Source organism: Jaculus jaculus, chromosome 11 (genome assembly GCF_020740685.1).
Source record: "Jaculus jaculus isolate mJacJac1 chromosome 11, mJacJac1.mat.Y.cur, whole genome shotgun sequence".
Lineage (NCBI taxonomy): Eukaryota > Metazoa > Chordata > Mammalia > Rodentia > Dipodidae > Jaculus > Jaculus jaculus.
In genome coordinates, this window is record NC_059112.1 from 59,202,879 (window position 1) to 59,272,135 (window position 69,257).

General features: G+C 52.9%; 3 protein-coding genes across 4 annotated transcripts in view; 2 read left to right on the forward strand and 1 right to left on the reverse strand.

The window, feature by feature from the left end:
* Hgfac (HGF activator) overlaps positions 1 to 5,801 on the forward strand; it is a 7,403-nt gene extending 1,602 nt beyond the window's left edge. Inside the window, exons 5-14 of the mRNA XM_004656001.2 lie at positions 535 to 657; positions 783 to 914; positions 1,120 to 1,230; positions 1,323 to 1,497; positions 1,772 to 1,857; positions 2,271 to 2,526; positions 3,738 to 3,877; positions 4,117 to 4,257; positions 4,345 to 4,493; positions 5,575 to 5,801. Coding sequence (XP_004656058.2) covers positions 535 to 657; positions 783 to 914; positions 1,120 to 1,230; positions 1,323 to 1,497; positions 1,772 to 1,857; positions 2,271 to 2,526; positions 3,738 to 3,877; positions 4,117 to 4,257; positions 4,345 to 4,493; positions 5,575 to 5,757 — 1,496 coding nt within the window. The 3' untranslated portion in view covers positions 5,758 to 5,801. The remainder of the gene's footprint in view (positions 1 to 534; positions 658 to 782; positions 915 to 1,119; positions 1,231 to 1,322; positions 1,498 to 1,771; positions 1,858 to 2,270; positions 2,527 to 3,737; positions 3,878 to 4,116; positions 4,258 to 4,344; positions 4,494 to 5,574) is intronic.
* An 11,538-nt stretch (positions 5,802 to 17,339) lies between these two features.
* Positions 17,340 to 50,275, forward strand: Dok7 (docking protein 7). 2 transcript variants are annotated; one of them, XM_004656000.3, is made up of 10 exons: positions 17,340 to 17,480; positions 17,552 to 17,597; positions 27,558 to 27,788; positions 28,996 to 29,196; positions 37,889 to 38,008; positions 40,712 to 40,837; positions 42,292 to 43,013; positions 46,749 to 46,791; positions 49,671 to 49,823; positions 50,142 to 50,275. In XM_004656000.3, exons 1-10 carry the CDS (start codon positions 17,427 to 17,429, stop codon positions 50,273 to 50,275), a joined length of 1,830 nt encoding a protein of 609 aa, XP_004656057.3. In that variant the 5' UTR covers positions 17,340 to 17,426. The 2 variants fall into 2 exon arrangements, with proteins under 2 accessions (XP_004656057.3, XP_044986020.1); XM_045130085.1 differs by lacking the exons at positions 27,558 to 27,788; positions 28,996 to 29,196; positions 46,749 to 46,791; positions 49,671 to 49,823; positions 50,142 to 50,275 and having other exon boundaries at positions 42,292 to 44,125.
* A 12,815-nt stretch (positions 50,276 to 63,090) lies between these two features.
* Lrpap1 (LDL receptor related protein associated protein 1) overlaps positions 63,091 to 69,257 on the reverse strand; it is a 13,447-nt gene continuing 7,280 nt past the window's right edge. The window contains exons 3-8 of the mRNA XM_004655999.3: positions 68,166 to 68,284; positions 66,978 to 67,098; positions 66,354 to 66,512; positions 65,978 to 66,060; positions 64,742 to 64,918; positions 63,091 to 63,731 (exon numbers count right to left, since the gene is read on the reverse strand). Coding sequence (XP_004656056.1) covers positions 63,669 to 63,731; positions 64,742 to 64,918; positions 65,978 to 66,060; positions 66,354 to 66,512; positions 66,978 to 67,098; positions 68,166 to 68,284 — 722 coding nt within the window. The 3' untranslated portion in view covers positions 63,091 to 63,668. The remainder of the gene's footprint in view (positions 63,732 to 64,741; positions 64,919 to 65,977; positions 66,061 to 66,353; positions 66,513 to 66,977; positions 67,099 to 68,165; positions 68,285 to 69,257) is intronic.

Sequence of the window (69,257 nt, forward strand, 5' to 3'; positions counted from 1 at the left end):
AGGGGTCCTGCTTGAAGTGGAGGAGGGGCTGTGAGCTTGATCTCACTAAATCTGGAAGTGGCTGGGCACTAAGGAGCTATATTTCCAGAAGACAACATAGGACTGTCTCACCCAGTCAGGAGCGGGCCTGGGGTCGGGAAATTGCTGCTGCCATTGGTAGGGCAAGTGCACCCTCTGGTGGCAAGGCCTATGTCTGTGTGCACACAGATGTGTACTGGACAGAGCCAGGATGAGGCCAAGAGAGTGAGAGAGCCATGGGGCCTGTGGGTGTGTTGTCTCAGAGCGTATGGGAGGGGCATATGGGCAACCTGATGCCTGACAGAACTGTTATCAGGCTTTTAGGATGTGGAGTGCAGATGGTGCACTTGCCCAGGCGCCAGGTTGTGGCCACTGAGAGGAGGGGAAACCTGTGCCTCCTCCCTGGGGTCTTGTCCTCCAGCAACCCAGAGTGTAGCTTTCAAGTCCAATATAAGACCTAAGAAGGGCCTCAAAGACTGTTGTCCACACCTTGTGGCCCTTCCTGCCTGTTCCTAGATGGCTCCGATCCCTGTGCCTCTGGACCCTGCCTTAATGGGGGCACATGCTCCAACACTCAGGACCCTGTTTCCTACCACTGCGCCTGCCCTCTAGCCTTCACAGGCAAGGAGTGTGGCACAGGTGAGCAGGTTATAGGCGGCCCTTGGAGTTCAGGTCTGGAATCATCTTGGGAAGATGGGAGAGCAACTGCCAGAAGGAGAGGATCCGAAAGCATACAGAAAGTGGGGCTTATTGTCAATTTCCAGAGAAATGCTTCGATGAGACGCGCTATGAGTACCTGGAGGAGGGCGATCGCTGGGCCCGGGTGCGCGAGGGCCACGTGGAGCAGTGTGGCTGTGTTGGAGGCCAGGCTCAGTGCGAAGGCGCTCATCACACAAGTATGTCACTTGGGGAAGACTTAGGTGCCATGGTGGAGGGGCCATAAGCCTTGCCTCTAAGCCCTCCAACAGGTGTTGCATGCCTACCCAAACAAAAGGGATTTGCCCAAGGTTACCCAGCAACAAGACCACAGGGAAAGACCTGAGCTCTGCAACATTATGGGTCCCTTGGGAACAAGCCTAGCTTCTCAGCCCTTTCCTTCAGCTTGCCTGAACAGCCCATGTCTGAATGGGGGCACCTGCTACCTCATCGTGGGCACGGGAACCAGCGTCTGCGCCTGCCCCTCAGGCTATGCTGGGCGGCTCTGCAACATTGGTGAGCCACTGGGCCTCCCAGTCTTGTGTCCTGGGGGACAGCGTTGGGGGTCTCCCCATGGCCTAGTCATACCGCCTCTCCTGTGCCCGCAGTGCCTGCCGAACGTTGCTTCTTGGGGAATGGCACTGAGTACCGGGGAGTAGCCAGCACTGCTGCCTCTGGCCTAGACTGCCTGGCTTGGAACTCTGACCTGCTGTACCAGGAGCTTCATGTGGACTCGGTGGGCACAGCTGCTCTGCTCGGCCTAGGCCCACATGCCTACTGCCGGTCAGCATCTGGTGACTACCACACCACACTCTGGGTGGGTTGGGTATTGGGCAGCGTAGCTCCCTGGACCCAGCAAGGGCCAGAGCTGCCCGGATAACTGACTGCCTCTGTCCAGAAGGTTGCCCCTTGGGAGGGCTGGGCTGAGTATGTCCACTGGGGTACAAACACACAGCTCTGACTGGTGTAGGTATCTAAGTCCCACCCAGCTGGGTGTCAGGATGGCCCTTCCTCTCTTTGCCCCAAGTGGCTGTATGACTCCTCCTCCTGCCTCCAGGAACCCAGACAAGGATGAGAGGCCCTGGTGCTACGTGGTGAAAGACAATGCACTATCTTGGGAATACTGCCACCTGGCAGCCTGCGGTGCGGAGTCCCAAAGGGGCTGGGGACAGAGTGGGGGTGGTATTGCTTGAGAGCCCTATCCAAGAAGTCAGATGGACGGGGACTAAGTGGCACCTTGGAGTCAGACCTTAGAGTGGACATTTCTCAGGGGACTATGACCTATGATTCTCCTGCTGGAGTCTCTGAGCATCATGTGTGGGCTATGGGGTTCTAGGCTATAAGGACAGTTGCTCCCCCCACCACACACACGCAGAGCCTGTGCTTGTCCTGCTTTTCCCATCTGCTGAGGAGGGGCACAGGCTCAAAGGGTGACTGTGTGCCCAGAGCAGGGGTAGGCCCCAGGAGCTGGGCTGTGGATCCAAGCAGAACTCTTCTGACTCTTCCTTGTCTCTGGGAACGCCAGTGGCATATGACTGGGTGACTTCTGCTCCCAGAATCTCTGGCAAGAGTTCAGCCACCATCCCCTGAAGTCCTGATGACCCTGTCTGAGCCAGCCCCAGTCACACGTCCGACCTGTGGCAAGAGGCACAAGAAAAGGACCTTCCTGCGGCCACGCATCATTGGGGGCTCATCCTCCCTCCCAGGCTCGCACCCCTGGCTGGCAGCCATCTACATTGGGAACAGCTTCTGCTCTGGGAGCCTCATCCATACCTGCTGGGTGGTATCAGCTGCCCATTGCTTCTCTAATAGGTGGGTGTTCTGCCTGGGCCCTGGGTCCATCCTCCAGGGTAGCCACCACACAGCTGACCCTCCATCCCTCCCCCATGCTTACCCACCTTCTATTCTACTGCACCCGCCCTACCCAGGAGCTGCTCACGTGCCATGTCCACAGCCTCCATCTATCCCACTGGCTGCACTAATATCACCCCACCCTCATACTGGGCCCTCTGTTAAACCATTTCACCTACCCCCCACTTTGGTCCCATTGGGGCTTAGTGTTCAGCTCTGTACTGGGCACTGAGATGCCAATAGCCCTGACCCTATTCAGGAAGTGGGGGTGAGGGCACATCTCATGCAGTTACCTAGTGAGCCTGTGCAGAAGACATGGCGGGTGTGGTCCTGTCTTCTGCTCAGGCTCCACCTCTCCCAGGGCAGAGCAGTAAGATGGAGAGCGGTGCTAGGGCAGGGGTACGCCCTATCCACTGCCCAGCCAATGCTCAAGTATTTTAGGAGCACCTGCTTGGGCATCAAACCAGGGCATCCAGTGACATGTGGTGGAGGTCCCAAGATCACTGCCAGGAAACCTGAGGCCCAGCCCACTCATGGGGCTCCCAGCAGTGGGGTTCTGAGCCCCACCCATGCCCCAACCCAGGAAGGCCACAGCTCTGACACACTAAGACAAGTAGCCTATGTAGGAAGGCCCTGGCCGCCTCCCCCAGCCCTCGTGCTCTGGGAGGTGAATGGCTGGGCAAGGCTCCCAGGCAGGTCAAATCTCCTTTCATTTGTCCCAGTCTTAGATCTCGATCCCCACCCTCTACCCCCCCCCCGGCACCCATGGGCTTATGAATAGGGTTATTCTTGAAGATAGGGCTTCTGACATAGGGTCTCAAGGTCACTGTGTCCACATTCATCACTTCTCAGTGGCCCTAACTCCCTTTTGTCACAGTGTGGTTAAGAAGACCCTTGTAATCTGGGCATGGTGGCGTGCCTTTGAGCCCAGTACTCAGAAGGCAGAGGTAGGAGGATCACTGAGTTTGAGACCCTCCTGAGACTACATAGTGAATTCCAGATCAGCTTGGGCTACAGCGAGAGCCTGAACAAACAAACAAAAAAGAACTCCCTTGTAGAGTACCTGCATAGTCTTTCCCAGGGCTCAGCCATGGCTCCTAAGTGCAGATCCAGGGCTGGAGAGGGTGGCCCAGGAGAACGCTGGGTCTGCACTCTCACTTGCCCCCGTGCAGCCCCCCCAGGGACAGTGTCTCAGTGGTGCTAGGCCAGCACCTCTTCAACCGCACGACGGATGTGACACAGACTTTCAGCATTGAGAAGTACGTGCCTTACTCCCTGTACTCGGTGTTCAACCCCAGCGACCATGACCTTGGTGAGCTCAGGACCTCAGAAGGGTAGGCATGTACCATGTGCACCCCAAGCTAGTCCCAGGGCGAAACAGACACCAGAGGAGGAAGTCAAAGCTCAGGGGTACTACAGGAAGTCTGGTGCCCTCCCTCTCTGGGCTCCCAGGCTCTCAAGCTCCTTGTCCCTTAGGCTTGCCTGCCCCATGTAACTATAAACGCTATAGGCCTCATTCCCCAGCTGACCTCTGGCCTCTCTCCTGCCTAGTACTGATCCGGCTAAAGAAGAAGGGGGACCGCTGTGCTGTCCGCTCCCAGTTTGTGCAACCGATCTGCCTGCCTGCAGCTGGTAGCTCCTTCCCTGCTGGGCACAAGTGCCAGATTGCAGGCTGGGGTCACGTGGATGAAAGTGAGTGGAGATAGGCCTGAGCACCACCTTGGGGAACGGTGACCAGCCCAGTGAACTTGTCCCCCCTGAAAGTGTGTTGTTCCACAGATATGAGTGGCTACTCCAGTTCCCTGCGAGAGGCTCTGGTCCCCCTTGTTGCTGACCACAAGTGCAGCAGCCCTGAGGTGTACGGCGCTGACATCAGCCCCAATATGCTCTGTGCTGGCTACTTTGACTGCAAGTCTGATGCCTGTCAGGTGGGCTACTATCTTACCTGGGACCACACAGATGAGGTTCCAGTGGAAGTTGCTCACCCCTGGGGAGCTCAGAGTCAGACAGGGCCAGCAGGGACCCAGATAGAAAGTGTTCCTGCTGTGTCACTTACAGGTACTCCAAGATATGTGCCCCAAACTGGAGACCTCCTGGCTCCTGTTGGGGGTCGCATCCTCACAGTAAGGGCGAGGACCTTCAAACACATGGGGAGATTGAGGCAAAGAGATAGGCCCAATGCCACACATAACCCTAATAAAGCCCAACTGTCTGGCCAACAGTTAGGGTTGCCCCCAAGACATCAGGTGCCAAAAACCATACCCCTCCACCCAGATTTCTCTTGTGGGCTCATCAATCAATCATTAACGTTCATCAAGGGCTCTGCAGGCTGGGTCACAAGCAGGCTGTATGCCAACTTGCTCCAACACAGAGGGACTGCCATGTACCCATTTTAGTTGGAAGAAACACTGCAGTGGGTCACATCCCTCTTCTGAAGATGCACACCTTAGATGTGGTAGAGTGGGTGGAGCTTGACGCTGGGCCATGTGGGGTGAGAGCTTTGGGGGTGGGATAGAGGAAGGGCTTCATGGAAGAGGGGCCTGTCTGAGGAGCGTCACAGGAGTGTGCTAGGCCTTGAGGAGGTGATTCAGGCCGTGGGAGTAGCTGGGACATAGCGGCCACGTGGTCCTCCGAAGAGAGGCTTGGGGACTGAGCTGAGAAGTGTGCTGCAGGTTGTGGAAAGAGGTGAGAGCCACACAGGGCTCTAGAAAAGGGGGTGATGTGGTGGAACATCCCCATCTGGGAACATCTATCTGATGAGGGTCAGAGTGAGGGGCCACTCATCAGAGATGCCTTTGTCATTGTCCCCAAATGGCCAGACAATCTATCTTGAGGACTCTTTATCACCAGGGAGCATCTAGGATTCTTGCCTGGTTTCACTCCTCAGGGCATTTAGGGGCTGGAGGGAGGGGGCTGGCTGGGGAATTGGAAATTGGGGTTTTCCTAAGCCAGGCCCCTGACTACTGGCTGCTGGTGGGTGGCACTGAGCACTGTGTATTTCTGCTCCAGGGGGACTCAGGTGGACCCCTGGTCTGTGAGAAGAATGGTGTGGCCTACCTGTATGGCATCATCAGCTGGGGTGATGGCTGCGGGCGGCTCAACAAGCCAGGTGTCTATACCCGTGTGGCCAATTATGTGGACTGGATCAATGATCGTGTGCGACCATCCAAGCGGCCTGTGGCTCCCTCCTGAGACCTCTTGAGATTCCCCACTGATAATAAAAATGTTTCCAAGGACCTGGACCCACAGCTGTGCTAATTCCAGCCCAGCATTCCCCAGGCTGAGATCTGTGGATGGTGTGGAAAAAACCTACCACCCCACAAGGAAGGCCATGCACAGCCAAGTTAGACATCAAGGCCAGGCCCCTCCAGGGCCTAAGCATGTGGCCAGGGTCCAAAGTTCCAGATCTATCCCAAAGCAGGGTATGGAAACCAAGTCTAGGCTCTCAGGCCCTGGACTGGGGCCTATGCCAAGCACTGCTGAAGACAACACTTTGACTACATTGCTGTAATTTGGCTTCAAATGGCAGCCCCTGCCTGCAAATGCCCCTCAGCTGTGATGGGTCTAAAGGGGACTAGGGGATGGGATCCATCATAAGTCACTACTGGCTCTAAACACACAGAAACCAGCTTTACCTCCACCTAGGCAGGAAGGACAAAATGAGACCCGGGAGCAGACACAGTGGGGAGTGTGGTGGGAAAGCTAGCACAGACCTACTGGGCCTGTGAGTGATGGAGGGGCTCGATGTGTCCCCAGAGTTCCCAAAGCCTCTGGTGTGAAAGCCCAGCCCTGATGGGGAAAGAACACAGAGGTGCTGTAGAGTGAGTTGGTGTCAGGGTCCACTGATGTGGAATAACAGGCCAGGGTACGGCAGAGTCCAGTAGGGCCCATGGATCTCTAGTGCCAGAGGCTCAGGAACAGGGACCTGGAGGCTGGGGAGATATACCACTCTGCCCCAAAGCCAGTGGCCTGAAGGAGGGGCAGCAAATGGCATCATGTCTCCCCTTGAGATCAGGTTTCCATGTCTGTCTGTCCTTAGTGACCACAGATACTTCTTGCTTTCTCTGCACAGCCTCACCCACTGTGGTCTGGGCATCTCCACATCCCACTGCCCCCCTGGAGCCTGTTCAGATCTGTGGGGCACCTTTGCCTCCAGCCCACCCACTTGCTCAGCCCTGTGGGATTGCCACCCAGGGTCTGGTTCATATCCTTCTGCCGCCGCCGCCTAGAGTTCTGGTTCTCTTCATACCACACTTGTCCCTCATCCTGCCCTTATGGCGTCCTGAGGGATCCTGAAGTGTCTTGATCCAGCAGGACTCTCTCCCGGTCCATCTCCATGGCGCTAGCTCTGAGTCATGAGTAGGTCAGCACTGTCTAGGAATCTGAACGATGTAGTCAGACAAGGCAGGTGTGCTCTGCTCAAGCACCCTGTCGTCCCGCTTCCTGTGTGCTGCTCAGCTGCTCCCTGACACTGCTCTGTTGGTCCTGCTCTCTCTTCTCCTGCACTAGGGACAGTGAGAGTTTCAAGCACCACTTCTATGAAGGTTGGCACTTGGTCCTCACTTGCCAGGAGGAGGGCAGATGGCCACAGCTGGGAACAGAGGAGGTGGGAGGACAAGAACCAGACTTGGCATCAGTAGGGTTGGCATTCACTGTCCTAAGCATGCCAGAGTTCCAAGAGCAAAGGAGAAGGGCAAGCCCAAATGCTACACGTGGGACTCGAGCCCTGGAGCTGACTGCACCCTCCGCTCAGCACTCCTTCTACCACGCACTAGTCCCAGGCAGGGCAACATCAGGAGGAGCAGAAGGTGAGCAGGAGGCACCAACGATCTCTTTTGGGCTCAAAGATTTACATGACATCAGTTGCATTTTAATCCATCTAATGGAACTGTCTAGAAATGTCTCCCTAGTGTGTGTTTTCTCAGCATCTAAATTTTATGTGGCTTTTCTCCTTCAACTCACTAGTGCAGGAACTGGCTTTACAGACCTTATATCAAGCCAGCCTCGTGTTCCTGGAGGGCACGGTCCTGAGTTGGAAGCATTATCACCTATTTCTCCAGGCATCTCACCTTGTGGATTATGTGACTTTAGGCATCTGGTTGGATTGTTGGGAACCGCAGAAAGGGGACCAAAGGGAAGGAAAGTGAGGTTGAAGTACTTATTCCTCTGGATCCCTCCTTTTGGGGGGGTACCTCAGTGTTATAGGTTGACTTGTGACTATCAAAAAGTCACCCTAATCCCTAGGACCTTAGACTGTGTCTAGTTGTTGACAGAAACTTAGACTAAAATAAAGTCATTATGTTACCAGAGGCTGGTCCAGAAGCTTATCTCCCAGAAAAACCTGAGAAAGCCAAGAGCTGGGCTTGCCGAGGAGCTGCACACAGTGGCAGGTGGATAGAGAAGAGGAGCTGGGCTTGCAAATGAGCCTCCTTGCTCCAGAGAGATGAGGCTACAGGATGGGATGATGAAGGAGGGGGTTGGGCTAAACAAGGGAAGGAATATTCATGTGTGTTCTAGGAGTAGGTAGAGATCTTCCAGAAACTCAAGGCTGCCTCATTTTGCTCCTTTCGTGGCATAACGTTTTTGGTCATGGCAGCTAGTAGGTGTCTTTAGCTTTGAATGGGGAGAAAGAAACTAGACAGGTCAACATAGCACTGTATTTCATTTCTGGATTAACAAAAACACCTCAGGCTGGAGAGATGGCTTAGTGGTTAAGGTGCTTGCCTGCAAAGCCTAAGGACCCATGTTCAACTCTCCAGATCCTACATAAGCCGGATGCCCAAAGGTGAGCCAAGTACAAGGTTGCACGTGCCCACTAGGTAGCACAAGCATCTGGAATTCGATTTTAGTGGCTGAGGCCCTGGCATGCCAATTCTCTCTCTCTCTCTTTCTCTAAAGTAAAGACAATAAATCTCAATGATCAATGGGTCTATATGCAGAGCTGAGCAGGATCTAATCCAAAGGCTAAGGCAGCCAAGGGGAAGACATGAACACATGAAGACAACCATATCAACCTTCTAATTCTACCTCACTTCCTCACTGATGTCTGCAGGCCAAGGAAAGAGTCAGTACTGTGAGCAGAAGCAGTCTTTAGTCCTGAAAGTAACCCAAGCAACCTTGATCATCACAGCCCAGGTGGAAGGGGTGCTTTCCGTGGAAGGTTTGAGGGAGACTCAGACATGTTGCCTGCTGTGTGACTTCCAAAATTAGTGACCCTAAATCTAACTAAGAGCTGGTGAAGCTGTGGGGAGGGGAGGGTGCTGTTTGAGGGTTTTCATGGGTAGCATTAAGGGAAAGAAGTTACTGTAGTCAGATGCTGGGATGAACTTCCAAACCAGACATTTATTGGAAGAAGCGATTCATTTGAAGCTTACAGAAGTTCCATAATAGCAGAAGAAGCTGGCCCCCTTTCACAGATCCAGGCAGAAAGTGACACCACCAAGCACCAGCACCACAATCAAGCACAGAAGGCCAGCAAATAGCAGGGGCCTAGACAGAGCTCAGGCTACTCTACACACTTTAGGCTAGAATCAGATCAGCTCCCAAATGGCTAGACTCTAGGATCCACCCCCCAGTGACACCTCTTTCAGCGAGGTGGCTGGAAATCCAAGTTGCAACCTTTATAAAACACCTGAGTCTATTGGGGGACATATATTCAAACTACCACAGAGATTTTCTCAGTAACAATATGGGTAGGTCCTTACCCAATGTGACCAGAGGCCCTACAGGGCACAGACCCTCACAGAGGTCAACTATTTAGGCACTCAAGGAGAAGATACATCTGTAGACAAAAGAGACTTCAAGCCTATGAAGTTACTAAGTCTGTGACCACCCAGGACCATAGAGACATCCCTAGCCTCCTCATCTTGACCACACCTTGGATTGGTCCTACCAGGGGCCACCAGTTGGGATCCTGGCAGACACACACTATCACTGTGTTTTACTTTTAAATTTTTACTTGTGCCGGGCGTGGTGGTGCATGCCTTTAATCCCAGCACTTGGGAGGCAGAGGTAGGAGGACCACTGAGAGTTCAAGGCCAGCCTAAGACTACAGAGTGAGTTCCAGGTCAGCCTGAGCTAGAGTGAGACCTTACCTCAAAAAGAAAAAAAAAATTTACTTGTATTTTGTTTAGTATTTTTCATTTATGTCTATGAGTCAGATCAGCCTATCATCTTCCTTATATTCTTTAAATAACTGCTATAAAGTCTCATATAATATATTCAAGAGTATTCCTTCTCTCATCAAAATTCTGTGGGAGATTCTGGATGTGAAATGATCTCTTATTTGGAAGTTGGTAGAATTCACCTATAAAGTTACCTGGCCTGTTTCTTTCTTCATAGTATATGGGGTGGTATGAATGCAAATGTATGTCCCCCGGACACAGGCTCAGGTTTTAAAAATATTTTTTTTATTTATTTGCAGGGAGGGGGGCGGGCGAACAAACCAGGGCCTCCAGCCACTGCGAACAAACTTCAGATGCATACACCACTTTGTGTATCTGGCTTTATGGTCCTGTGGAATTGAACCCCAGTCATTGGGCTTTGCAGGTAAATGCCTTAACTGCTGAGCCCTCTCTCCAACTCCATTATTTTTTTTTTTAAGCTTAGTGAAACAGTGAGTTTATTAGGATTACTTACATAAGTATGGATGATGGCTAGAGAGATTGTTTAGTGGTTAAGGAGCTTGCATGTAAAGCCTAAGGACTTAGGTTGGATCCTCCAGTACCCATGTTCACTAAATGCACATGGCATGCCTCTGGAGTTTGTTTGCAGTGGCTAGAGGCCCTGGCGTGCCCATTCTCTCCCTCCCTGTCTCTCTCTACTTGTCTCTTTCTTTCTCTCTCTCTCAAATAAATAAACATAAAAAGTTGAGTGAATGAATTTGTTTAAGGGGGGGTTTCAGTGTTTTAAAGAGTTAAAAGATTAGTGGGGATTTTATTTCTTCTGAAGCCCCCAAACACTCCAAATTTTGGGATTTTTAAAGCCATACTTTTCTTTCACACAGCTGTGACAGAATACCGCACAAAATCCAGTTAAAGAAGGAGTTGATTTGGGCTCACAGTTTGAAGGAACACAGCCCATCATGACGGGAAGCCGTGTAGGAGGAGCAAAGGCAGCTGGTCACATTGTGTGTGCAGTCAGGAAGCAGGGAGGGAGGAATGCTCATGTTGAACTTGCTGTTTCCTTTTCCCTTTTCTTCAGCCTGGGACCTTGGCCCATGGCATGGTGCTGTCTATATTCAGGGAGATCTTCAGTCTTCAGTTAAACCTCTGGGAAATACCTGAATGGGTGTGTCTCCTAGGTGATTCCAGATCTAGTCATCCAGAAGATGAACCACCACATCACCAACTAAGAGCTAGGAAGCTAGCAGTCTGATTTGACTTTTCATTTTTAAATTGTTATTTATTTATTTGTGGGGGGGGGGAGGAGACAGACACACAGAGAGAATGGGTGTGCCAGGGCCTGTAGCCACTTCAAACAAATTCCACACCCATGTGCCACTTTGTGCATCTGGCTTTATGTAAGTACTGGGGAATCAAACCCCAGTCAATAGGCTTTGCAGGCAAGTGCCTTAATTGCTAAGCCATCTCTTTAGCCCTAAATTTTCATGATTTTCTGTTTTGTGTTTTGAGGTAGGGTCTTGCTGGGTCTTGCTCTAGCCCAGGCCGACCTGGAATTCACTATGTAGTCTCAGGGTGGCCTTGAACTCATGGTGATCCTCCTACCTTTGCCTCCTTTTAGGATTAAAGGTGTGTGCCACACCCAGCTCTAATTTTTTTTTATTTTTATTGCCACAAAGTTGTACATAGCATTTTCTGATACTATAACTGAACACCTGAAACTAGTTAAATTAAAAACAATAGATCCATCCATTTTCCTGCAAATTCATAATTTCATTTTTCTTTACCACTGAGTAGAACACCATAATGTTTTCCCTCATATGTGGATCCTAGCTACAGATGATTGGGCTTCTGTGTGAGAAGGAAAAAAACTCAGTAGCAGAGGCCAGTAAGTTAAAAAGGAGATATAAAGGGAAGAGAAAGGAAGGGTAGGAGGGTACTTAATAGGTTGGTATTGTATATATATAAGTAGAAGAATAGATTAAGGGGGGTGAAAAGGCCCAAAGTGAGGTCAGGGGAAGAGATTGAGTAAAGGAAAGGTGGAGGGAGGGCTAATCACAATCTAAGAGGATACAGATAAATCATATGGAATCCCTGGTTTTGGACAATGGAACACTCAGGAGCCATAGCTCGTTGTTAGAAAATTTTCAGTGCCAGGGATGGGATACCTCCAGTGAGTTGTTGGCCAGGGAGGTCCCTGATGCCCCCAAAACATTATAGGCCATTGCCGAGGCCCTTGGCTTCCCACCAGGAATCGATGGTAAGACCCTATTGCTGAAGACTCCACATACTTGGGCTGCAAGGCCACTGAGAAATCCTGCTGGAACTGAGCTGATAACCTCCTCCATGTAGACCAGCTGACAGCAAGCTGGAAGAAGCCATTCTACATGTAGTTCAATGGGAGAAAGAGATACCACCAGTGAAGATACTCAACAGTGGACACTGCAAGCCTTATAATTGGCCTGCCAGGTCAAATGAGCCAACTGGTGCAATAGTGGCACGTCTGTCATGGTGGAAACCAACTGTCCTCCAATGGACTGGAGGCCCATTCCATGAGAGGGAATACATCCATGATACTGAAAACTTAAACCAGGGGTAGTCATGAGCTCTAGGGGTGTAACAGCTGCTGATGTCTGGATAAATGTATATACTATGCTTATCAAACTGCCCAGTAAGCACTTTTCTTAATATTTATACCCTTAAAATAATGCTACTCTCACTTATGGTAGAGAATCTTCTCTTTTCAGATGGCAGTGTCCTTGGGATGACTCAGAAGGTATAGTGCTGGAAAGAAGTGACTGGAGTACTGAGTAACATCTCGATCACACCTTCCAATGCTCAGGGTCTAATGCGGAAGAGGTGGTGGAAAGAATGTAAGAGCCAAAGGAAGGGTAGGACTCCTTACAACGTGCTGCCTCCAGACATAAAATGGCCTGGATATCCATGACCTCAGTGTCTGACACTACCTACACAAGATCATCATAAGAGGAGGAAAATATCATGACATCAAAAGAAAAGAGAGACTGATTGAGATGGGGAGGAGATATGATGGAGAATGGAATTTCAAAGGGGGAAGCGGGGGGAGGGAGTATTACCATGGGATATTTTTTATAATCATGGAAAATGTTAATAAAAATTGAGAAAAAGAAAAAAAACAATGGAGCTTTGTTTAGCTATCAGTTCTAGAGGCTGGCAGTTCAAAGGCATGACTTCAACATTTGCCTGGCATCTGTTGAGGCCTTATGGTGTGTCATAACATGGTACAGGGCATGGCATAGTGTGGCAAAGCAAGTTGCTGGCATGAATCTCTTCTTGTAAAGCCACATATGCCATTCAGGAGCCCCACCCACCCTCATTACCTCATTTAAAATTAATTTCCTCCCACCTCCAAGTATCAGAGACCTAGGAAGTTGAGGGTTAGATTCTAAGATATGAACTTTGGAGGACTCCGTCCATGGCCATGGGATTCTTTTAGCATTTGATCTCAGCTGTACCAGGGTAACTTTCTGTCAGCATTTGGAAGCCATCCCATTGTCTTCTGATTTCCATTGTGGCCACTGAGAAATCTGCTTTAGCTTTTATTCCCCCCCCCCACACCTTTCTTACTTTCTTTCTGTCTTTCTTTCTTTCTTTCTTTCTTTCTTTCTTTCTTTCTTTCTTTCTTTGTCTCCCTCTCTCTCTCTCCATCCTTCCCTCTCTCTCTCTTTCTCTTTTGGTTTTTCAAGGTAGGGTCTCAATCCAGCCCAGGCTGACCTGGAATTCACTCTGTAGTCTCAGGGTGGCCTCGAACTCAAGGTGATCCTCCTACCTCTGCCTCCCAGGTGCTGGGATTTAAGGCATGTGTCACTATGTTTGACTCTGTTACTCTTTCATGGATTTTTCTCCTCTGGTGGCTTTGTGTTGTCTCACCTGGTCTGCACAGCATCTCTGGTGTACGTGGCGGTGAATTGATTGCATTCTACTGCTGTGGGTGGGACTTCATGTTCTTGTGGGTGTGTGTTGCATCCTTTGTTATGGTGGCTCAGGGGTTCAGATTTCTTCTCTGCAGCAGTTCTGATATTCCACAGCACTTGGTGTCCTCATAGATACAGCTTCTGTCAGAAAGCCTTTTCTGTGCCACAAATGACCTCAACACTCAGTGACATGAAGAAACAACCATAGGTTAGCTCACAATTATGTGACTTGGTCATTTGGGGCTGGACAATGTGGCTTTTCACTTCTAGACCAGGCTTTCCACAGTGTAGACTGTGGGGTCATCAATGCACTTAGGCTGCTGTGCCTCAGTGGTGGAGGGCTTTGGGGCCATTCCAGATCTGAATGAGAGCACTTGCCATTATAATGTGTCACAGAAGAGAGCAGGCATTTAGGTAGGTGGCTCTTCTCTTCCTGCGGTGCTTGCTGCTCTGTCATGTACTAAAGAAACAATTTAATATCTGGCTGTTCAGGAGGCTGGAAGCCCATAATCAAAGTGTGGGGAAACCCTAGAAAGGACTCACCAGGCTTAGAGACAGTTGCCTTTCCCCCCATGTCCTACTGTGGCCTTTCCTGTGTGCACAAGGAGGGAGATGGAGAGGACTTCCTGGTGTCTCTTGTCTTCCTGTGAGAACATCTGTCCTATCAGATTAGGGACCACACTATGACCTACTTACCTTAATTTTCCCCTCAAAGGCTCTATGTTCACACAGTAACACTGGAGGTTAGAGTTTCAGCAAATGAACAAAAATGGGAGTACATGCATATGCAAAACTAGTCTGTAATACCCTTCATCTCACCATGTGACCAATGATGAAATATTGGATGATAGCATTACGGGTCCCAGAAACGGATACCACTTTTCTCCTATTGGGATGCTGGGAAAGTGAATGGGTAGACATGGGGCACAATGTCTGCTATTTCCAGGTGGCATGAGTGTCTCTAGTGTGTGTGATCACCTGGAGATGCCAGGCTAGATAGCCCACCCTGGCTTCATTCTCCCCTTGTACATATAAGCCATGGTTATTTTGAAAGACCTTCACATGCACGATCTCCTCTAGCAATGGCAACAATGTCAGACTGGATCCAGGAGCTAAGGCCAGGAAGGCCATATGCTGCAAGCATGCATTTGGCTGGCAAGTGGCAGGTACAGCATCTGGCAGAGGTGTGTGGCTGTGGCACCACTGATGGATCTGCAGTGTCCTGTGGTCATGGTGGTAGTGACAATACACCTGGTCATAATATCTGTGAACATAAGATGGGGCACAGCTATGATCACAAACATAGCTTCCTAGAAGCCTCATGGTGTGACGTCCAGAATGCAGAGGTACCAGATGGAGTGGCGGGGCTGCGTGTCATGTCATCCTGTCTCAGACGTGACTGTATCTTCCTGCTGTCTCGTTCCTGAGCCTTTCCATCTGTCCCCTTGATTCCTCAAGAGGATGAGCATCCTTCTGGTCAACTCAGATCTGTTTCAGTGATCATAGATAGTTCATCACTCACAACCCTAGTGTGGTGGTTTGAGTTAGGGGGTCCCCCATAAGCTCATGTGTTCCGAATGCTTGATCATCAGCTGATGACAATTTGGGAATTGGAGCTTACTGGAGGAGGTGTGTTGTGGGTACGGGCTTGTGGATGTTATCTCCAGCTTCCCCTTGTCAGTGTTTGGCACACTCTCTTGTTGCTGTTGTCCATCTGGTGTTGGCCAGGGGGTGATGTCCACCCTCTGCTCATGCCACGTTTTCCCTGCCATCATGGAGCTTCCCTTCAAGCCTGTCAGCCAAAATAAACCCTTTTCTCCCAAAAGCTGCTCTTGGTTGGATGCTTTGTGCCAGCAACTGCAACACCCAGTAACTCTAGCTGTAACATCTGGGGAAACTGAGGCACAGATAAAGAGAAGCCAATCCAGGATTACAGAGTTTTTGGCCAGGCCACCTCCTCCACTTAGCAGATAGTTCTTCTTGCCTTTCAACAACAGTGTAATCTTCTGAGGCCATGTGGAGTGGGGGAAGGGAGCTGTCTGTCCTCATGGTGTCCGCATTTCCGGGACCAGCATGGAAGCAGGTGCAGCTGCCAGGCGTGGCTGAAGCCTGGGCCAGGGCCAGCACTTGGGAATGCAACAGGGTATGTCCCCTCCCTTCAGGGAAGAGCAAGTGCCAGGCGCCCAGGACAGCGGATGTGGCCGTGGCTACAGCCCCCAACTAATTCCACACCGGCTGTCTTGGGCCAGTTCCTGGGGCCTATGTGTGATATGTGGGGAGTATGAATGGGGCTCTGTTGCCAGCAAGTGCTCTGTGGAAGGCACTGGTGGCTGCACAGAAGGTGGGGGATGCACACACAGTTGCCTCCTGGGCCTGATGTCCCTCTCCTGGCATCAAGTCCCAGCAAAACATCAGGAAAACATCAAAATGAACCCTATGACTCACCTGAGGCCTGCTTTCCAGATTCCTAGGAGGGACTGTGGTTAGGGCTCCCAGGGTTTAGCCCTGTTCTGGGATCAGCAGATGTGGGTCAGTCCTGGACATAAGTGCTCACTCCACTGAAGCCTCAGGTTTTCTTCTGTATGGGCAGACAGAAGCTACCCCGGGGGAAGTGTAAACTTGGATACGTGTCCCACTAGTGGGACTCGGTGAGACTCCAGCTGCACTTCAGTTTGGCCTCCTCTTCCACCCAGGCCCTACCTCCTAAGGGTTGGGGTCCAGGGTGGCATCCAGGTAGGGCTTCACTGCTTGCTTGAGAACTTATTTTCTGGGTGCAGGTTGTCGCCAACTGTCTTCCCTGTCTCCTGGGATGCTCCTGAGTCTTGGCCTTGAGACGGTCTTACACGCCGGATGTGTTCATGGTATAGGCTTGACAGTACTCTTGGGCTTCACAATAACCTGGAGTGGGCACCTGAAGCTCAGGCCAGACCTTGAGAACCACTGCCCTGGAGTGGCAAGCTGAGGAGGGGACACCCAGAAACTTAGATACCACCTGCATCCAGCTGGGCAGAAGGCTGCCAAGTGGAGCCCCTGCAAGGCAGTGCAACTCCTCTGTGCCCATCTCTAGCAGGCTGGCACCAGCAGGGATTCAGCAGGGCCAGTTCTCGACCAGTGGTTTGGCTGGGATGGAGAGCTGAGACTATGAGGTGGCACAGTGAGTACTAGTCCTGGCAGACACTTCACTGCCAGAAGTTCAAGTTGAGGGGGAACGCAAATGCCTAAGTGGATGGGAAAGCAAGCACCTTGCAGAGCCCCAGCTCCACCGCCTGCCTAGAGGACCCACATCTGGGGGTGGGGAAGACCTAGAGTGTCCTGGGCCAGGTCTGTTTGAGGTCAGTCTGTCATCAGGGATTTGTGGACTGTAGGGTGTGGGAGGGGCTGAGGGTAAAGTGGGGGCTAAGATTGGGAGCACTACAGACCCGTGACAATGTCCCCTTTGGTGGGGTCAGTTTCCTTTTTGGAAAGCACCTGACCCTCCCCGCAGTTTTTCAGCCCCAGACTGAACTAGTCTCAGGAAGGGGCTGCTTCAGGTGGCCTTAGGTGGCTAGCTGAAAGGCACCCACGCCTAGTGCCACCTACTGTCTCCCACTCGGAAGGCGGCGGAAGACCCCGGGCCACTGGGCGCGTGCATCCAGGTCCCGGTGTCGCCGAGCCCCGCCCGCCGCGCCGGGCCCGCCCTCCTGGCGCAGCTCAGGGCCCTCCCGGAGCTATTTTGAAAGTGACCCTGGGCTCGGGCGCCCTGGGCGCGCGGAGAGGGCGCGGCGGGCGGCGGGAACCATGACAGAAGATGACCGAGGCGGCGCTGGTGGAGGGCCAGGTCAAGCTGCGGGACGGCAAGAAGGTCGGGGCGAGGCGGGGGCGCGGGGCGGGGGCGCGCGCGGGCGGCCGCTCACGCTGTCCTTGTCCCCGCAGTGGAAGAGTAGGTGGCTGGTGCTGCGCAAGCCGTCGCCGGTGGCAGGTGAGCTGGCCGGGCTGCGGGTGGGCGGCGGGCGGGACCTCGTGGGCCTGCGGCTCCGCCGGCGGGCCGAGGTGCCAGCTCGCCCGAAATAGCTGCGGGAGCCACCGAAACCCGGCCCCGCGGCGGTAACCGGAGAGCTGACGCCGCTTAGACGCGGCACGGCGCCGGGACCCCGGGATCCTGCTGCCCGCTAGAGCCTCAGGTGGGCCCCGAAACAGGCGACCCCTTTTCCGTGATAGACAGAGGCCCCCTGGGGGCCGAGGCTGGCTGAAACCAAGTCCAGCGTCTCCCCAAGGAGCAGCAGGCAGACCCCAGAAAGTTAGTCTTCCGTGTTGCTTGGAAGAGGACATACTCAGGGCAGGGGATCCCCTAAGTGGTATTCCAGGTCAGGTCGTGCCATCTCTCCCTCACTCTACCTTCCCAGGTGGGGAAAGGCTGGGCCTGATGTCAGGCAGGAAGAATGCTACTTCGGGGTCCCAGAAAAGTGATATCTACGTTGTCTGGGGAGACAGGCCTTTGGGAAGAGAGATGGTCCCATGGCAGCCCCCACTCCCATCCCGCTCCTCTAGGCTGAGTGAAGACCATTCAGGAGCCAGGGCAGTTCTGCAGTTCCAGCCTGGGACCTGGTGAAATGGGGAGGGCTGAGTGTTGAGTTGCAGCTGTTTTGAGAGACAGGTGCCTTGGATCGGGTCCTGGCACCCAGGGGTCTGTTGGGGGAGCCGGGCAGGGGTGTGTACAAGGCGTCGCCCACGTGCAGGATGTCCAGTGGTGTCTGTCAGCTCCAGGAGGGCCGGGTGGGCTGGCTGCTTTGTGGACAGTCACTTCTTGCCTTGGCCTTGACTTGCTCTCCATGATCTGGTCCTCAGCACTGTTTGCGTGCTACTCAGTGTTTCATGCCCACACCCATGTAGTTCAAAGCCCAGGGAGCCCAGGGTGTCTAGGGGAAGAGGCTGGGTTCTAGGGAGGGTGAGAGACCCTGGCTCCTGCCAGGCTTTGGGGAGGGAGGCTCAGGAGGCTCTGGTGCACTGAAAGGCTTTGATTAGCTGTGGCCAGCCACAGGGTTGGCTGCTGGTCAGTGGGACCATGGTGAGCTGAACCCTGTACCTCTAGAATGACCAAGGGACATGGAAAAGGCACTTGAGACAGGTGCCACCCAGAACAGAATCATGGGCTATAGTCTCAGAGACCTTCCCATGTAGCTGGCAGGGAGTAGTGTCCCCCACCCCCTGTGGTGGAACTGGCAAGGGAACCTAGTGTAATGAGGTGACTCTGGAGCTAGGCTGAGGCTGGGTAGAAAGTGGCATGCAGAGGTAATGGAGAGAAGTGGCCTGCCTTTCTAGGTCAGTGTTCATTCTGAGCCTACTACTGTTTCCCAGGTCACTCTAGAAGCCTCTCCCTGAACCCACATCTGTGGCCATCCCTCTGTGGCTACATTCATTCTTGTCCCACTGGAGACTGGGCTCTCCCCTTCGCCACTTAGCCCTCACTTCCTGCCAGAGACCCTGATGCCTCTGGAGTTGTGGCCCAGACTCCACTGATCTGATGCGGGGGCGGGGAGTGCCCTGCTTTCTTATCATAAGAAATTAAGGATTCCTGGCTTTTAAAATCCCAGCTTTCCTCATAGGGCCCATAGAAGTTGTTGAGGAGGGCCAGGAGGTTGGAGAATGGGGCACAAAGGGTGCCTTGCCAGCATACCCTCTCTCCTGGGTACCCGCCCTGTGGCAAAGTTTAGTTGGTAGAAGAGAGGAAGACATGTTTGTTGGGAGATGTGTTCAGCAGTGACAGGTCTCTGCAGTAGATGGTATACACTTATTGGAGCAAGTGGCAAACAACTGCCCCTGGGGCCTCAGGACCCAATAGGCCCAATGAGGGTCCTCTTCCTGCTGGGCTTCCCTTGGAGCTGGATTTTAAGGTGTTTTTCAATGGAATTGTGTGCCTTGAGGTTTTGCCTCATCTTTTCTTTTTTTAAAACTATGTAGAAACTTTGTATGGAAACATCATGTGTAGGTACCATCATCTCCCTCCTCGCTGCCCCCACTCCACTGAGGGTCCTCCTCAGTGGAATTGCTGGTATTCGCCATGGAGTTGTGGGCTATGAGTTGTGAAAGCAGCAATCAGTCTTGTGGGTGGATAGAAATACCTCTCGATATTCCCGCCCACCTGTGGCTCTTACAATCTTTCTACCCCCCCTTCCACAGAGTTCCCCGAGCCACAGTGAGTGTGTTTTACGTCTACTTTAGTGTTGCACTCTCAGCAGCTTCTGGATTTATGCTGTGATATGTTTTGAGGATCCTCAGTTACTGTCTCCATCACCTGGCGCAGGTTGTCCGGCTTGCTGTGGAAGCAGCACTCTGGCTCATTTCTTAGCCTCCTCTTGGTTGGGAACGAGTGTCTGAATTCCCCCACTGTGCTGGCCCCCTTTCCATCTGGGTCCTGTCCTGACCAGGGGCTCACTGAGATGAGACGTCTTGTCTCAACCTATCTTGCTTCTCACTGGTGTGGGCTCAGGATGGGGGGCTCCTAAGCCTGTGGAGGACTGGCAGTCCTGGTTATGGAGCAGCCAGGCAGCTTTCTCAGAGGATGTTGTGCCGCTGTTTCCCATGTGGATTGCCTCTGGGGCTTTGTCTAGCTCAGGAAAGCCACCAGGAGGGACCTAAGACCTGGAGCTGGGGGGATCTTTGTGTCATTACAGGTAGGGAAGCCCACAGTCCACACATGGGGGCGGGTCTTGTGCCTGAACTTGGGCTGATAATGGTCTTTGTCCAGTCTCTCCCTAGGGCCTTGCTTGCTATTCCCGCAGGTTGGCCGTCCACAGCTCAGCATCCATCCTCAGACAACCAGGTGACCCTGGGACCCGAAAGGTGCCAGGAGCTCAGGAGCTCAGGTGCTCATGATGGCAGCAGAGGCCTCAAGCTCACATACAGGGACAGGGAACTTTGAGGCTGTGTCCTTTGCCAGCTGATACCCTGCTCAGGACAACTCTTCCTCTATCTGCAGTTGGTAGCTCTGCTAACTGGGGAAAGGTGTATTCCAGGAGGACAGAGGTCCATGGTACGGTGATGGGCCCTCACTGGCTTTGAGATCTGCATTTCTGCTTTCATTTCTATCCATGGGGTGGGCTGACATCTTAGCCCCAGGCCCAGGACAGGGCAGGAGGGTGGTAGCCAATTTTCTTCCCATAAGAATAGCACAGGGAACCAGAAGTCCTGGGTTCAAAGCTTGGTTCAGCTCCTGTGATATGTGACCCAGAAGTTATACCTTCCTGAGGCATCTTGGTCCTCAGTTGGTCAAAAGATAGTCCCTGCCTGACTGTTGTAGCTACAGGAAAGTGGCTGGTTAGGATAGGAGGTGAACCTTCTTCTTGGCTTGGGTGCAGCCCCTGTGTCTGTGTGTCTCCCCCTACCTGTGTTGGGCAGGAGACTCTGGCAAAAAATAGGCCTAGGACCTCATACTCTGTTGTTCCCATGTGTCTGATGGTTCAGTCTGCTCCAGGCTGCTGATCACTTGCTTATGCTGCTCCTGTCCACAACACCGCAGAGAGCACCGCCTCAAAGTTGCTGTGACCTCCAGAGCTAGGTCCACCCCTCCCCAGCCACTGCTGGGCTCCCCTGCGCCCTGTTGTGGGTGTGACTCTCCTCTTCCTCCCCACACTTACCCTCGCTGCCTCCTAAGGTAGACTGTAGGCCTGACCACTCCGTCTTCCCTGCTGTGTGCCCCTCCTCCCAGAGGCCACAGCTTAGCCTCCTGCCTACCCTCTGCATGGCCCTGGGCCCTGGCTGTGAAGGCCTCCATGAGCTCATGACTCCATGGTTATTTTTACAACGCCAAACGCCTTCCAGCTGCCTGCTCACATGGATGTTAGGCACCCCATGGACTTCTTAGCCTTACCTGCCTAGGGAAGACCCTGGTCCCAGCTGTGTCCCTGAAAGCTCTTCCCAGGCACCCCCTCCCACCTCTGTCCCAGAAGCCATCCTTAGTTCTTATTTTTCATTGCCGTCTCGCCCAGGTGACCAGGAAGTCTCGTGGCTCCTGCCTGAAGGGCTGGGCAGGTTCAAGGAGCCAGTCAGTGTCACAGCCTCGTCTGCTTCTGCTCCAGCCCAGTCCAGGCCCAAGGTGTCCTTCACTTGGACAGAGTGTCCCAAGCTGTGCTGCCACTCTGTGTTCATCCCCCATGTGGCAGCCAAGGCCGTGCCGGCTTCACGCTCCTGTACACCAAGTCCACACGGCCCATCTGCCCGCAGCTGCTCCCTCTCAGGTAGCGAGACTTCTAAGCTGAGTCCTTTAAGGTTCATTTATGTGTCCCCACCGGGTGTGTGTGTTGCTGTCCATCAAGTCAGCTCCATAGGAGCTAGGTTTTGTGTAATGGGTCCCAGATGTATGGCAGCATTTGTGGAATGAGCTGAGCTGCAGGCAAGGTCGAACGAAGTTGAGACCAAGCAAAAGGAGCTGATAAGCCTGACAGGCAAGTTCTGAGGGTTCCCAGTGATGGTTGAGAGTCTTTATCACCCACAAGGGACAGTGGGCCCTGATCATTGGCTTCTTGTCACATTTCCATGTCCTGTGCTCAGATCACCCAGCCTTCATCAATAGGACAGAGGTGCTAGAAGAGAGACCTCAGGGGTATGGGCAGTTTGCCAACCAACCTTGTATACTTCTGAGTAGTTGATGGTGATGGTGGCCTCAATGGTCTGTTCCTGGCCTGGCTGGAGGGGCCAGTGCTGGCCACATATGCTGGCTGCTAAGTGAATTGCTAGCACCTCAGCTCCATGGACTGAGACAAAAACAAAGGCTGGGCTGGAGAGATGACTTAGCAGTTAAGGCACTTGCCTGCAAAGCCAAAGGTCCCAGGTTCTATTCCACAGGACCTACATAAGCCAGATGCACAAGGTGGCACATGCATCTGGAGTTTGTTTGCAGTGGCTAAAGGCTCTGGTATGCTCATTCTCTCTCTGTGTCTTTCTCTCAAATAAAAAACAACCCAAACAATGGTTCAGGGCTAGAGATATGGCTCAGCGGTTAAGGTGTTTGCCTGCAAAGCCACAGGGTCCAAGTTTGATTCCTTAGTACCCACACAAAGCCAGATGCACAAGATAGTACATGCATAGGGAGTTTGTTAGCAGTGGCTGGAGGCCCTGGCATGCCCAGTCTCTCCCTTTCTCTCTGTCTCTCTGTCCCTCTCTCTCACACAATCTCAATGACCATGGAAACAAGTACAGGGTGAACCTATGTACATGTGAGTATGTATGAACATTCATGAATGAGCATTTTAGTGTAAAGAGTGTGTGTGAGTGGATGCACTGTGATATTGGAGCATATGTGTGAGTGCAAGAGTGAGTGTGGGAACATGATGTGCATATTGGAGTATAAGCACATATACAAGAATAAGGATGTGGGAGTGAATGTGTGTGCTTGTCTGTGACCATCAGTTGGCTTGGCTGCTATCATAGCATGCTGTAGCTGGGGCATGAACTTGTAAACTTCAGACATGAACTTCTGGAAGTCTAGAGACTGGTATGGAGCAAACACCATTTTCTACCTCCATCTTCATGGGGTGCAAGGGCAGGCCACTCTGGGATCCTTTCTGCGGACACTGGTCTCCTGAGGCTGTACTTCATGGTCTCATCACTCCCAATGGCCCAGCCTACTAATGCCTGAGGCGAGAGTCTCAGTGCAGGAATGTTGGGGCACACATACTCAGTCAGTGCACGGGTGATGTGAGCGTGCATGTGTGCATGAGTGTGAGTGGCCCCCGTGGCGTAGGTGGCACTGTTTGCTGTGGGTCCCCTATCTTATCATTTTTTCTCCACCCAGTAGAGTGACCACAGTATCCACAGTTGACCCTGCCCTGTACTGTCCTCACCCAGAGCTCCTCATGCTCTACCTCATGCATCTGGAGCCAGTGGACTCCTAACAGGTTCAGCCCAGCCCAGATTCCTCCATCCCAGTACATGGGTGTGACCACAGCCTGGCAGGCAAGGCCACTGTGTTTCCTCAACCAGGACCTGGCTTCCTGTGGAAGAGGCAGCTAAGAAGGAGGCAGCTGGCCAGTGGTGCAGGTCTTGAGTTCTCAGTCTAATGCCCCAGGCATGTGGTGCCCAGCAAGATAGCAGCTTCCTGCACCAGCATCCTGTCTCTGTGAGAACAACTCAAAGGAGGAAGGGTGCGCTTTGGCTCACCATTTCAGAAGGTTCAGTCGAGCCTTACCTGGCTGCTTTGTGTTTAGGCCTGTGATGAGGCAGAGATTCATGGGCAGGAGCTTATGGTAGAGGAGTCTGCTCACCTTATGGTGGTCAGGAAGCAGAGTGACAGAGAGGAAGAGATTAGGGACAAGATATACCCTTTTAAGCATGCCCCTGTGTCCTACTTCCTCCAAGCAGGCCCCATCTCCTTATAATTTATTCACTATGAACTCATCAAGAGATTACTCCTCCCATGAAGTTAGCATCCTCACAATCCAACACCTCTGAATAGTGCCACCCACTGGGGACCAGGCTTTAGACATATGAGCATTTGTGGTTGGGCATATCCAATCCATAACACTGACCTGATCCTGCTGACTAGCCTTGACCTGGGGCTTGCGTCAGTGGTCCCTGTCCCTGTGTCACCTGGGCTACTGGAGGACAGGGTGATGGTGCTGGGGGGGGAGGGGTGCAGGAGAGGTGGAGGAAGGGCTGCGGCAGCTGCTGTGCACTCAGACCTGCCTCGAGGGGGCCCACTCTTACATGCCACCCAGCTGCCTCCCCACGCCCAAGCCAGTGGAGCCACGTGCTGGGGGCTAAGGACCTGGTGGGTATCAGCTGCTCCTTTAGCAGGTGCAGGAGCCCTGCCCATGACATCAAGCTCCACCCATCCTGTTCCTGGTGAAAACAGTCACTGTTCTGGAGCAGGTGTTAGTTTCCTGTGGCCATGACATGGGGATCTGAATACCACAAACCAGTCTACTGCTGTATTGCCCTGAATGTGCCCAGTCTCATCTGAATACCACCAGACAGGCTTCCAGTAGCAGGCATTTCTCCCCTCACAGATCTGGAGGCAGAAATGTGAGATCAAGCCCAGTGTGGTGGCACATACCTTTAATCACCGCACTTAGGAGACTGAGGTAGGATTGCTATTGCTGTGAGTTTGAGGCCAGCCTGAGACTACATAGTGACTTCCAGGTCAGCCTGAGCTACAGTGAGACCTTACCTTGAAAAACAAAACACGAGGTGGGGTGGAATATGAATGTGAGATCAAGACGCGGGCTGGGTCACGTGCTTACTGCACCTTCCAGCTCACTAGTGGTTCTGATTACTTTTGGATTGAGGCTGCAATTCTCAACCCTTGCTTGTGTTTGTGTGACCTCACTTCTCTTCGGTTTCACATAAGTCCGTGTCAGCACCCACAGGATCATTGAGGACCTCTCTACTTATGACACCTTTCCCCAAAAAGTTGCCCTCACAGATCTCCAGGCCATGGGGCCTTCTGTTGCTGGCCAACACTCAGCTCCTGAAGGTTCAGGCAGTGCTCAGCATTCCCAGCTGCCTTGGGGCACAAGTTGCTAGTCTGTGAGTACCCAGAGACAAGACAGGCTGAGGGATGCATCAGGGCACTGGGAAGAAGGTGCTGGGGACAGATGTGGGACCGCCACTCCCTAAACCAGTCTGGTCAGCACAGATGTCAGTCAGGCTGAGGAATACTTGCTCAATGCCAGTCATAAGCAAATTCTACTCCAGCGCATACCTTTGGATCTCTGGGCCAAATCCAGCCCACTGACTGTTTCTGTAATCTGTTTCACCAGAAGCTACCACAGCATCCACATGCTATCTCTTGGGGTGTTTGACCCGAGATTGTGATGGAGGCTGCCATCCCCAGAAAGCTAAGTATTCATTAGTGTCCAGTGGAAAAAGTTGTTGACACATCTCTTGACCATATATAACTGGGAGTGTTAATGTTTGAACAAATGAGGTGACAATTTCACCAGGCCATGCTGGCCAGGCTACACCTGAAACAGCTGGTAGTCATGGATAGAATGTCCAACCCTTTCCTGTGTTGGCATGGTGGCTGGCCCTGGGACACCGGAAGAAGTGGGCTACGTTCAAAGCTCAGAGTAAACAGACAAGGGTACAGATGGTGGCATCCATGGCTGCCCTGTGGGATACTGTGGCTGCAGAGGTGGAATGGGACATGAGGACAGTCAGGGGCTCTAGCTTGAGGATGACCTACAGGTGAGCACTTAGGAGACACAGCAGCTGTCCAGCAGAGGTGAGTGGACAGAGGACAGAGTGGCCAGAGGGTGTGGACAGATGTGGCTGGGGTGTCTGGAGAGTTAGTGGGGAGGGATGATGGTGCCTAGCATCACAGTCAAGAGGCAGCAGCAGAAGCAGGCCATTGGGAGGGTCTGTATGGGAGGAAGGACTTTTCCCTAGGGGCCCTGTTGGTAGCCTGCCAAAGAGCTGAAAGGAGCCAGGAGGACACAGGGGCTGAGAGCTTCAGGGACATCCCTGAGGGCACGTGGCAGGCGGCAGAGTAGGCATTTCTACCAGCGAGGATCCACAGGGGCAGCATGGTATAGAGTGGGACATTCCCTTGGAAATTCTTGCCACTCTCCATGGGGAGTGGCTGAGCTTAGTGCTAGGGCCCCTGGAGGCAGAAGTAACCCCACTAAAGTCCACTGTAGCCCTCTGGACACACTAGGACCCCAAAGGGCAGAGGACCATGGGAGCAGATCTGGTGGCTGCATGCCCCACTGCTCCTGTGACTTCCCACATGGGCCCTCTGGAGAGTGACCTTTGGGTTCTCATTTCTCTGTGACCTGGGAACATTTGAGGACATTTGTGAAGGACTCACTGTGTTTACAGTTCCTTGTTGGATTCACTCCTCTCTAGCCTAGCTTCTTGCGTTCTGCCCATGAATGTGTCTCTACCATAACCTTTACCCAGTGGCTCTTGGGAGAGAGATTAAGCTGGAAACTCTGAGGTGGGCAAGTGGATGTCTGCAAGTTTGATTTTTTTTTTCCTTTGATTTAGAATAGCTTCACTTTCAGTGATTGTGAACAATGGATAAATTCCCAAATAGGAAGTGGAAGCCTTCTTAGCTCCTGGATTATTTTGTTTTTGAGACAAGGTCTCATGTAGCACAGACTGGCCTTGAACTAATCCTTTGCCTCCATCTCCTTGCTTTTGTAAAGTTTTATTGGAACATAGCTGTGCTTGCTGGTGAGCATACTGCTTGGCTGCTCCCGCACTCCGGGCCCTGTTGGGTAGCAGCCGCTGACACTGTGTGGCCCTCATGGAAAGCTTATTGCCCATCCTCTTCCACAGCTGTGCAGGCCCTGGCTTCTAGGTTCTGACCAGGTTTGAAGAACCAAGCAGGGAAGGGAAGAAAACTTCAACACATTGAGATTCTGAGCTGTCTGCCTGCAGGATCAGTGTATATGCCATGTCTGTTGGGAGTTAGGTCATTGCATAACTTTGCTGAGGATGTTTGCAGAAAGCATCTGCTTTTTAGAGGCCAGAGGCTTCACTAAAAGAACCAGGAAGTGGAGCAGGCCCTGGAGGTGCAGGGAGTGGGCACTGGGCTGGGATGGAAAGCCTGAGCTACTAGGAAAACTTGTGTCTGCTTCACAGAGCCACCAACAGTGGCTCCTGCAGCCCCAAGGGTGACCAGAGTGGTGCCAGGATCTGGGGCAGGGTGGATGCCTGGTGACTTTCAGGCACCCAAAGGTGCAGAGTCAGTAAGTCTGTGCAGCATGAAGGGCTCTGTGTCCTCTGTTCCTGTGACCTGTGGGTCGCAGGGTCAGGGACTGACCTACTTTGTACCCAGGGCTTATGATGGGTAAGCCTTGTTCAGAGTTACCCTTTAAGCCCCAAGTTTTGCCCAGTTGTGCCATGGCTTCCTGGGTAAAGTGTCGAGGATGGGAGAAGTGGGCAGTGCAGGCAGCACCCTGATGGCCTCTCTGTGGCCTCTCGCCTGTCTGAGCAGACTGCCTCCTGATGCTCGTCTACAAGGACAAGGCCGAGCGCTCCAAGGGCCTACGGGAGCGCAGTGGCCTGACCCTGGAGGACATCTGTGGTCTGGAGCCTGGCTTGTCCTACGAGGGCCTGGCCCATACACTGGCCATCATCTGCCTGTCCCAGGCCGTCATGCTGGGCTTCGATAGCCGAGAGGTCATGTGCGCCTGGGACTCCCGCATCCGCTATGCTCTGGGCGAGGGTGAGTAGCCTGGGGGCAGGGTTTAAGGCATGGCTCCAGGGCCCTTCACCAGTGTGGGTTGCAGAGAGGATGAGATTCCAGGGACTCTCATAGAAAAGGTGGAAATGGACAGGTGCCTCAAATGGTACCCTTCTTGTCCCTGACCCCTGTGCTCTGGGTGCAAAGCAGCGAGCCATGCAGGCCCCTTTAGGGATTCTCAGGCCAGGGGTTAGGGTTGTGTGCCTTCGGGGCCATGGACCTGTTGAGGTCTCTAAATAGACCCCCATTAGTTAAAATTCAAAACCTTATCCAAGCCATCTAAGGGGAGGGACCTCTCCAAATTCTGTCCTTTGCTTCCCACGTGGGCCGTGTGGCAGGGTGTAGGGGAGGTGAGGGTGTCAGGAGCGGGCTGACGGGAAAGAAGGGCAGTGGCCAAGCCGAGGGCGAGCGGACAGGTGACCTCCTGCAGCCTGAGGGTGGGCTAGGTGAGAAGGAACTCCACGCCACAGCTTGGAGGACGATGAGGTGACACTGAAACTAGGGTCCCTCTGGCTTTGGGGGCTGGAGGTGAATAGGCAGGTGGGTTACCACGGGCTCACAGGACCCTGGACTGCCTTCAGGGTACGGTGATCTGAGGAGAAAGGGGGTGAAGGGACTGTGCTTGTGACCATGGGCCTCTAAGGAGCTTTCCTAGGTACAGGGCTGAGCTCAGGGAGCGAATGGGACCAGAGGAGACCAGGATTGCACCCCGCTACCTCCGAGCATGCTGCTCTCAGGTAGTGTGTCAGCCACGCTCTCCTGTGAGTCCTGCCTGAGGCTGAAACATGCCTCACTTTCTCCACCGGTGAAATGGGACCGCACCAGCTTCCCCAGAGAGATAGATGAATGCATCTCACCCAAAGTCTATACTCCCTGGAGCCCCTGCGGCCACACCTGCCTAGTTAGAATGGTGTGCTGTGGGCAGCGGTCAGCAGTCAGTCCCTTCAGAGGACTTGCTTGCTTCTGACTGAGAAGATTCTTAAAGATGGAAGGGGATGTAAGTGGGCCCCCCACATGAGGGTATCCTTTACACTCAGTGCCGCCTAAGGTGTGCCAGTCACTCCTCAGTTGAGCAGTTACAAGGACAGGGTCCTGAGGCAGTGCACTCCCTTCACTAGCCAGCCCCTCGAGTGCTGCCACTCTGCCCCTCCTCACGGTGATGCCTTTTTGCTCCCTCTCTGGTCCTCAGTGCATAGGTTCCATGTGACAGTGGCTCCTGGCACCAAGCTGGAGAGTGGCCCAGCCACCCTGCACCTCTGCAATGACATCCTTGTCCTGGCCAGAGACGTCCCTCCAGCTGTCACAGGGCAGTGGAAGCTGTCTGACCTCCGGCGTTACGGGGCTGTGCCAAATGGATTCATCTTCGAAGGCGGGACCAGGTGTGGGTACTGTAAGTATACTCCATGCAGGGGTCACTGGGGACCACTTGAGCTGGCCAGCCTGCACATGCTGGCTTGACTGACTTCTCCGAGACCTGATGGGAGGCTGAGTGTTGTGTCTTTACTACAGGAGGAAGGCTGGCATGATGAACTGCTTTGAGCCTGGGCTCCCTGTTGCTTCTCCCTTCCTGGGGTGGGGAGGAAGCTTGAGGCCCCTTGGGGATGGGAGGAGGGATCCTGGCAGCTCCAGAGCACAGCTAGTGTGTGGATGAGGTCATAGAGTGTATTCATTCAGAGTCCCTCATATTCATTGAGAAAAGTACAGAAGAATAAGCTCCTGAGAACATGTGACCTCCTGTTGTCAGTACTACATGCCTATTCAGACACATTCACTAAGAACTTCAAGGCTGGATGTTGTGCACATGCCTTGAATCCCAGCAGAGAGGTAGGAGGATCACCATGAGTTTGAGGCCATCCTGAGACTACATAGTGAATTTCAGGTCAGTCTGAGCTAGAGTGAGACCCTACCTTGAAAAATGAAAAAACAAAGCAAAACATCTTTCAGCCACCATGACCCCTGGGAGGCTCAGAGCTACCTGAATATCAGAGCTGAGATGGTTATGTGTTGGAAGAGTGGTCATGACCTTTGGGGGTGTGAAGCTCTGTCCCTGAACTCTGAGAGCTGTGCCATGCAGGCCTAGACTTGTGCATGACCAGGGCGAGTGGAGTGCAAAGACCAAGGTGGCACTGAGCACATAGGGTTTCAGACACCAGGTTAGGTGCCCCATGGGTGGCTGGTGCTTGGAAGACGGCGAGGCTCATCACACTGACTTGGAGGTGGTTGCCTGGTCACTGTAGGAGTGGGCTTTCCAGTGACTTCCTGCTGTAGGAAGAAGTGGGGCCCCCCTCTTCTCTCCTCTGGCCAGCTGCTTATTCTTGCTAGCTGCCCACGGCACTTGGCCTCTTAGAGACCTGGACTCTGGTTCTGAGGTGAGCACTGTCAGAGTGCTGGGTCTGGGGTAGGGCGTGCCCGTCTCTTTGAGGATCCTTCATAGCCACCATACCTTGGGTGGAAGAGGGGATGGAGACCAGGCATCTGGGACTCCCTACCTTCCCTGCCCTGCACCCATCCTGTCAAAAGTGCAACCCCGGGCTGGAGAGATGGTTTAGCGGCTAAGTGCTTGCCTGTGAAGCCTAAGGACCCCGGTTCGAGGCTTGGTTCCCCAGGTCCCACGTTAGCCAGATGCACAAGGGGGCGCACGCGTCTGGAGTTCGTTTGCAGAGGCTGGAAGCCCTGGCGCGCCCATTCTCTCTCTCTCCCTCTACCTGTCTTTCTCTCTGTGTCTGTCACTCTCAAATAAATAAATAAAAAAAATTATAAAAAAATTTTTAAAAAAAGTGCAACCCCAACCCACTTAGGGGTGTGAGGAGGGCATGAGGTACAAGTGGGAGGGCTTAGCCCCAGTCTAGCATGACCGGGTTAGATGTGGTCTTTACCAGGCACCAGGTCTAGTGCCTCATCTCTCTGGGCCAAACAAATGCAATCAGGGGCGTGGGTTTCACTGGCTGCTGCCTGGGTCCTGTGTTCTGCAAAGGCTTAAGTGGGGTGGGGCAAGGGCATTCGAAGTGTTTAGCAAAGGGATAAATGAGGACATGGGATGAGACCCAAGTTCCTGTTGGGGTGCAGGGACAGTGTGACTAGCAGATTCATGGGGAATGCCACTACTGCCCCTGCCAGCTCTGAGGCAAGATGGGCCACCCCAAGCACTGCCTGCTGGATGAGTGCTTGTTAGGCCTCAGGAGCCAGAGATGTGGGATAATCTGCAGCTAGGCTGGTGGGATGGCCAGTTATCCCCCTCTGTCACATGGTGGTCAGGGACTACAGACTAGTCACTCATGTAACAGCTTCTCCCTCTGGGGAGCCCCTTGATTTGGGGGCTCCCGGAGCCACCCTGAGTGAGCACAGCAGAGTCCCTGCTTCTCTCTGTGGAATCCCCGGACATAGGTGGGAGGGACTCTGGCTAGTCTTGGAATCTGCTCATTTTGTCTGGAGTAGAGTATAATAGAGCCACTGCCATCTCTGCTGTGGAGCCTCGGTGCTAACAGTTCCATCGCTTGGTATGGATGGACTCTTTTCTGCTTGCCACATCTCTGACATTGTGTGACCCTCCTGAAAGGGCAGAAGCCTGACACTGGTCTGTGGTAAACTATTCAGGGCCAGCCTAGGGCTTCTGAGAAAGGTCCTGAATTAGCTCCTTGCTTGCAAGAAGTTGCTTGGACTGGCCGTGCCTGGAGCTGGCTAGTCCGAATCATGCTTTGTGGCGAGCACTTTTGGGAACTCTCCCTGTGGCCCAAGCCCTGCTTAGCTCCCCAGACCGCTGACAGTGGGAGAACACTGTCGAGGTCCATTAGCTGGCGATCCTGAAGGCTAGGCTGGAGAGACTGGCTGGGCCAGGCCCTCTGTTCCTAGGTCTTCTTGGGTTCTATTTTTCTACAGTGATAAGCTTCGCTGCTCTGTTTTCTATAAACTGATTTCTAGATGGACATAGAGACAAGTACAGCCAAGCCATGACACCCTGATGCAACACAGGGCTGGTGGCCAGAACAAGTGGCTGGAAGTCTGTGCATCTGTCACACATGTAGGCAGATCTAGACCATCCTGGGAGAGGAGCCACAGTCCAGTATGGCTCAGGGAACAGTGGTGCCTGTGTCCTGGGGACACGGTAGCAAATGACCGCACTAAAGCAAGCACAGCCTGGGACCAACAGTCCCAAGGAAGGAGTTGGCAGGACCTTACTCAAGGGGTCCTCAGGCTTTTTTCTGCTTGGGGCTCCCCATGTCTTTGGCTGATGGCTACATCACCTCCATCTTGGCTTTGTCTTTCTCTCTGCCTCTCATGAGGACTGTTGCTGGTTACAGGGACAGCTGGATTGGCAGAATGGCCTTGTGTCCAGATCCTATGCAAGCCACACCTGCAAAGACCCTTTCGGTTTCCAGATGTGAACATGTCTTTTAAGGGCCACCATTTAGCCTTGATGGTTCTAGAATTTGGGTCATGGTGAGCCTATGGCTTGTCCACATCAGGTTTGGAGGATAGAACTGGAGGGCATCATTGGAAGGTTCTGGTAGATCTTGAGGTATAGAATTACTAACATTCTTTCCCTCCCCTAGGGATAGCCCCCAGCCTGGCCCCGGTCACTCCAGAACTATATCCTGCATTCTCACCCCAGCCAGCTCCTCAGAAAGCACAGGGAGAACCCTGTTGACCTGGAATTTACAGTTGCAGGCTGGCCTCGAACTCACAGTGATCTGCCTACCTCTGCCTCCTGAGTACCAGGAAGAGGGGCAGGGACATACTGGGCCAGATATTAAGGATGAGAAGTTTCTGTAGAAGATCAACTCAGAAAGTCCTTCTCTGCTCACCCCCTGCCATATCTGTGTGGGCCTCACCTTTTCCTCAGAGGAGCAATGTCACTGGATGCTAAGAATTTAGCAGGTAGCAATCCCAAGCTGTCCTCCAACATGGGGTCAGAGCACCTTAATGGCCCTCTCTCAGGGACCATGCCCATCCTGGCACTCCTGTCAGCAGAGCCTCCTCAGAGCATCCCAGGGAGTACATCTTGGAGGTCTGTTTCCATTTTCTAAGCATTGCCTCTGGCCTTAACACCACCTTACTTGGGATCATGGCCATAGGGATTTGTGGCCTTCTGTGGTGACATGCTGCCTGGATACAGTTTGAATCCTATGGCCATATATGATTCTGACCCACAAAATCAAAACACATTTCCATGGGTCCTCCCAGACACGGGGCCTTGGGAGAAAGGCAGGAGGAAGGGGCACTGAGGGACTGGAGGCTGGCTGGTGGCCCAGGCCCAGCCCCCGACCCTAGGAGCAGTGTTGGAAATGACATCAGTAGGTCTGTGTTGAGGAGGATGGCATTGTCCTCAGGGTACCGATAGTCTGGAGGAAGAGGCTGAGGGATCTGGAAGATTCTGAGTTTTGTCTAAACAGCACTAGTTGTGGGGAGACCTGTGGGTTCTAGGAGTGTTAACAGGGTAGTGACTGGCAGTGGGTAGCAGGTGGGCAGTGGGAAAGGCTTGCTGAGGTGAGTGGTAGGGTCAGGGCAGAGCAAGGACTCTTTGGTTGTATATGGCCTCAGTCCCACTCTCATGCTTTGCTTCTAGGCAGTGGGGAAGGGGGATGCAGGCATACCAGGCAGGACACAACTGGTCCTGTCTCCTGTTCACAGTGACTCAGTAGGGGTGGGGTAACATTTACAAACTGTGGCCATTTGTTGGGGGTCTGCTGCCTCCAGAGTAGATCCTGCACACACAGCTTAGGCTGTCGGGCCTCTCTGGGTCTGAGACTACCTGTCTTGCTTCTCCAAGCCTGTGGTCTGGTCTCTGTTGTTCCCAGTGGCCTGGCTCTGGGTGGAATCCCCTTGGCTTTGTAGTGATGTAGTGGCATTGGCACACAGGGCCCTCTCAGTGTCCTGGCAGTGTCTGGAGCCCACTGTTAAACAAGGCAAGAATTCACACCAGCCACAGTGGGCTTCCTGGAAGCCTCTCCCATGGGCACTCAGAGCAGGACCCGTGTAGGCCCTTGTGTGTGCTAGCTCCCTGGCTTTGTCCCTTGGGGCTTGTGGTCTAGTCCCGTTTTTCAGATGAAGAGACTGAGGCACGGGCTACCCTGGTATTCATGGGACTGGTGGAAAAGATGATCCAGCCACATGCTGCTCCTCATCTACACGGCTCCCATCATGGCAGGTGGGCCATGGCTGCTGCCCTGTGGCCTCCATTCCTGGTATACCAGCTCTTCCTCTTTGGCAGAGAGTGGGCAGCAAGTCAGGGGTGTACGGAGCAGGAGTAGGACCAGCTGCCCAGTAATTAAGACTCTGCCAGCTGTCAGCAGCTGCCATCTGTGTCCTCTGGGGCTAGTTTGTTCTGGGCAGAGCAGGCGGCCTAAAAGGGCAGGTACAGTGTCCCCTGCCCTCTGAGATGGGCCAAGTTGCCTCTTAGGGACAGTGGAGACCATGTGCCTCAGTTTCTCCCTGTCAGTGTGTCACAAACCCTGCTGTCACCATCATTTTAGTGGTGTTGATGGTTTGTGCTCATGCTGGGCCTCAGCTTTCTCAGCTGTGCCGGGGAGTGGCTGTCAGCTCCCACGGCACCGCCGCGCCTGCAGAGGCGCTGTGCAATGGCAGTGGGGCTCATAGTCACCCTTTGCTTTCCGGGCTATGAAGGAGCATCCCATGCCTGAGGAGGAGTGGCCTCAGTTGGGCCTCGCAGGACTTTCACGAGTGGGCAAAGGTTCTGTGAGTGGCCCTGGTGAGGGTGGAGCCTAGTGACAGGCTGACAGGGTCTTTGGCTGAATGCTCTTGAATTCTGTGTGTGTGCATGGTGTATATGTGTGCTGTGTGCGGTGTGTGGTGTGTATGTAGCATGGTGCATGTGCGTGTGTGTGTCCAGGAGTCATGGTCGCAGTGATTGTGAGGACTTTGCCAGAACACAATCGTTATCAGCTGAGCAGGCTCCTCAGTGTCCCAAGAGCTCCTCATCCTCATGTTATCTACTGCAATGTTACTGTGGCCCCCAAGCATGGCAACTATTCCATTTCTTATAGTTCTGAGGGTCAGGGATCTGGGTAGGGCCCAGCAAGACAGCTTTTCTCTGCTCCACCAGGTGCTGACTGGGTCACTTGGGTAGAGGCACTGGCTGGGACTTCGGAAGTCAGCATGGTGGTTGGGGCTGGTGGTTGGCAGGGAACTGCAGTCCGTCTGTCTGGTAGTGTAGCCCAGGCTTCTTCACAGAGTAACTGGGTTCAAGAGGGCAAAAGTGGGTGCTGCCAGACCCCTAAATGGCCTCAGCCTAGAAATGGAAGAGTGTTACCTCTGCCACTTTAGACCACTCAGAGGAAACCTCAGGCTGGCTGGATGCCGGGGGGGGGGGGGGGGGGGGGGAAGAGAAGCTAGCCTATCTGGATGGGCAATTGTGCTCAGGGCAGAGAGGAAGGGTGGTGGGGAGCTGGGCCAGCCCCACCCTTCCTAGAAGCACAGCTGGCTGTTGAGCAGTGCTGAGAAGGCCCCTGCGGGCGTCTTTCCACCCACATCTATGTGTGGCTTCTTTAGCTGTGGCACTGGAGGCTCTGTCTCAAGGTCTGGGGTCTGGGACACAGATAAGATGAAGAACATCTCAGGGTGAACTGACAACTTATTGAGATGAGGTTTGGGGACAGGGCCAGGAATGACATCATAAAAGGGGATGCCATGTCTTAAGGCTGATGGACATTGTGGTAGGCTAAGGAGTGTGGCTAGACAAGGTGGCTACCTCCTAGGGAGGCTATCATCCAGGGGGCTCTGGATAGTCCCTAGATCCTTAGTAGGTGAGAAAATATGAGGGGACATGGTAGAAGAGGGAACCTGTAAGTGTTGTGTCCTCAGAAAGCATTACCCCTAGGCTTTGAGGGACTAGGCAGACAAGCCCTTGGAGATGGGTATGGCTTGTGGGGGTCATAAATGGGGTGGTTGGTGGGGATGTCAAGTGGGCATTGGGGGCCCAGGCTGGTGGTTGTTGGCTGTCCAGCTGACCACGCGTCTTCTAGGGAGCGTGACACTCCGCAGACGCCCCAGTGGAATGCAGTGCCGGCTCCACTCCCTTCGGTAATGTGGTTTTTTATAGTCGGGGGACTGATTGTCCCTCAGCCTCTGCCAGCTGTCTGTAAGCTCAGGATTAGAGGCCTGGCCTTTTGTGAGAGCTGGGGCCAGACTGGCTGAGCCCTGTATTGGATGGGTGGTAGATGGGGACAGAGAACAACCATGGGATGTATCGTGCAAGCTGGTCAGAAGATGATGGCTGGAATGACAGAAAATGCACTACCCTCTGGCTAAGGCCATGGTACTATGCTTGCCCAGCCCAGCGCAGCCCAGCCCACAGGACCCGTCCACCTAAAAGGGCTTGTCTGGTCCTCTCTGTGGCCTTGTGGGTGGGCACCAGGGTAGACATTAGCTTCTGTTCCACATCCACCTCTGCTCTCGTAGCCCTTTGCCCAGAGTGAAACCAGTTCTTTAGTGCCAGTCCCAGGTGGGCCCCCTGACCTAGGCTTCAGCCCATCTCTCAGCTTTGACCACACACAAGAAGATTGTCTCTCTTTTGCCCTCATTTTGCTCATCTCTAAAGCAAGAATGATTTTGCTTTGGGACATTACCTGGAGCTTCCATAGTCACAGGTGCTGTGTACTCCAGGTTACACCCAGGGAGACAGTAGCCTTCATGTTATGGAATCCATGGCTTCAGGTTGGTGAAAATGGACTGTGATAGGAGGCAGAGCAATTGGCATGGGGCCGTCTCTGTCCTCGGCCCTTTCACCAGCCACACAGAGCGGCCTCTGCAAGTCCTCCTCCTGCTCTGCCCCTTCCTGCCTTTCTTTGGGCAATGGCAGAGGCCTGGAGCAGGGAGAGATTCTTGTGTGCTGACGAGGTGCTGAGTGTCCCCCCTCCAGCCTTGGCTCAGCAAGTGGGCACAGCCAGCCTGGCCTCCCATTCACGCAGCCAGGGAGGGATTTCATTCACCCTTGGATGGGGCTCAGACCTAGTGGGAGGGCCAGCCAGGTGCCTGGTGGCACATGGCCTGGGGGCACCCTCCTTGCTGACTTCTTGCTGGGCTTCTCCTGGGTCTGGAGCTCCCTCCCCCTCCCCCCCCAGTAATCCTGCACTGATGGCACGCAGATTCTTCCTTCTGCTGAGTGGGCAGAACGGGTGGAGCCATTCCTGGAATGTGCCCATGACCTCAAGGGTACACCTTTACCCTGTGACCTCCAGGAAGAGGGATGTCACTTAAAATATAGAGAACATTGTGTTGGTCAGAGTGATGGCTGATCATTTGTGAAGTGGGTACAACAGACTGTACCACAAATTGGACAGACATTCACAGGTAATTCACCAGAGTCCCAGGTCAGTCAGTCCCGTTGTGACTGATGTCAGTGATGGCCATGCTGAGATGGGAGCCCGAGTTCCTGAGGACCTGAGGGAGCCATCCAGACCCGCCTCACCTGTGTGCAGCACAGAGGGGTGGGTGGGTGGGGGATGCATTGGTACTCTGGAGCAGATGAGCAGCTGGAATCCTGGCAGGCAGAGGCCATAGCATGTCTGCCTGCTGCTAGGGCTTGTGTGCGCCTGTCCATGGAAGTTCCGTGTGTGGGGCCAGAGACCATCCTTGGTAGAAGTCTCAGACAGTGTAGTCAGGACAGGATGCTCTTGTGAAGTGTGGGACCACTATGTTCTGGCCATGCCATGTGGCGTGGGAAGTGTGACCTGGGAGGGGCACATAGATAGCACTGTGCCACGGTTTGCCCTGCTAGTCCCCAGGCACTGCTGAAGGGGCAATGCTTAACCCAGTGCCTCAGGGACAAACTGCTGCAAGTGGAGGACATCACTCCTTTAGGCTTGGTCCAGGGGTACTGGGGTGCTGTGAACTAGGCACCCTGACTGCCTTGGCAGATTCCATGGCTGTGTGGAGTGGAGAAAGCATATAGGGAGTCTGGGGCTCTAAAGACGTGGCTTCATGGGGAGGTGTGTTGGATCATAAGGATTTGGGCTGGAGTTTGCTCACTTTTCCCGTACCATACCCTGGAGCCTGGCTGCTACTCTGGGGATCCTTCTAACCTGCCCTAGTGCTGGGTTCACTTCTGTGTCTCTGTCTTTCTACAGGGGCTGGGGTCTTCTTCTTGTCCTCAGCTGAGGGGGAGCAGATCAGCTTCCTGTTTGACTGCATCGTCAGAGGCATTTCCCCAACCAAGGGCCCCTTTGGGCTTCGGCCGGTTCTCCCAGGTGTGTATGAGGATAAGGTAGGGAGGGTGCGCTGGGAACTCGTGGTTTGTTTCACCACCCCTGTGAGGTGGCTGCTCTTTCCCACCCACAGCTAAGAATCCCGGAGCCTGCTGGCTTGGGAGTGTGATGCATCAGCCACTGAGCAGCCAGAGGCTTCCAAGGGAGTTAGCTGGCATGTTTCAGGCCTGGCTCTAATGTGTACCTCTTCTCTATGAGCCTGAGCTATCAGGACACTTGGGCCTGAGGCCTTCTAGCTGGTCCAGGCAAGCCATAGCTGCATGGGCTGGGCAGTAAGAAGCCTGAGGTCCTGGAGGATCTGAGCTCCATGAAGGGCCTGGTCCCAGGTCACTGGCACGAGGGCAGCTGGTCTGACTCCCGCTGAGTGTCAGGACCATGGTGTCTGGTGGAAGTTTTCAGGCTGCCTCATGAGGTCGCTTCACAAGGTGGATGTGAGTGGGGGTCTCAGGATGCATTTGAAGTACACCCCTCTTTAGTGTGCCTCTTGTCCCACCCCAACCCCCTGCTGTGGCCATGGAACCTTACTTTAGGAGTTCTTGGTCAGCTAAGCTGCTGTATCTAACAGGTTCATGGCCTGGACATTGAGGGACCTCCAACTGTCCTAGAAATCCTTCTGCCAGGACCTGAGCTGGGGTCTCATACGGAAGGTCTCCAGTGAGAACATGGTCTAGATGTGGCCACATGTCAGCAGTAATAGATCCCACACACGTGGCTTGCAGCCATGGGAGGGCAAGGTGACAAATGATGAACCTTCTACACCAGCTTCCCAACCTCAGAGCAGCGAGTGGGACAGCTGCTGGAGAGGTTGAGGCTCATTGCCTGCTCTGTTGGATGGTGCAGCAGCGCCCTCTGCTGGAACATTTCTGCTTTGCAACTGCAGTTGTACATAGAAATTACAAAGGCATGGTGGACCATGTATTTCTCCCAGTTATACTGGGCCTGGGGTAATTCGGCTCCCTTTAACGGGCAATTGGTGCAAGTGTTGTTGGGCATAGCATTGTTCAGAGAACCCTGGAAATGAGATGCGCCCTACCACAGGCCCCTGTCCCCTGGTGTCCCCAGGCAGGGCCATTGGTGATGGCTGGTGGGTGGTTTGGTTCATTGGAAGTCACAGGTTGTCCTTGTCAGATCATGTAGGAGTGTTTAAACAACCCGATCAGGCCCTGGACCCCCACCAGGGGTGCTCTGCAGTAGTTGCCTCCCAGACGTCCTGTCCAGGTGGGGAGCCAGGGGCTTGGCTCACCCTGATGTCCTAGGCACACGTGGGCATTGCATTCCACAGCTCTGCGGGGTAGACCCTGCAAGAAGATATATAGGCTGGCAGGCTTTGTCCTTTATGCTTGGCTGGCATGACATCAAAGTCCCAAGGTTGTGGGGAGGTGGCCCCTGGGGTGCATCACGATTGGGAAGCAACCTCACTCTGCAGGCTTTCTAGTATTCTCTTGGGCTGACCCTCGCTGCTGCTGAATCCTCCTTTGCAGACAGGACGAGGGGCTTGGGCACGAGTGCAGGGGCTGGAGTCGATCAGCATCTTGCTGCCCACCTGCTTCAAGATGGACATGAGCCAGAGGTCATGTCCTGCTGTCACGAAGGGCCACTGTCTGAACCCTCTGTAGAGCCTGCCTATTAGGTCCCTAACTCTGTGATGTCACTGTGCTGTCCGAAACCTGTCCTTGACTGTGGCCAGGAGTGGTGCCTTTGTCCTGCTCACTGGAAGGTGTGTGTGTGTGTGTGTGTGTGTGTGTGAGAGAGAGAGAGAGAGAGAGAGAGAGGAGCGTCATTACAGAGCTGTCAGGTCTGATGCATAGAGCACTTTGGCTTTCAGGAGTCCTGGCTGGGGGGTGGCTGAGTGGGCTGTCTGTGGGGGTTGTGGCCTTGGGAGAGTGGCTGGAGGCTCGGCATAGGCCTTGCCTATCTGCACACTTGCAGCTGAGGGAATGAGGAAGCTAGAAACCAACCACAGAAGCCTCCCTGTTGGTGGAACTTCGCTGTGTGCTCGGAAGTGTTTCTGGGGGCGACTTCTCTAGATGGCGGTGGACATGGAGGGGTGGGGAAGCAGGGTCTGCTGCCTGCGTCCTGGTGGCCTCTCAGCCCAGTGTCCATATCACCAAGTACTTCCGGCAGGCCGTGGGTGCCCAGCTGGTGCATGAGAGAATAGAGTAGCAAGCCCCATGAGGCTTTATGTCCTCCAGAACTGACACCAACAAAGATATGGCTCAGGGTGGCAGATGCTGAGGATCAGCAAAGGACTCCACCCAGCCCGAAGCAGCAGGAGCTGCAGGACTAGAGTGGCATTTTACTGAGACCAAAGGGGAACCTGTGGGAAGTGGGTATGGTGAGTCAGGGGTGAGCTAACCTCTCCTGGGTCAGGGACCAAGGAGGTGCTGACTATCAGCGAGAGAACACTGCAACTTTGTGGAGGTGGGGAGGGGCCCAGCTGTTTTAGTTGGGACATGGATCAGGGCTGGGCAGATGGGGGGGTCTTGGCAGGTGGCTTGGGTATCTTGAGCTTGGTGCATAGAACCTGGGCTGAGGTGGGAAGGGCTGGCCTGATCCATGAGCCCCTTGTGATGGGGCTGGGCCAGGGTGCACGTGGCTCTGAAGGCAGTGGACTCATCGGATGTCCTGGCAGTGTGGGGTGGGGGCTGCAGGTGGGGGCCTCACTGACCCTTCTCTCTGCTTCAGACCCAAGCCCTGGCGGGGCCTCGGCCTTGGCCTCAGAGGAGCGCGTGGCCCAGGAAGCGCTGGAAGCCCTGCAGCTGGAGAAGCGGCTCAGTCTGCTCTCCCACCCCGGCCGGCCGGGCAGCGGAGGTAGGACCGGTGTCAGCCTGGGCTGCGCTGCAAGGCCTTACTAGAAGGCCACCTGCCTGCCTCTCTGCTCAGGCTGCGGGAGTGTCTTTGCACACACATTTTCCCCTCACCCATTCTGTGCATGCAGCTGTCCATCCTTCCACCCTGCCTCCTGCTCATTCCTCCTTGTCTCCATCCATCCGTCCGTCCGTCCATCCATCCATCCACCCACCCTTACTCATTCGTGCCTTCTCTCTTCATTCATCCACATGCTATCCCACACACATGTATTAAGTGCTGACAGAAGGCTCTGATGGGAAGTGCAAGCTGGGAGGAATTCTTTTCCACCCACTAGCCATATGGCCTGAGCAAGGCTCCTGGGCTTTAGTTTTACTGTCTGTGTTCTGACAAAAAGCTCACAGCTGATGGAGCTGGCTGCCCAGGAGCAGAGTCCCCTCCTCAACTACTGTCATAGAAGATGGATGGAGGGGGCTGAAAGCCCAGCCAGTGGCAGCTGCGGCTGCAGGATCGTAGCTGGTTTGGCAGCCAGAGCATGGGAACTCTGCTGCTCCTACCAGTACCCTTTTGTGCCTGACCTCCCAGAGATACACAGTGGGACAGTGGTCACTCCTCCTGAGTAACGCCCCCCTCCCCAGCCCAGAAACAGGAAATCTAGAATTTGCAATGAGCTGTCTTACCTTCTTGTGGATTCACTGTGGTTTCCATTCAGGAGCCTGGAAAGCGGATGGGGCAACCAAAGATTAGCATGGTTTTTCATGCTCACAGCGTGAGGGGAAACAGGGACCTGACAGGGTAGGAGGGCAGTGAGGCAGGCCTCGAATCCTAGGCATGTTCCTGTTCCTAAGAGGCTCGTGGTGCAGTGGGGCAGGGGAGGCCAGAATGGAGAAAATGATTTCAGAATATGGTGCAGGCCAGCTGGGCAGTCAGGTGTGTGGTATGATGCTGGGGAAGGATAAATTGCCCCAGGTCTTGGCTTGGGAGCAGTTTACAGCTCTATGGTACGGAAGTGCCAGAGGCTGCAAAGAGGGACTTGTCCAGCCCATATTTTAGGAGATGCCTGTTGCAGGGGTGGACTGTAGGGCGGGAGGCCAGGAGGCCAAGTGGAGAGGATCAAGCTAGAACCAAAGTGATGGCCAAGGGAGAGGGCAGGGCTCTAGGGGGGGCTGACATTGAGAGAGGAATGGGGGCTGGAGAGATGGTTCAGTAGTTAAAGATGGCAAAGCTTAACAACCCAGGTTTGATTCCTGAGTACCCACGTAAAGCCCGTTACAAAAGGGTTGCATGCATCTGGAGTTCGTTTGTAGAAAGAGGAATGGGCCATGGGTGGGGTGAGACAGGGCTGACCTGGGGATCTTGGCTTTCTGCTCCAGCCTCCAGGCCTGGGGGTTGGGGAGGGGCTGTGACAGTGCCGTCACGGGAGTCCCCAGCAGCCTCAGCTTCTGCTTTCATCTCAGGGGACGACCGCAGTGTATCCAGCACCTCTTCTGAGGCGAGCCACTCGGACATCAGCGCCAGCAGCCGGCTCACTGTGTGGCCGGAGCAGTCCTCATCCTCGGCTGGCACATCACAGGAGGGGCCTGGGCTAGTGGCTGCCCAAGCCCCAGGGGGAGCTGTGCTGGGGCCCTCAAGGCCTCCCCTCAAGCCTCTGCGGCCCCGGCAGCTGCAGGAGGTCGGCCGCCAGAGCTCCTCTGACAGCGGCATCGCCACCGGCAGCCACTCCTCCTACTCGGGCAGCTTTTCGTCCTATGCTGGCAGCAGCGTGGACGTGTGGCGGGGTGGAGAGGAGTTCGGCTCCATGCTCAGCCTGCCCCCAGGGGCCAGCGCATCTGAGCCCAGCCTGTGTGCCTGCCCACCAGGGGCTGCTGAGTACCAGGTCCCCACCTCACTGCGGCACCACTATGACACACCTCGCAGCCTGCGCCAGGCCCCCAGAGACCCAAGCCTGGCCTCACAGGGCAGCTCTGACCACAGTGCAACCGCGGACTTGGGTGGCCAGATGCCCACTGAGTGTACCTCCAGTTGGCTGGGTGCAAGACGGCCAGGACAGGCAATGGAGGCCCCAGGCGGCGAGGCCACGCTGCCCAGCCCATCCCCTGGCGAGCCCTGGGAAGCAGGCGGCCCCCACGCCGGGCCTCCAGCTTTCTTTTCGTCGTGCCCAGCCTGTGGCGGACTCAAGGTAAAGCCCCCTCCCTGAGATGGCAGGCTGGCATTGCCACTGTGGGCTGGATGCCGCCCCTCTGCACGGGAGAGGAGGGTGTAGGCCTCTGCAGACGGGATGCTCTGTGCTGTTTTTTTCAGAAGCCACTGGTGTTCTATAGAGAGACCCTCGGGTAGGGCAACAGTCATAGGTTTGTCCTCCCCGAGGTGAGTGCTGTGGCCGTCAGTGCAGGAGCCCAGGTAGGTTGGGATCAGTACAGCCTCAGGCCCAGCTTCTCCAGCCTTGTCTGCTCACCCCAAGGATCAGGCAGAAAGGACTTGGAGGCGCTGTGCTGAGGGCTGGAATTCTCCATGGGCCAGGCCTCATTCTGCTCTACTGCCTGGGGCCTGGCTGACCGACCCTCCCTGTCATTCCCGGTTATCTCTGCAGTACACAGACACAGCTCCCATCAATAATGACCCGCCACAGCCACTCTGACCCCCTGCTCCGTGAGCCTGCAGCTCCATACACACGGCTGCCTAGGTGCTATGCGTGGTCAGCAGTACGTGTTCAGTCGGCCGCTCCTCCTGCTCTGATACATAACCTGACACACATGGGCACGGTGGGCGTCCCAGCCCACAGGGAGGAAACTGATGCTCAGGAGGCTCCATGACTTGTGGGGTCTGCATCCTCAGACTAGCCTTCTGGGCTCCTGGAGGGCTCTGGCAGGCTGGGCAGAGGTGAGTGGAGCCCTGAGTCCGAGTTGACCCAGGCTCCTGAGGTGAGAAAGCTCCTGCCAGTGCTTGCTTCCTTGTGCCCCTTGTTGGGACCAGGAAGCTGGTGGTTAGAGCCAGGCAGAGGGAATCAGGGCTCCACTGGCATTTGGAGGGCTCTGGCCCTGACCACAATTCACCCCAGCTTCGTGCTTGGACACTACCTATCTCAGGCCATGTGCTCTCCTGAATGGAGCTGCTGTGCTTCCCAGAGTCAGAAGGGCCGTGTGTGGCTGTGCCTACCCCTTCTGCATCCCTTGACTGGCCCCGTCGTGCATTTCTGCAGTTGCCCACCTGGCAGGCTAGCTTACCTGTGACTGCCTTGACTTGGGTCTGCACTGTTGACCGACCATGTTGTTACTCTATCACATTTTTAAAACCGTGACTGTTTGTAATACATTCTTAGACTGGAAATAAAGTTCTCTTTTCTTACTGCCTTGTGTTGTTTCATTTGGCCTGTCTCCCTGCCAGCCCCTTGCCTGGAACGGAAGCCCCAGGGTCCCGGTCCTCAGCCTGTGGACCACAGACAACAGCCTGACACCTGAGTGTTGTGCAGATGGAAGGAGGAGAGCTGGCTCTGAGTGGCTCAGGGGATGGGTGGTGTGGTTTGCATGTGTTCTGTGTGTAGAGTCTGTGCTAGGTGTGGTGTGTGGTCCCACAGGCTCAGGCATAGGGTGGCTCATGCACAGGTGAGGGAGTGCTTTGTCTCCTGGCTGTGAAGGGCTGGCTCTGAGCTCCACTCACCCCTACTCAACCTGGTTCATCTTCTTTGTGCCGAGGCCGAGCTTCAGGGAGTTCCTTCCTGGGAGGCTGCTGTGCCCTGCCTGTCCATTTTCATCTTTGCCCACAGCCCCATTAGAAGCTGGCATGAGGGGTGGGGGGTGGGGGCTTGCTTTCATCAAGCTGGTATGTGGGGTTTGGGCTCAGCCACATCCACTACCTGCTGGTTGGGTAGCCACACAAGTCACTTGTACCTCCCTGAGCCTCAGTTTCCTCCTCCATACGTAGGGTAACCATGCCCCCTCATGGGCTGCCTTGAGGGTCTGATGAGTCTGTGTGTGTGTGTGGCATGTGTCTTTTCACAGGAAGCAGCCAGGTATTCTTCTAGCAGAAGCACCCAGGCTACAGCTCCTGGGGCCAGGGAGCCAGTGGGAGAGAATGTAGGGCGAGGCCCTGCTTTGACCAGAACTCGTTATCTGTTCTCTGCACTTGATCCCCTGGATCTGTCCTTGTGGTGGGCAGAAATGGGCACCTAGGTCAGGAGGGAGGGCAAGGTTGGAGCCAGGTTGCTGGGGCCTCTAAGTTTGTCCTCCATCTGAGAAAAGCTGGCTTGGGCCAGGAGTCCTCACACATAAGAGGAAGGGACCTCTACCCACCAATGCCTTCGGGGACTGTGGCATCTCGTGTGATGGACTGGCTTAGGAGAACAAGGCCCAAGATGGCCTTTTCCTAGAGACCTTTCCCTTACTGGTCTTCTCAGTGTGTGGTGGGTGTGCCCTCTCATTTGGCTATCACAACGCTCTGCCTACTGTGCAGTTGCGGCAGCCCAGGGCCCTCAGCCATGACTAATCTCATGGGACTGGGTGGTTGGTAGAATGGAGGCTTCCCTTCAGGCCAGAGACCTGAAGATGGGCAGGCACTGCCTCTGTCCTTGCTTTCTTATGTGCAACTCCCTTTTCTGGTCACGTGTTCCTGAGTCCTTTGAGCTCCACTTAGGCTCAGGGTCTGGATTGTTCCTGTAACCCAGCCTTCCCTGAACAATTGCCTTCAGTGGGGCTGCTGAGGATTCGGCTAGCCCCTTGCTGGTTGACAAGGGTCCTTAGGGCATCAAAGAACCTTCAGAGACCTGTGTGTCTGACTCATTTCCTGGGTGCTGCTACACGCCCTGCCTGAATCCCCAGTCCCCGAGGCTCTGTTGTGGAAGACAGTGCACTCAGACTAGCCTGGCTTGCCGATGGACCTTCTTGGGCCTGTGACTACCGCCCTCAAGTCTGGCCTAGACCAGTGCTGGGGGACAGATCCTTCTGTATATCCCCCCTGAAAGGTCCCACTACCAAGTTGCCCCTCAGAGTCACCGTGGGGCTGTGATGCTTTTCATGGTCCCTGACTCCAGCCAGGCAGTTCCTGTAGGGTTCAGAACTTTGCATCGCTGAGTTGATCCTCCTCTAATTCCTCCCAGTTGGAGGCTGGAGGTTCCCAGGTACGAGACAATAGATGTGCTCAGCTGTGCTCCTAGCTCCCCCACCTGTCTATGCAGAAGCCTGGGGCTCCTCTGGGGTCAGATTCTGTTTGCAGGGTCAAAGACCTGGGGACACGTCATTCTATAGCTAGTGATTGCCTCTTTTCTCCCCGAGACTCCCATGCCGGCTCTCTGAGCCATGAGCTACTAGAGCACAGGCCAGAACACCAGGGCCAGAGAGTGAACACTGTGGCCATTGTGGGTCACAAAATCTGAGCTGAGCTGCTCAGTTCTGATGTGTGCCTTAGATGATGGGCAGTGGGTTCCAGTTAAAGCATAAGCATCAATTGGGTAGGAGTTGGCCTGGGGTCCCTTTGTTTGTCACCTATCTCAGAATGCCCCTATCCTCAAGTGCCCATGACACCATTGGGATGTCATGTTGAACTATTGCTAGCTGGGTGATCAGGACTGTGGAGTCAGGGAGCAAAAGGGCTGGGCATGGTGGCACACACCTTTAATCACAGCATTCAGGAGGCAGAGGTAGGAGGATGGCTGTGAGTTTGAGGCCAGCCTGAGACTATAGAGTGAGTTTCAGGTCAGCCTGGGCCAGAGCAAGACCCTATCTCTAAAAGTCAGAAAAAGAAAAAAAGAAATCAAGGAACAAAGGGGTCTGGAAGATACAGCATTGGTTCCCAGACTGTAGGTAACCCAGATCCACCAGGAATATGTCACTTTTGGGGTGACCATCCTGGTTCTTGGGGCCTAGTGGCGGGACAAGGGGAAGTGGAGTCCACACACTGAGCCCTGTTCTTTTTGGTCTAGGTTGCCACTGCTTCATCCCCTGGTCTCATGAGGACGTATCCAGGTAAGCACTTGGCTTTGGGCTCTAGTACCTACAGCGCAGCGCTGAGAACAGAGCCGGGGCCTGCAGCTGACAGCCCAGCCAGAAAGTCAGGTGCTGATGAGCAAAAGGTGAAGGCATGGAGTGAAATGGGTGCTGGAGGACCCCTGGTACAGTTGACAGGGTAGGGCAGTGAATCAAGCACAGGTGAATGGCTCTGTGGTGGTGGCCTGTCTAGGAGTGGCCAGTGGACAGCTGGGTCGTGGTCTGTAGTTCTAAAGTAACCTGGGGGGAGTGGTTCTTTCGTAACCTTAAGTGTACCCTAGATAGAGAATAGGCAGGGCATCCCAGCTTCCCAGGGGGAGGGGAGGTCTGTGGAAGGGCACTGGGTGATTTGAGGACTCAGCAGGGAGCATAGACTCATTGGAGAAGCCCAGCTGTCAGTAAGTGAGGGCCAGGAGGGTGCTGGCTCTGATGCAGGGCAGCCCTGGCAGAGAAGCTGCAGGTCAGGGGCATCTGGCCTTTGGCAAAGTGACCAGAGGCCAGAGGCCATTCTGTCCTGTCTTCTCTGTGCAGTGAGTACTGTAGTTTCCTGGGTCTCCTCTTCTTTTTCTTTTCTGTTCTTTCTTTATTATTATTTTTCGAGGTAGGGTCTCACTCTAGTCCAGGCTGACCTAGAACTCACTATGTAGTCTGAGGCTGGCCTCGAACTTACAGTGATTCTCCTACCTAGGCCTCCCGAGTGCTGGGGTTAAAGGTGTGCACCACCATGGCCAGTGTTCCTGGGTCTCTATTTCAGAGGTCAGTGGAACCTATTTGGAGCCAGGCCCTGAAGCTAAGACAGAGCCCAAGCAGACCCCGGAAGACATTGGGGATTGGAGACTGGATGGGAATGAGTGGGCCTGTGAGCAGGCAGGGTCAGGACAGTGGTCCACAAGAGAGCCCCAAGCCTGGCTGGTGCTGAGGTTCATGGGCTGGGGTGCTCAGCTTGTATGCTAGGTCTGTGTGTGGGCCATGGTTCAGAGTATGACCCTGGAAACATGAAGTACCAGCAGTTATCATCTTCTCTGGCTCTCACCTCCCCTAGAACCTCTGGCATTGTACGCTGACTATTCTATTCTAAGACCACAGGGGTGGGCGGGAGTGGGATAGGCACTGTTTGAGGACAGGGCCCTGCCACTGAGTGCAAGGGTAGGGGCACGTGGTGGGGGGGACCATAAGACTGATGGAGGGCATATGTGTTTGCCCAGGGCCAAACTAGGAACAGAGATGTGCCTGTACCATGGCAGTCAGGTGGGTATTTAGCTGCTAGTTAGGGCTACCTGCTGAATACCTTGTTTTCTGCTTTGTTCCAGAAAGCATTTGAGGCCTCTTAAAATAACACTCGCAAATGGTGAAGATAGAATTAAATACCAGAAGTGCTTTGGGCTGGGGCCAGGAGGCACTCCTTTCTGACCACCCTCAGCTGGTCACATCCCTTTGGGGCCAGAGAGAATAGAAAGGGATTCAGCTAGTGATAGTGGAGGGTTGCCCACTGGGGACAGTTCATGGAGCCTTAAAAAGAAGCTCTCTCTGACCTGTGACTCGATGCTGGCTGGTCCAGAACCTTCTGCCTATCTCCCTTTGCTCAGGTGTCCTACTTCCACCCTCTCTCCTCCAGCCCACCTGTCCACACCATCTTGGAAAGTGCAGAGCCAACTTCAGAACAATGTGTCCAGCGTCAGGGAGCATAGCATGCCCCTGCCTCCTGAGGCCTGGGTGCAGCTCAGCTCCCCATTCTTGGCCTGGTGCTAAGGCCTGGCCTCTCCAGCCCTGATGCTCTGTCCAGGCCTCAGCTTGTCTGCATCTTTCCCTCCTTCCCTCAGCTGCGCCCCTTCCCCACCTGCTGGCCCATCCTTGGGAGACCTTCATCAGGCCAGGATGCTATGTGGTCTAGCCCTTCCCCACTGCCTGGGTGGGCAGTACTAGTTCTTTCTCTGCCTACCAGCTGACTCCTTTAAAGGAGGTTTTCTTCCACTGTGATGGATTCTGTAGGGTGCAAATGTTGCAGACTAACAGAAATCCTTTGCCTCAGATCAGAGATTTCCTGGGGATTGAGAATAGAGCTGAGCTGCTCTTTGCTTGACAGGAGCTAAGTCTGCTCTGTAACCTAAGCAAGCAAGACTCTCATCTCAGGAGCAGAGAGATAATGTCCCAAATGGCCCTGCACAGCAGCTGGGCCTCACCATACTCTGGACCTTATGACCTTGGTTGGCCAAGTGGTTGAGATGCATCCAAGAAGTCTGCTAACATGGGACCACCATGAGTCATACTTTCCAGACATGGAGTGCTTCCTGCCCCTCTGAGCTCTGCCCACCCTGAGTTCCATGGGGTTTGTACAAACTGAGCCATGAACTGCCAGAGTACAGGGCAGGACAAAGGGATGGCTTTTTAGGAGAGGATTTGAGGCACTAAGGTATGCTGGAAGGAGGAGGTGCTGTCTTGGCTAGGAACACAGATACAGTTGTGGGCTGTGCTCCCCAAAGGGGGTCCCCATGGGAATATCCCTTGTAGAGGACTTCCCAGAGTCTGTAGCAGGTGGAAAACCGGGGAGAGTAGAGAGAGGGGGCTGGCTAGAAAGGGGGAGGAGAGGTGACTGAGTAGATACAGGAGAAGAGCTAGACAGCAGGCTTTAGGGGTGGGGCCTGAACCATGGAGGGGACAGTAGGTACATCTTAGGATGGGGCTGCATTGGACCAAAGATGGACACTCCGGGAAAATGGGAGTGATGGCATGCTCCAAGGCCCTCCAGAGGCAGAAGGTGGGAGGAAGGGGCTGGACCATGAAAGATGGGACAGCTCTTTGTTGAATGGCCTTTGGGGGACACTAGATTTCCTTGGGATTCACAGCTCATCTCTCCACAGGATCTCTGGGGTTCACGGCTACTGAAAGCTTAGGGCCTGAGAGCCCACACAGCGAGACACCTACCTACGTGAACATACCCATCAGCCCCTCTTCCCGACAGCAGCTTCACTACATGGGCCTGGAGCTACCTGCGGCCAGAGCAGGCGTGCGAGGTGGGTCACCGCAGGAGAGTTAGGGCCATAGCCTTGAACCTTGGCCACAGGCATGTTAGCCCTGGACAGGGAGCTTATCCTACTGGTGCAAACCCGGTCCAGACCCTGCATCTCAGCTCCTTTAGGCTCCTCTGAGGCCTGCAGACCAGCTGTCCAGGTCCTGACAGAGTGACTAGGTGGGTTGGGGTGGAGATGGGTCACAGAGTGCCTGTCAGTCCTGTCACCCGAGGTCACAGGCACCTGCAGGCTGGGTCAGGGGCAGATGGAAGACACTGGGGGCTGTTCCTATGGATTCCACTAACTGTGGGCTGCTTGCAGGGGCCAGAACCTCTGGCTATGCCCAGATTGACATCACAGCCATGGAGACAGCACATCGTGTGGGGGCTCAACATGCACAGACTCGGGAGGAGCGGCTGACAGAGCTGGAGAAGCGGAGGAAGGGAGCTCCGTAGCCAGGCTGCCCTGTCTGGACTCTCTGACACGGCCAGGCAGCTGACCTGTAGGTGATGGTCCTTGTGACAAGGAGCCCTGGCCTCTCGGTTTCTTGGCTGCGTGTTGGTTGGCCATGACTTGGTCTCCTGCTGTAGGGGAGGGTGTGGCTGGTCTCTGTGCCTCAGGGAGAGTGGTGAAATGTTCCGGGTCCACATGGATTCATTCCAATATATAAAAACCACGTGGCAGCCTCCTCTCTCCCACTCGGGCCTCTCACCTCATGGGTGCCCACGGCTGAGCCTTCTTATGGCCTCAACAAGTCCCTCTGGACCTCCATGGGTCACCATGGGGCCCAAGTTTAGGCAGCTTCAGTGCATGGCAAAGCATCCTGGGCTGCAGTTATCCAGTGTGAATTGGGAAGTGTCTGAGATGGGATGCAAACTGCCCTTCCCATCCTAGATATGCTCATAGATGACAGCTATGTCCTCGTAGAGCATTCTGGACCAGGGTGGCACACCCCTGAAGCAGAGGGACCTGTGGGCCCCACCCACTGTACCACTGTGCCCTTGGCTTCTGAAACTGTGGCTGAGATACCACCACGTTCCCATCTTCTCCTGCAGTGTATCTCTGAGCTTCGACAGTGAGTCACCCCCCCCCCCGCTCACCCCTGCTGCCCAGCCGCAGTGTCCTGTGTCTTGGGCCATTATGAGGATAGACCTGTAGCCACTTGTTGGGCACTAGTGTGACATTCACCCCTGTGCTGGGACCTGAGCTCTCTCTCTGCTCTGTTTCTAAGGACCCACTTCAAACAGTCATGTAAATAGTACAAAAATGCTACTGTTTTATTTTTAACTGTGCATTATTCTCCTAAAGGTGTGTGGTCTCTCATGTGGTTCACTGGGCTGGATGGAACCATTTTGATCTTACTACTGGACCAGGGACTGAATTGGGGGCCCCGGTGAATGGAGCTGTTCTCCTTGGTGTTGCTTGGTTGGAGTTTCCATCTGGGCATTTCTCAGTGTGCCCATGGCCCTGGGGAGCCATATGGAAGTTCCCAGACTCAGAGAGCTGATGGGTGTTTCTAGGATGGTGGGCCTGGTGGGAAGAAGTGTTTGCAGAGGGCTCATCCCACAGCCCCTTACATCCATCTTCTGCCCTTGCAACATTTCCCCAAGAAATCCATGGAGGCCCATTGGGTCTCTTGTTGGCTGCTATGGAGAACAGAATTCACTATGTGGTCTCAGGATGTCCTTGAACTCATGGTGATCCTTCTACCTCTGCTTCTGAGTGCTAGGATTAACGGCGTGTGCCACCACTTGCTTTTTTCATAGGATCTCTGGTGTTAGTAGGTTTCACAGTTGGATGTGATGGCACACGCCTTTAATCCCAGCACTTGGGAGGCAGAGGTAGGAGGATCGCTGTGAGTTTGAGGTCAACCTGAGAGTATGTAGTGAGTTTCAGGTCAGCCTGGGCTAGAGCAAGACCCTGCCTTGAAATAAAAAGTAGGTTCCAGAACCCTAGCCCGCCCTGGCCTGCCCTGCAGCCCTGAATATCTGCCTGCTGCCATACCACTGACAAAAGGTGACTGGTGGTGATGGCAGAGACACAGGACATAGAAACCCTAGGCCAGCCAGGCGTTCAAAAGGTGAGTGAAGGTGATGTCAGGGAGGCAGGGCATATAAACCCTAGGCCTGCCAGGTGTTCAGGGGGATGCTTCACCTGGAGAACAGACCCTGGGAGCCATCCTTCTGGACAAGGGCCTGTGATACAGACATTCCAGCCAAGCCTGGTGTGTCTGCATGACCTGGGCCACATCCTTTCTGCACCAGGGAACTGCTCACTTAGAAGGATGAGGGGCTGCAGCAGCCAGTGGCTGTGAGCAGTTAGACTGGGGGTAGTTAGGCTTATCCCAGGATTCAGGCAGACATGGCCAAGGGGGCCTCAGGGAGGGTCTCCCCCATGAGGCCTCGGGAATGGGCAGGCTGCCTTAGATGGGGCTGCTCTGCTCTGACAGCAGCCTCCTCCAGCCAGGCAGCCTTAGGGGAATGCTGTGGCTCAGCCAGTACAGCCACAACACCTGATCTTTCAGAAGCCAACGGAGAGGCCATCTCTGCAAAACTGTCGCAGCCATGAGGTAGAGATCTGCATAGCTGTGGAGATCTTGAGGATCTTGACCTTCAACTCAAGCTTGGGAAGGGTCCTTGGCTCTGACTCCTGGGCTGAGCTCCTGCCTCTGCAGACCCTTGCGTCTGCCCTCTGGGTGCTCTTCAGCATCCCTTCCTCATGCTGTGTCCTCTTGGGTCTTCTCTGGTCTTTGCCCTCTCTTTGGTTAGATCAGGTGCTTTTAGGGTTATGGACCCAAGTCCAGTCCTAGACCCAGACCCTGATGGCGCCTGAGCCACAGGAGGACTGGAGTCTTGGGGATGGCATCTGCTCACACAGGTCCCAATGAAGTCGTGTGCTTGTTCCCATGATACAGATAGATCTGAGTAGGATCCCTCTGCCACCCCCACACTGGCCTTCCACGCTGGAACTGGGAATATGCTTCAAGTAGAATGCTATCTTGAGAAGGCCGAAGATCAGAAAGCTTAAATGCCCATTAATGGGGAACTCTGAGTCACTTGTCATCTACCCAGGTGACATGACTATAAATGGGATAACTTCTACCTGTGCAGGTGGAGGGTGGGTCCTGGAGACAAAGCCTGAGTACAGCGGCTGAGCACAGTGAGGCACGGAGCATCCTGGGATGGGCTATGGGAGGGCTGACTGGGAAGGCAGCCAGGCTGGGAGGGGTGGGGAATTTTTCTTCAAGCTTTCCTATAGGAAATAAGGTCACAGAAGGGTAAAGATAGGGGCCCGTAGGCACCCAGGACCCAGATCAAGGAGTGGGAGGCAGCTGCCTTGTTGCCATGCTCATTTCCATGTAGTTTCTCATACACTACTTTCTCAAGAAGTTTGAAATTTAGGATCTGGGATGGCCAGGATAGCTCAGTGGTTAAGAGTGCTTGCTGCTCAAGTGTGAGGGCCTGAGAAGGCCTGAGACACCTAAGTGTGATTTCCTAGCATCCACTTAGACAGCTGGCCGCTCACACCTGTAAGCCTAGAGTGTGTGTGTGGGGAGGGGTGCAAATTGGAGACTGGAGAATTGTTGGGGCTTGCTGATGAGAAAACAAACAGCAACAAAAATATACTAGCAAAAAATATGGCAACTCTGGGTTGAGACTGCCTCAAGGAAATAGGTGAGCAATAAGAGAACATTGAAAGTTCTTCTCTAGCATCTGCACACATATGCTCAAGGTATGCACACCTGTGCACATGTGTACACACACATACACACACACACATCATACCACACACTATACATATAAATAAAGCAAAAGATTAAGAATTGGGCATGGCGCCTCACATCTGTATTCCCAGCAGAGTCTGGGCTACATATGCAGGAAGCCCTGTTTCAGGAAAAAAAAAAAAGCATGAAAGTTTAAACAGATGACACCCTACAATAGACAGTTCCATGACGCTGGGATGAACATCCAAAGCAGGCACAGTATAGGAGGAAGGGATTTATTTCGAGCTTACAGATCTGGGGAAGGTTCTATCAGTCACAGAGGAAGCTGGCTCCTGTTCATAAATCCAAGCAGAGAGAAAACCATCACTGGCCAACAAACAGCAAAAAGCAGCCAGCACAAACCTGCAGCAAGCAGGACCCCGGAGCTTACACCTTTCTGCACACCTTTGGCTATAACTCAGATCCACCCCCAAACATACCTTTGGGCAGCATCCCAGGATCTGCCCCCAGTGCCACTGCCTCCAGCCAGGTGGCTAGAGACCCAAGTTACAAGCTTTAGTACACCTGAGTCTACGGGGGACATACATTCGAATGACCACACATCCTTAGATAGGAATGCCCATGGCCCATCCCCTCTAAATGCACTGTGAGCAGCTGTGTTTCCACCATAGCTAGTGATCATCTGGTGGTATACTGGGCATGTGGACCATGTAGGGCCACTGGGCATCACTGATGGATGTGGAGGCCCAGGCTTTCATGCTGCTACAAGCAAGACAACTACGTGCTTTTCCAAAGCTGCCTCCTGGCAGGTGGGCTTGCTTTTTCTGCCAGGTACCTATGGTGGTGGGACGTGCTGGGTTGGGAAGCTACTCATCTTTGGTTTCTCTGTTTCTGCCTGGTTTTGTATTCTTCATTAGTTGTAAAGTGTAGCGAGGATCAGGGGAAGGGTACCTTCTGAAAGGGCAAATATAAGGTGATATCTGAGTTCCGTTCCCATCTCTTTTATGAGCAGATTTTCATTTTCAGATGCTCCAATTGTGGGAAAAGGCTCACGAGCCTCAGTATAGTCCTTTGAATAACCTGCTGTGTCTTTTTCTTCCTTCTACTAGGCTGTTTATTAAGACGGCATCACTGACTTATTACACTTGTTAATGTTTCCTATCAGAGACATTTATCATGATTAAAAGTCATGTCGAGGGCTGGAGAGATGGCTTAGCAGTTAAGGTGCTTGCGCCTGTGAAGCCTAAGAATCCAGGTTCAATTTCCCAGAACCCACGTTAGCCAGTTGCACAAGGTGTCGCAGGTGTCTGGAGTTCGATTGCAGTGGCTGGAGGCCCTGGTGCTCCCGTTCTGCCAAAAGTTCTGCCCCCACTCCTGCCATCTTCCTCAAATAAATAAATAAAATATTAAAAAGTCGTATCTACAAGATTTATTTCTAAAGACAGTACCCCTGACTCTCAGCCCTTACTCTCAAATGTTTTAAGACCCTTGTATTATGTCACCTTAGGAACCCACTCCTCCAGGTCCTGTTCATCGACTCCATGCAGACTGAAGGTCATTCTTTCATAAATGAATGCTCCACTCACCTGCTCACCTGCATCCTCTGTACTTTCTGACTCTGGTCAGGCTAACCTTGAGCTTACCTTATGTGACTAAAATTTTCACTGACAGGAGAGCAAGATTATATGTCACTACTTTTCTTTGGTTTTCTCTGGGATGCAATTTTCTTTTTTAAAACTTTTTTTGTTTTGTTTTGTTTTTTGTTTTTCAAGGTCAGGTTTCCTCTAGCCTAGGCTGACCTGGAATTCACTATGTAGTCTCCTGGTGGCCTTGAACTCATGGCAATCCTCCTACCTCTGCTTCTCGAGTACTGGGATTAAAGGTGTGCACCACCATGCCTGGCTTTTTTTTTTTTTTTTAACTCTTTACATAAACTATGGTAATCCCCTCCCACCACCCCTGAACCCATCCTCCACTGTATGCTGCTTCTTTCTGATTTAGTCTATCTTGGATTTTGATGTCATCATGTTTTTCTCCTATTATGAAGGTCTTGGCAGGTCATGAATATCAAGGCCATTTTGTGTCTGGAAGACAGCATTGTAAGCAGTCCTACCCTTTCTTTGGCTCTTATAATCTTTTTGCTACCTCTTCTACAATGGTCCCCGAGCCTTGGAAGATGAGATAGATATGTCTCACTTAGTGCTAAACACTCCACGGCCACTTCTTCCCAGCACTGTAGTGAGTTTTGAGGCATCCCAGTGGTCAGTGACATGTGAAAAGAGAAGCTTCTCTAACCAAAAGTGAGAGCAACATTAACACATAGGCATCAGGCTGCAGAGATAGCTTAGTGGTTAAGGCACTTGCCTGCAAAGCCAAAGGACCCACGTTTGATTCCCCAGTACCGATGTAGGCCAGATGCACAAGGTGGCAAAAGTGTCTGGAGTTCTTTTACAGGGCTAGAGGCCCTGACATACCCATTCTCTCTCTCTCTTTCTGCGTCTATCTCAAATAAGTAAATAAATATTTTAAAATATATGGGCATAGGGTTAGTTAAGGCGTTTGCCTGCAAAGCCAAAGGACCCAGGTTTAATTCCCCAGAACCCATGTTAGCTAGATGCACAAGGGGGCGTATGCATCTGGAGTTTGTTTGCAATGGCTGGAGGCCCTGGCACACCCATTCTCTCTCTCTTCTCCCCCTTTTCTCTGTCAAATAAATAAATAAAAATAAATATATTTATAAAATGTATGGGAATAAACATAAGTGTTTAGAAGGCAACTTGATGGGCATATGTGCATTTAGTCATTACTCACCTAGGGCTAATGACCTCCCTAGCCATAGGCTTTTGACTAGGTAACAAGCATGTATCCCTCCTATGGAACGGGCCTCCAATCCAATCAGAGAGCAGCTAGTTTTCCCCATTGGCACATTTGGCTTGGTTAGTCAGTTGTAAGCCTTGCAGGGTCCACTGCTGGTTAACATTGTTGATGACCTCTCTCCCAAAAGGTTGCATGCAGCATACCTCTTTGCAGCATTCTGACAGCTAGTCAACAGGGAGAAGGTTTCCAGCTCAGCTCCAGCTTGATTTCTCAGTGACCTTCAGCCCAAGCATGTGGAGTCTTCAAAATAGTCCTACCATCTAGTTCTGATGGGAAACCAAGAGCCTTGGCAATGGCCTGTAATGTTTTGGGGACATCAGGGACCACTATGGCCAACAACTCACTGAAAGGTACCCCACCCTTGCACTGAAATTATTCTAACAGCAATCTATGGCTTCTGGGTGTACCATTAGCCACCTCCACAGGATGCTTCTGCCCAAACTCACCCTCTCTTTCTTTCTCTTTTTCTTCAAGGATATGTCTCAGTCTAGCCTGACCTGGAACTCACTATGTAATCTCAGGATGGCTTCGAACTTATGGTGATCCTCCTACCTTGGCCTCCCAAGTATTGGGAAAAAAAGTATGTGCCACCATGCCCAGCTAAACTCTCTTTTTAAACATATATAGCTAGCAAAGAAGTAGGTTTCCATATGGTTTATTTGTAACATTTTAAATTTTGATTAACCCTCCTCTCCTCCATCCCTTCCCCTGACCACACTTAGACCATGGAATATAAATTTCTCTTGACTCACCATGAACACCCCTCTAGTCATATAAATCTCATCTCAAAAGATTGCAGGGCTGGGAGCTGGAGAGCTGGCTTAGTAGTTAAGGCACTTGCCTGCAAAGCCAAAGAACCCAGGTTCAATTCCCCTTGGACCCGCATGATACATGCATCTGGAGTTCATTTGCAGCGGCTGGAGGCACTGGTGTGCCTATTCTTCTCTGCCTTTCAAGTAAATGAATAAATAAAAATAAAATATTTGGGGCTGGAGGGATGCCTTTGTGGTTAAGGCATTTGCCAAAGAACCAAGATTTGATTCTCCAGGACCCACCACATAAGCCAGATGCATAATGCTCTTGGAGTTCGTTTGCAATGACTGGAGAGCCTAGTGTACCCATTTTTTCCCTCTGTCTCTTTCAAATAAACAATTAAAAAAATTAAACGATTCCAAGGCTGGAGAGAAGGCTCAGCGGTTAAGGCACCTGCCCATAAAGCATAATGAGCTGGGTTTGATTCCCCAGTACCCATGTAAAACCGGATGCACAAAGTGTCTGGAGATTTTAGCAGCTAGAAGTCCTGGTGTGCCCATTCTCTCTCTCTCTCTACTGGGCATGGTGGCATGTGCCTTTAATTCTAGCCCTGAGGAGGCTGAAGTAGGAGAATCACTGTGAGTGTGAGGCCACCCCGAGACTACACAGTGAATTCCAGGTCAACTTGGGCTAGAAACAGACCCTACCTCAAAAATCAAAAAAGATCTCAACATGGGCTGCCATTGAATTTTATTTTGCTGAGTCTCTGGGCACCTTGATCTCAGCCCTGGAGACCCATGCACGGCTTTGCACCCAGGCTGCCCATGTTTTCTTGGCTTACTCCTTCATCTTAAGGAGCGCGTCCTCCAGCAGCAACCGAAGACATCAAAGGAAACAGAGATGGAATACTGGAGTAAATCTGGGATCTTACCTGGCTAGAAAGTCAGCTTTCTTCCCTCACTTGGCTGAGGGGAGACTGTTGTCCTCCTGTATTCAGAAGTCAGGGCTCTGTCAGCACCTGAAGGTTGTGGCTCCAGTCACTGCTGCCAACACCTAATGTCACCCTGGCACCTGCTTCTCTGAGCCAGTCTTCCTCTTTTAGCATCTTGTCTCCCAGCTCCTAAATTTCTGTCTTTCGTGTTGTCCCTTGGACCCTGCATTGTGGAAACTCATTCTTAGGTCATGAAAGTTTTCATGAGTTCTTTTTTTTTTAAAAAAAATACTTATTTAATATTTATTTATGAGAGAAAGAGATAGAGAGAACGGGAGTGCCAGGGCCTCCAGCCATGGAAATGAACTCCAAATGCAGTGCCTCCATGTGCATCTGGCATAATGACTCCTCATCTTTATGTTTTCTGCAATCTCTTCTAGATCCCTGCTATTAATTAGATGGTTGGGCCCTTTGCGTTTTCACAACGCCCTCCGCTTCCTTTGCATTTGTGACTCCCCCTACTTTCACTTCTAATCGTCGAGACTTATTTCAACGTTCAGGCATGTGATGCTGAAGGGCTGACCGTTACCAACACTTTCTGTGGTATCCTAGACATGGACACGCTCTGGCCTGAGGAGCTCCTTGGCTGCAACTTATCAAGAGCAAAACATAAAACTTCTGTGCCCACTTGGTAAACTTCCACACCAATGCTGCCATAGCTACCAGCCAGACCATGATAGGTGGCCCTGTCACCAGACACTTCTCATGCCTGTTCCCAGTCAGTACCCACTGGGAGGTAGCTGGCATTTTGGCACTTGTCACAAGATTAATTTTGCCTGGCATCCAGCTTCTCTCGCTCAGCCTCAGGCTGAGACTTGTCCGCATTATTGTACAGCAGCTCATTCCTTTAACGACTGCTCCTGTCTAGCACGAGCCCTCCCGCTCTCCCTCAAGCAGGCTGCACTTGCTGGGACTGCTACGTAAAGTTGCCGCGCCGCTCCTGTGTCTCAGGACACGCCGAGTGGAAGTGCAGGTTACAGAGCACAACAGGGTTCTTTTCTTTCTTTTGTTTTATGAGGTAGGGTCTTTTTCTAGCTCAGGCTGACCTGGAATTCACTGTGTAGTCTCAGGGGGGCCTCCTACCTCTGCCTCTTGAGTGCTGGCACTAAAGGCGTGCGCCCCCACACCTGGCCAGTGTTCACATTTTTAAAGACGCTGCCCACGGTTCTCCAAGGTTCTGCCATTTTGTGTGGCACACCAGCAACAGGAGTCCCTGTGGACACGCAGCCCGGGACCAGGGGACCTCTGAGCTCAGGCACCTTGCAGGGACAAGGGTGTGTGGTGGGACCTTACAAGAGTAGGCATTTCTGACACCTATGTACTCTGAGTGCCTCTGACACTGTTGTATTTCAGTTTTTTGTTCTCAGTTATTTATGTGTCTATCTGTGTCCGTGTGTGTGAGGCCAGGGGATAACCTCAGGCGTAGCACCTCTCAGGATCACTCACTGACTTGAAGCCCACATAATCAGGCTATACTGGTTGGCCAGCAACCCCCAGAGATCCACCTGTCTCTGCTCACCAGCACTGGGATTATAGCCACGTGCCACTTTGACATTTTCACAGTTGCTATGGGGACTACTTCTCCCTCTCCAGCCCTTTTACTGTTCAAAAATTTTTCATCTATTTGCACATATGTGTATGTATGTGCGAGGAACACCAGACATACTGACTTTACATGGGTGGCTTAGGAATTGAACCTGGGATGTCAGACTTTTAAGCAAGTGCCTTTAACCCCTGGGCCATCCTCCCAGCTTTTCTTTTGCTACTTTTGAAAATTAAAGATATTTTATTTGAGAGAGAAAGAAAAAGGCAGATAAAGAGAGAATGGGCATGCCAGGGCCTCTAGCCACTGCAAATAAACTGCAGGTACATGCGCCACCTTGTGTATCTGGCTTTATGTGGGTACTGGGGAATCAAACTTAGGTCCTTTGGCTTTGCTGTCAAGCACCTTAATTGCTAAGCCATCTCTCTAGCCCATCTTTTGCTACTTTTTAAAATTAATTTTTAGTGGGGGAGGGAGGGAATTACCATGGGATTTTTTTTTTTTTTTGCGTTGTTTTTGTTTTGTTTTTGGAGGTAGGGTCTCACTGTAGCTCAGGCTGACCTGGAATTCACTCTGTAGTCTCAGGTTGGCCTCGAACTTTCGGCGATCCTCCTACCTCTGCCTCCCCAGTGCTGGGATTAAAGGCATGGGGATTTTTTTTATAATCATGGAAAATGCTAATAAAAATTTAAAAAAAAAGCCACAGGAAAAAAAGTAAAATAAAATGAAATTGAAGAGCAATAAATAAATAAATAAATAAATAAATGAATAAATAAATAAATTTTTACATACTAACTTGAGAGAGACCACATGCATGCATGGGAACCCCAGGACCTCCTGCTGCTGTGGGATTCCCTGCAGGGAACCGAACCCTAGTCAATAGGCTTTGTAAGCATCTCCAACTGCTGAGCTATCTCCCCAACCTCTATTATCTTTTAATGTATTTTTATTTTTGAGAGAGACAGGGAGAAAGAGGGAGAGAATGGCCACTATGAGCAAACTCCAGACAAGTGCATCCCCTTGTGTACATGTGCGACATTGCACGCTTGCCTCACTATGCATCTGGCTATATTGGACCTGGAGATTCAAACAAGCATTCTTAGGCCTCATAGGCAAGCACCGTTAAGCCATCCAGCCCAATATTATTAGCAATTCTGGGTGGAGAGATGGCATAGAGGTTAAGATGCTTGCCTACAAAGCTGAAAGACCTACGTTTGATTCCCTAATACCCACGTAAGCCAGGTGCACAAGCATGCGTCTGGAGTTTGTTTGTAGTAGATGGAGGCCCTGGCGTGTCCATTCTCTGCCTCTCTCTCTCTAATAAATAAAATGAGAAAAATATTATCAGTTCTGATGAAAACCAATCAAATTTATCTTTTCTGATTCTTTATGTGGTCCATCTTAAAACCTCTCTGCAGATATTCTCCTAGGCTTTATTCTCATTTTCACACTAGTCTGTGACCCATCTTGCTTTATTATTTTTTTAAATTTTTTGTTGTTTATTTATTTATTTGAGAGCAACAGAGAGAGAAAGAGGCAGGCAGACAGAGAGAGAATGGGCACACCAGGGCCTCCAGCCTCTGCAAACGAACTCCAGATGCGTGCACCCCCTTGTGCATCTGGCTAACGTGGGTCCTGGGGAGTTGAGCCTCGAACGGGGGTCCTTAGGCTTCACAGGCAAGCGCTTAACCGCTAAGCCATCTCTCCAGCCCCCATCTTGCTTTATTTTTGTTTACAGTGCAAGTAAATTTAATAGCTCCTTTCCCCAATGCTTCAAGTGGCTCCAGCTCCATGTGAGAAGATAATTCTTTTCTTAGCCAAGGTCTGTTCTCTAGAACTAGAGATGACATGTGGCTCTGTGGATCATTCTGAGTCTCTCATTAATTTTTAAAAATTTATTTATCTGAGCTAGAGATTGATAGAGTAAGAGAGAGACAGAGAATGGGCACGTCAGGGCCTTTAGCTGCTGCAAAAAACTCCAGGTGCATGAGCCCCCTTGTGCATCTGGCTTATGAAGATCCTGGGGAATTGAACCTGAGTCCTTTGGCTTTGCAGGCAAGCAACTTAACCACTAGGCCATCTCTCTACCCTGTTTTTATTTTTCGAGGTAGGGTCTCACTCTAGACCAGGCTGACCTGGAATTCACTATGGAGCCTTGAACTTATGGTGATCCTACCTCTGCCTCTTGAGTGCTGGGATTAAAGGCATGTGTCACCACACCTGGCTCATTTTTAAAAATATTTTATTTTTATTTATTTATTTGAGAGAGATTCAGAAATAGTCAGGGGGAGAGAGAGAGAATGGGCACACCAGGGCTTCCAGCCTCTGCAAACAAACTCCAGATGCATGTGTCCCCCTGTGCAGCTTGCTTACATGGGTCCTGGGGAATTGAACCTGGGTCCTTTGGCTTTGCAGGCAAGTGCCTTAACTGCTAAGCCATCTCTCCAGACCCCATCTCTCATTTTTGTTAAGTATCAACACAAATTTTTTTATAGCTCACTGTGGGTCACCCAGCACTGACACCATTGCTTACCTGCTAGTCAGTGCCACCAGTTCTCACACATGGGTGTTTGTGACTTTCAACTGTGAGCAACTCAGGCTCAAAGTTATCTCTGAGTTGAAGTTATGGGAAGCCAGACCGCCTCGCCTAGGCCTGTGGCTCAAAGTCCCTGTTGTCACATGCTTGCATGAGGCCAGACAGTAAGAACTTATGCATCTGCTTTTCTTGTACCTCAAGGGATCAGGTGTTCCCTCAGACAGTTCTGCAGACAGTACCCTGGGCCTAGTGTTCTGTCTCCATGTCCTGGGCCCAGAGGGGCTGTGTGTGGCACATGGGCCCCTGGTGGATACCTGGATGTGTGTCCTGGTGCTGAGCCTGACAGGCAGAGAAGCCTACAGCAAACCTACAGAGAAGCACTTGTAGGCCTCACACTGCTAAGGTCCTCTGGACAGATACTAACCCTGACTGGGAGGGACACACCTCAGCTGGACTTAGTACTGGCAGATAGTGTGTGGATGAGCAAGCCATTCCATCTACTGAGGGGACCTATAATGTACTACCTGTTGCACCTCACTATTGCTGCCCCTGGCCCACAATTCCAGCCTGCTGCCCTTGGCCTTGATGTTCTTACAGAGCATGGCTAGGCAGACATTCCTTCTCAGCAGATCTCTGAGCTGAGCTGAGATCCAGTGGCTACCAAACTCAATGGGCTCCCAGCTGCCAGTTTCAGGGTCTACTCATGTGGAATAAGACACTGAGAATGGACATGGAGGTTTGTCAGCCCTTTGGGACCCTGGAGTTGCAGAGCTAAAAGGAGAAAGGTGTCCTTTCCCAAAAGCTGTGGCTTCGCCCCCCCCCTGGAGAAGAGGCTTTTCTCTGTTGTCTTGGTCTCAAAACTTTATTTCTAATGGGCTCTGATTTAAAACCAGGCCAGCCCATGCCACTGGGAAGGCAATGTAGGGAACGTGAGGCAAAGGATCTTGCGTGAAGACCAAAGAGATGGGAGACCTGAGGGTAACACCAGCCCTTTCCCACCTGCAACTTACTTTATTATATGCTGGCTCTAGCTAGGGAGGCCCCAACCCTAGAGACCAAGCAAGGACTGGGCAGTTCAAAAAATGGCTGTGTATTTAAGGACTTTGTACACAGCAGCTCCAGTGGCAGGTTTATGGGATTTCATTGCAAACCATATTGTTGCAGCATGGAGAACAGTCACACCTGATTGGCAGCAAGGTCCCCACCAGGGTAGCGATGGCCACGTTTGCTTCAGGGAAAAGAAGTCCTTGGCAACCAGGGACAGAACAGATCTGTGTGTGAAAGAATCCCTCCTGCCATGGCACTGTGACCAGCTATGGCACTGTGACCATGGGTCTGTCCACAGAGACATCACAACTCCCGGGTGCCTTCAGGAGCTTCTCTGGGCCCTCCTCGACCCTTCTGCTGGTGGTGGGCCCCTGTCTTCAGAGCTCGTTGTGTCGTGCTCTCGAGACCCTGCTGGACAGGTCCTGAAGGTGCTTCTTCACCTGTAAATGGAGACATCTGTCAACTGGGGGACAGCAAGGCACTGCCACAGCTGGAAACTGACATCACATGCTCAGGCTCATCTTCCTTCATACACAAAGAACACTAAAAACTAGCATCACAAGCCAGGCGTGGGGGTGCACACCTTTAATCCCAGCACTCGGGAGGCAAAGGGAGGAGGATCGCCATGAGTTCAAGGCCACCCTGAGACTCCCAAGTGAATTCCAGGTCAGCCTGAGCTAAGAGTGAGAAGACCCTACCTTTGAAAAACCAAAAGCCAACCAACCAAACAAAAACACAAAAAGAAACTAGCAGCTTGAAGTAGGTTGCCCTTGGAAAAAAGAAAACCTACAGGGAAGTAGGAAGTTGCCTACAGGGAAAGACAGTAGGACTTCATTTCTGACCCCTCAACATCCCAAGGGCACGGAGGAACCTTAGCAATTCTCTTCTCCAGCAATGGGATCGCTGCAGTGTTTGAATGCTCTGCAGCTTTCCTGAATCCCTGGCCATTGGGGCTGTCCCTCATGCATAGAACCTGTCTGGGGTCAGTAGCTGGCTGAAGGCCTCTTCCCAGGCATCACTCTATAGCCTCAGCCCCCGACTAATGGGGTGCCTATCACCCAATGTTGTAAGTTTCTTTGTGACCTGCCACGGCCAGTGCAGGCATCTCAATCATGCCCCTGTGTGGCCACCAGAGGCCACAGTGGCTGGTCTGGGACCTGAGCCCACTTCTCTGTGGGCCAGGTGACTGGACTCCATGTGCGCAAGCTTCCCCTGCGCCACTTCATTGCTCGGTGTCCTGTACGTCTGCAAGCATCGTGAACCTGAGCGACCCTGTCTGCTGAGCTGTGCACTCGGACCTCCCACCTTCCCCATGGGCTGCACTGTGTTTCTTGAAGTTCAAGCCCACCTGTCTGGGACATGAGTGCAGACGGGACAACGCTGAAAGCAGGAAGGACAGAAAAGGGGTGGGGAGGACCCTAGAGCCTGTGTCCGGGGCATGCCTGCCCACCTTGTAGCCCAGCTCCTTGGTCTTCTCCTCCAGCAGCGCGTACTTCTCCTTGTTCCGGCTGATGTGCTCCCGGTCGCCGATGCTCTCCACATGCTTCAGCTTCTGATGGGAAATTTCCAGCTGCTTCTGGTAGTGGTTGTGCTTTTCAATCTTAGCTTCAAAGTGCTTGAGCTCCTCCTACAATGTTTCACCACATTAATTCCTGGCAGTCCCCTAAATGCACATCTGAGAACTCCCAAGTACATACTGGTAAGAAGCTCTAGCTGAGACAGAACGTTTGCTGGAACCTGACGGCCTTTGAGACCTTTGCCCCACACCAGACATGCTCTGCTCCTTCCTGGCCATGTGTAGGCTGATACCCAAGGCTCTGGCTTTACCACGGCTTCCCTATGCATCACACCCTCCCCTCCCTGCTTATAGCCTTGACTTTCCCGGCCACCACTGGACAAGTACCCCAGCTTCCAGTGGTCACTTCACCCTCCATCTTTAAGGGGCCAATGACTTCCAGGGCTCTGCCATCCACTGCTTATCCCACCATGTATGCTCACAGCTGTAGTACCCTGTATCATGAGGGGTCAAGAACTTTCCAGGGCCACAAAAGTTCAAGTTTCATGCAGGTGGACCACATACACCTTATTTTCATGATGAACATGGACATGGCCCTGCTGTACCTGACCCCCTTCTTCCCAGGATAGACAGCTATTTCTCACACGCCTCCTGCTACACGCACCTCCCCTGCTAGCCCCATTTAATTCTGTGAGCTAAGTACTCACTAGAAGTTTAGTGGAAGCCTCCTGAACCCCACTCCACTTCTTGGGCACAGCAGAGTCCTGAACTCAGAGGGACCACAAACCACTGAGGCCCCAAGCACGCCCTCCCACCAAGCTCCGCAGAAGGTTCAGCACCCTTACCTCACCCTGCACTGTGCACACTGCTGTCAGAGCAGACAGTGTGCAGTACGCCTCTGGTTACCTCAACCCACTGGCCTCAGGCAGCCGGCCCTCACTGATACCTTGGTCAGGTGCTGCACAGGATGTACTGAGGCTATGCAAGAATGGGAGGCCTGTGCACGCCCAGTACCACTCGGCTGTCCACCAGAATGCCAGCAGCCTCAGAAGCAAGGTGTAAGAAGAAAAAAAAAGCACTGGACATGATGGCAGGAAGGAGAGCAGAGATCCATCTCCCATTACAGAGATGAAAAGGAGAGGCGGGCAGCATCACTTGCAGCTTCCTTACCCGAAATGACTCCAACTCCTTCTCAGTAAAGTTTGCAGATTGGGCCAGGTCCCACAGATCAATAACACGGGGCTCCTCGAACTCTGCAGGAGAATAAGGGCCGCTTGTCTGAGTGGGCGGCATATACCCAGAACTGGAGGCAAAGGAGGGCATGTGTGTGTGTGTGCATGCACACACGCGTTCATGTTCATGCTCACAGGACATGGGCCTTGGGCAGATCATTCTCCAACGCAGACAAGGGCTGAGCCTGACGAGCCTCCCATGCACTCCTGGGTCCATGCATCTATCCCTCAGGCGTGTACCCGACACACACTCTGCCATCCCAATACACAAGCAGACAGTGCACAGATGCCACATGTGGAGACACAGAGCTTACCAGAGGCAGGGCCATAGCCCTGGTGGCTGACCTTCCTCAGGCGGTCCAGACCCTGGGTGATGCTGCGAAGCCTGTCTTTCAGCTCCCCGTGCTTGCTGTACAGGACGTCACTCTTGATATGGCTCATGTCGGAGGGACTTATGATGTTTTCGTAACCTTCTGTGAAGAAGCAGAACGCCTGATGAGAACCTCCTGAGGGCCTGGGCCCCAGCAGCCAATGTGGTCCTGGCTGGGAGAGCTGCAGTGTGGCTGAGCATCTTCTCTCTTCCATCTCCCTCTTTAGATAGTGCTGGTTAGTAGACCTGCCCTTTCCAACCCAAGACAGGGATGTGTTCCATGGATGGATGTGGAAACATCCGTACCTGAAGACATGTCTTGGAGGACCTGTGTGGCCCTACTGGCTGACTTTCTCAGGGTCTACTTCGGGTGTTCATGCCCATAAGAAGTGATGTGTTAGGGAGATGATAGGTGGCCCCAATCACAAAGAAAGCAACCTCTCATCTGAGCAGTTGTACCCACCTGTGTGTTAGCACAAACACTGTTCCCACTCACAAACGCGAGTGGAGACCTGAGAAAAAAAAGAGTGCCCCCCCCCCCAGATGGTGCTGGCCGGCACAGGCGTACCTTCAGCTCTGCTCAGTGTGTCCAGCAGCACATTATACTCATGAACCTTCTCTTTGTGGTGTAGAAACTCCCGCCATAGTTTGTCCAGTTCTTCACTAGAGAACTTCCCTGAGGTCTTTGCCTAAAGGAAAGAGACTGTGGTGAGCATGCCTGCGGCCTGTCCTCAGCTTACCTGGGGGCTAGGTACCTGTCACCTCCTAGGAGCTTGAGCAGGATCCTAGCTCCAGGACAAAGTTCTGGGGCTGTTCCTGGCCTCTGCAAGCCTTTTGACTCTGCTAGGTTTGTGTGCCAGGAAAACAAAAAGCCAGTATCTTCTCCTTGACGTACCAGATTCAGCAGAGGATGGTGACAAGACTGGCCAGGGGCTAGGAAGGATCCTCCACTTTTGCCTAGGCTCTCCTGGCTGTAGATGGTGAAAATAGTAAGGCCATTTCCCTGGGTGGGGGCACCTGGGTCATCCCACTACCTCCTGGGCTGGATGGTAACCAGTAGAGAACACAGGCCCAGGACAGGCTGGGGTGACACATGAGGAGCACTCTGCCACCAACCTTCCCTTCTGTCCTCTTTGCTACCTCCCACGCCCATCCCTCAGGAATAAGCAGTGGGCCATCATGAGAACCCCAGCATGTTCTGGACATGCTGCTGTGGACCCTGGAGAAGCACAGACCACCAAACAACCACCACATGCCTATTCCTGCTTCATACTAGCACCCTGTGCACCCCAAAGCAAAAATTGGGCAGCCAGCAGCGCACATCCTTCCCAGCTCACCCCAATACCTGCACACAGCTGAACACACCCTTTCCTAAGCACAAGGACAGAGCCACAGGCTTGGACCAGATACAAAGAACTGTCACCTGACCTTACACCAGTGCTACACTGCTAAAGGTACGCCCAGTGTCTGAAGTCAAATCTAGAAGCCAAGTGAATTCCTTAATTGTGGGAAAGGATATTCTAAACAGGACAGAACAGGCTTCACAGGAAGGAGAAAGTGACCTCACTAAAGCAGAGTGGTGTTTCTTTCTCCAAGGAGCCTCTGAGACGCTCCCAAGCAGCAGACTCCAGGACAGAGCAGGGGTCAAGTGCACGCTGTCCGGTGCCAGCAAAGAGGGAGCTCCAGCAGACCCCACATCTTAACTCTCCGCGCACTAGTACAGGTTCTGGAAGGGAAGGCAAACATTCAAGGATACCTTGTGCCACAGCTTTTCCAGCCTGGGGTCCCCCAGCTCATCCTGGCCATCATTGAGGGCGTTGCTGTGTATCACCTGGGCGTCCTTCCTCCCATCCAGTCCATACCTGGCCAAGATGACTAGAAGACAGGGACATTTTGTTAGTCACTTTTTCTTCTGATAGACAGTCTAGAACTGACATGGCAACTCATGACTCCAATGAGTGAGACAGGTTTGCTTCTCAACTTCTGGAAGTTTCTTTTCACCCCTTCATTTCCTGAGCGACCACATAAGGTCTGGGAGACCATATACCATTTTATGTGCTCCAAATCCTCCAATGCTTATGAGCATGCCTGGGGACTCACTGGGCACCCCAGTCTCCACCACAGATGTCCCTGTTCCAGCCTCTTACAGGGAGCTCATAGAGAGATGTAACTGAGGTACATCAGTAGCTATGGGATGGTTCCCATGGATATGCTGCATGGACTTTTAAGAACACACCTTGTTGCTTCCATTTCTGACAAATAGAAATACCCCAGTAAAGAAAGCATTAGACAATGCCACAGGGGCCAGTGTGATGGCCAAGGAAGACTGACAACCCCTATGTCAGAACCAAGGGAAGCCAGCCAGCAGGGTGCTACCACCCAGCCAACGGAGTACTTCCTGTGCTAGTTTGAGTGTAGGGCCCTCACAGGCTCATACTCAGTCTGCAGCTGGTGGAGCCTTTGGGAGGTGGGGCCTTGCCAGAGAAGGTGCATCACTGGGGCAGACGACGTTTATTATTAGTCCAGGCTCACTGGGTGTTCCTAGCTAGATCATGTGGGCTACTTCTGTCCTCTGCTGTCTTGCTTGTGCTATGCCTTCCCTACTATGAGGAGGCTTCTGAAACGAACGCTTTCCTTTCATAAACTGTTTCTGGTTGGTGTTTTGTCCCAGCAACCACAGGTATGTGCAGCACCTACGCTCCATATACAACCACAGCCACTCCACTTTGGAGGACTTAGCACCTCCCGGCACAAACAGTGACAGGCCTGCCAGCTGACCCCAGAAATGCAGCTAATGAGGTCTGGCCTGACTGCCAGGCCCCACATCCCGGGCAGTACTCAGCCATGC

Coding starts and splice junctions, on each gene's coding strand:
- Dok7 (XM_004656000.3), top strand. CDS start 17,427: ATGACCGAGGCGGCGCTGGTGGAGGGCCAGGTCAAGCTGCGGGACGGC. Junction 29,197..37,888: donor CGGGACCAGGTGTGGGTACT/GTAAGTATACTC, acceptor GTCTTTCTACAG/GGGCTGGGGTCTTCTTCTTG. Junction 46,792..49,670: donor TCTCATGAGGACGTATCCAG/GTAAGCACTTGG, acceptor ATCTCTCCACAG/GATCTCTGGGGTTCACGGCT.